At 51.5% G+C, this 71080-nt stretch overlaps 1 protein-coding gene across 1 annotated transcript; it reads left to right on the top strand.

The window, feature by feature from the left end:
- Nucleotides 1–25347: 25347 nt before the first annotated feature.
- Nucleotides 25348–59047, top strand: IRX6 (iroquois homeobox 6). Its single transcript, XM_036346855.1, has 6 exons — nucleotides 25348–25392; nucleotides 26344–26601; nucleotides 27305–27414; nucleotides 27622–27935; nucleotides 28644–29267; nucleotides 58728–59047. The coding sequence occupies exons 1-6, from the start codon at nucleotides 25348–25350 to the stop codon at nucleotides 59045–59047; spliced, it is 1671 nt and encodes a 556-aa protein (XP_036202748.1).
- Nucleotides 59048–71080: the final 12033 nt, after the last annotated feature.

The raw sequence follows: 71080 nt of genomic DNA, 5'->3' as shown, positions 1-71080 counted from the left end.
AGGTGCCGCATCCATGCAGCATGTGGGACGTTCAGAAAAACCTCAAGGAGCTGGAAACCTCACTGCACTGAGTTTTATAAATGACTCCCTACTCCAAGGAGGACAAGGTGAGAGGGAGGAGAAAGCTCAAGGATTCGATGGTTTCTGTTCTGGTTTTGATTTCTGTCTTTAAAGCATGGCTGAGGGCGGGCCCGGGGTCTGCAGACATCGAGCGCCATCTGTACACCACGGTCCGTCCGTACTTCCCTCCCCAGGGCTGGCGTGGGCAGGGGAAGGCCCATCGAAATGAGTCCCCCATTGTCCCCAAACCATGATGGGGTGGAGACAGGGACATCATCTCAGACACTGAATGAAAGTGATCCTGGGGCCTAGTCATTCATTCATTCGCTCATCCATTCAGTACGCGTCCATCACTCAATCTGTCCACTGTTCCAGGCACTGAGGATGCAAGGCTGAGCCCCACACCCAAGTGAGAAAGGCCGACAGACACTAAACAAGGAACCCTAACCAACCAAACCTGCTATGCTAAGGGTCCCTACGTGCTGCAGAGGAAAGTAAGGACCGAGGGAGTGGGGGGAGGGGTGAACCTTAGGAGCGGGGAGCTAGGGAGGGCCCCTGGGGAAGGAGAGGTCCCTTCAGATAACAGGGGAGACCAGTGCTAGGCAGAGGGAATGGCCGGGGCAAGGCAGGAGCCCGCCTGGAGTTTGGGGAAGGAGGTCTGTGCATTCGCCAGGCTGCCTGAGGATTTAGGATTTTACTCTGAGTAAGATGGGCTTTGAGCACAATCTGATCTGATCCACATCTTAAAGGCACCAGCCTGGCTTCTGTACGGGCAACAGGCTGAGGGGGCCAGAGTGAGGAGGGGAAGGGCAGGTCGGAGGTTGTTGCAAGATGCAGGTATGTGTGATGGTGACCTGGACTCGTGGACAGGTGAGAGCGATCGGTTTCCAGATACATTTTCATGGTACGGGCAGCAGGATGTGGCGGGGGCGGGGGGGGGGGGGGCGGGGGGAGAAGGGGTGAGGGTCAGAGAGATGTCAAAGGTGTCTCCAAGGTATGGCCTGAGCACAGGACACCCGGTGTATAAGGCGGAGACGCGGGGCGGACAGGCGAGTTTGCCTGTGAATCTAAGCGTCTCCCCAGGAGACATAAAATGAGGTTACCATGGACCTTGAGGGGCTGCCGTGATGAGTAAAGAGACGCAGGTGAAGGCAGAGTTTAAACCTAGCAGGATTACGGAAAGGTTACCTTTATCCCTCATCATTTCTGTTCAGAATCCTGCCACGTTCCTGCAGGGTTTTGTATCTATTGCTTCAGAGTCATGGTTTCTCTCAAGGGGACCGATCGGAATGACAAGGGGAGGGTTTTCATTACTCAGGTCGCCAGGGCTCACCCCTCACCCAGGGGTGAGAGCCCCCTCCCTGGCCAGAGCTGTGGGCTTTTGTAAGTCTAAGTCCCCAGGCAGGTCCCGTGGGCACCCTGACCCAGCACACTGGAGCCTTCAGGGGGAACATGCAAACCTGGAGGGGAGATGCAGGAGCTCTGAACTTGGGGTGAAGACCTGAATTTGGAGACATTTTGTATCAGGTTTATTGTTACTAACAAAACCTACTAAGATTCACCCTCATATTAGAGTGAAATTTGGAAGAAGGGGAAGTAACTGACTCTTTTTACTGTCTGTATTAAAAGGTGATATGAGTGTGGTTTCACATGGGAAAATATTGTTTTATAATTTTATCATTTAGTATTTTATTATTATAAACACAGTAGACTATATATACTGGAATTGAGTAGAAAGTCATAATTTCTGGGTATTCAGTAATAACTACTTTTTTCAAGAGTGTAAAATGACAGCATTATAAAGTGTGTGTGTGTGTGTGTGTGTGTGTGTGTGTGTGTGTGTGTGTGTGTGTGTGTGTGTGTCAGTGAATCTGGAAAGTAGAAGAAATAACTCCAACTCTATAATCAATCAAAGTGAAAATTTACCAATCGCCACTACTACCAGAAGGCAATGGTGCTTTATCTTTGCTGTGAAGGTTTGAATTACCTAACTCCACCACTAGGGGGTAGCATCACCCATGGCGTCCGTCCTCTCTCTACCTCTCCTCTCCACCTGGAATATGGGCACATTGGGCGCAGTCATTTGGGAGGAGGGGAGGAAAGACCGGGCGCTGTGTCTGATCGGCCAGCAAACTTCCATTCGGAAGATGAGGAAACCCACAGCCAGAGAGGTTACGTGCTTGCAGGAGGCCGCGCCGCTGGAACTGTGCCCCGCTGGTGCCCAGACGCAGTTCTAACCGCAGGGCCCAGTTTGCTAACCACCACGTTCCAGTAAGTGCCTCTGTGTGTCCAATGGCATTATTTCACCTGCTGTCGAAGGCGTCCTGGGGGATCCGCCGGTCCAACTACGAATGTGATCCCTGATAGGTCTTTAAAACTGACAAAGTGCCAGACAGATACAAGGACTGTGATTGCTAGTAAAATGGCAGCCTGGCTGTTTCCCGTTGCCTTATCAACATTACAAACTCCCAAGAACAGGGAGCTCTGCTTCCCCTTGTAGGGCCTTCTGCCGGTGCCCAGCACCCAGGTGGTGCCCCGGACATACTCACGGCCGAGCTCAGCTGCGTGGGTCCCCTCTGTGAAGCCAGAGGAGCAGAATGGATTCGGTCGCACTGTATTATTAATGGTGCTGAGATGACAATCAGCGTCGCAGGCCGGAGGAGCCGTGCCGCTGCCTGTCCTCTTGAATAGGGAGAGAAAGAGGGAAGAGGCCGTTTCAAGTTTCCCTGGCGAGGCCAGGGCGTCACACTGATTCACGGCTTCTGTTCAGGCTGCACGGCAGAGCCCGCAGCCCATTCCAGACACAGCTCCTCACCCACAGCCTCTGTGGGGACAGCTGACCTGATGGGGTGTCTCCCCAACGCCAGACACCGTGCTCAGCCCTTCTCCCGCAAGCACTTACTCCGTCTGGCCCACAGTCCTACCTACCATGTTACAGCTGAGGTTCAGAGAGGTTAAGTAACTTGCCCGGGGTCGAACAGTTGTAAGGCCTAGAGCTGTGTTTCCGAGCCTGAAGGGTTCACCAGGACACGTTCCGACTCTGCACATCAAAGATGCGTCTCTAGTACAGTCCCTGACCAGCTCGCTGAACTCTGGACACCCAAGGAGAAGCCCAAGCTTCAGGGAAATGTACACCCCCCAAAAAAAGCCAAGGAAGGGAGAACGAGTCCATGTTTCTCTCTATCATCTATCTATCAATCTCGACATCAGAACACAGATTCTTATTTTTTTGGTATGTGGGTAACTTGGTAAAGTTTAGTCTGGTCTATTTTGTTTGTATACCATGACATTAAAATGGAAAGGCAAGGGATTACTCTTACATCAACCCACAACAAATTAAAAAGCAAGAGACGTCCTTTGAGTTATTGAGGCTCAAAAAAAAAAAAAAAAAAAAAAAAGCATCCCGGGATGTATTTACCGTTGAGTTAGGCCTTGGCACTCTTGGGAAACAATGCCCAGGTAATTATTTTAAATGAGCATTAATTATGTCATTATTAGAAATGGGGAGAAAATGCAATTTCCTTCTGTCACTTCTTGATATCTTAACTAGAGGAATATTTGCCATGCTATTATAACAAGCCACTGTTCGCAGAATGGCGCCCAGGCAATAACGCAGCGACATGTACATTTTCATATGAATATATCATGCCTAACTAATGAGATTGCTCATTTCATAACTTCAGTTCCATTTTTATTATTTCATAAAACTGGAAGCCCTTATCCATTTTATGAAAAACACCAAACCTTTGTGAAATTCATTAAATAAGCATAAAAAATTCATTAAACAAGTGAATTGCATTCAGGGCCGCTTTGATGCAAATGCCCTTTAAGCAATGTAAAACTCCATATTGATTTAACCTTTCATGTTCTGATATTTCCATGTGGATATAAAAAAAAAAATTCTTTATTCAGGGAATGAAATTAAGTACTGATCCCTTGATCTCCAGCTGGGCAGGAGAGATTGGTCAATTTAAGTAGCTGCCGCTGATCAGCAAACAACTGAATTTAAAAGTATTAAGGCATGTCGATATTTTAAGTATTGTCACCTGCACATCAAGCGAAGGGAGGGAAAAAAGAATTATTATTCCAGCTCAATTAAGTTTGTGTTTGCCGTCAAGCTGACCTTGAAAGGGCTCGCCCATTGGGCCATGGCTGCGTGCCCTGGGAAGTTGACAAGGGCAACAGTGGCAAGATGTAAAACACCAACCATCACCTGACTATTTTTGAATCGTGTGGTCAGAGCAGCCACACAATAATTAGCCCAGAGACCTGGTCCCCTTGGGCTGTGTCCCCTCGTTAGTGGGGGACAGCCAGCGAGGCAAACGCTAGTTCAGAGGAGGACAAAGGGGTTTGCCCTTCACCCAAGAAATGCTTCTGGGAGCCCTCATTAGGCCAAGAGCATCAGGCAGGTTTCAAAGGACGTGGGAGCTGCACGGGCTCTTGGAGTTCCTCTCGCCACTCATTCATTCATTCATTCATTCAACCACATATGGTGGCTGCCTACTCTTTGCCCAGTACGATGCTCAGTACTGGGGTAGGGGGGTGGCGTGTGGATAACGGAGCTGTGGCTCCAGTCCTCCTAGAGCTCACAGGCCATGAGAGGAGTTTTACAATGAAGAAGCTGGTCTCTTTAAAAAAAATCAAATAAAAACCGGGTCCATCGTGGCAGATGCCTGAATCAGATCTCAGCTCTGCCATCTATAATAATAAAAGCGTAATAGGCTAATTAGACCGGACGTCCTTCAGGACGACCTTCCGGACAAAGCCCAGGCTGCGAGGGAAGCCCGGGTCCCGGGTACCAGAGGGAAGCCGGTGCCGGCAGCTGGGGGAAGGAAGGCCTACTCTTGCACTGATTTCGTGCACCGGGCCTCTAGTCATTTACTAATTGTGTTGCGACTCTATCTCTCTGGGCATCCGCTTCCTCCTGGTACTGCTTCCTGAGGCGATGGGGCCAACTCAATGAGAGGCTGGGTACAACCACAGGCGGCAGGCAGAACGTGCCTCCCCACATGCTCATCATCCCTGTTATTTCCGTGCCCGTAGTAAGCTGTGTGACTTTGGGGGAGTCACTTGCCCTCTCTGAGTCTTGGCTGCTTCCTCCGAGATGGGGGCCAAGTGAAGTTAATAAGCGGCGGTTTTAAAATTATGTTCTGCTGAGCCCTTGGGCACTCCACAGGAGCTGATGGAGGAGGCGGGGCTGGGGCTCCGTGGGTGGGATTCTGAGCCCCCCATTCCTGCCTTCACCAGAGCATTCTGCTTTTATCTCTTGTATAATCAGATGCTGGGTACTATATTGAGGGAAGAAAGAGTTGTGAGCCTAAAAGGAAATGAAAACCACTCTCTTTAACTTATCTCGGAGGCCTTCCAGCCTTCCTCATCCTAGCAGCCCGGGGAGTTGATTGCCTGTGTTTTCTGGTCCTTGGGCCTCTTGCAAATTATGTAGGCACCAAAAGAGAACCCACACCCAGACACCCTTCTGCGTGCTGCCTTGTGGGGGTACCAGGTGGCTCTGTTGCCCCCATGCCCAGCAGAGCGCTCCCTCCTAGTGTGAAGCCATCAGAAGGAAAGAACTTTCTCTGGGCGGGTCCTGGCCCATGGCTACCTCACGGGGGCGTCTTCCTTTCTTTTTTAAAAAACTAGTGGCCTGGTGCATGAAATTTGTGCATGGGGGAGAGGGTTCCCTCAGCCCAGCCTGCACCCTCTCCAATCGGGGACTTTTGGGGGGATGTCCGACCACAATCTGGGACCGCTGGCTTCTAACCACACACCTGCCTGCCTGCCTGATCGCCCCCAACTGCCCTCCCCTGCCAGCCTGATTGCCCCTAACTCCCTCTGCCTCGGCCCCCACCACTATGTCCGGAAGGAAGTAGGATGTCCGGAAGATGGCCGGTCAACCCGGTCTAATTAGCATATTACCCTTTTATTAGTATAGATGATTTCAGAGTGGAAGGAAGATGGGGAGAGAGAAACATCAATGATGAGAGAGAGAGAGAATCATTGACCGGCTGCCTTCTGCACACCCCCTACTGGGGATCAAGCCTGCAACCCGGCCTGTGCCCTGACCGGGAACGGAACCAGGACCTCCCGGTTCATAGGACAATGCTCAACCACTGAGCCACGCTGGCCGGGCTGTCTTCCTTTCTGCCTGACTGTTTACGCTCCCGTCTGAAAACCCAGCATTGCGGCAGTAAGAGGGTGAGTTTCCCTCTTGGCTAAATGGTTTCATGTGTCATTCCTTGGTGTCCGTGAGATTGAGATAGAGCTGTTAGAGGCCCGGGCGAAACCATCTATTCATGTGAGTTAATAACAAGTGCTGACAAACTATCTCCCGTCGTGCTGATAGCGGATGCCTCTGGGAGGGACATCTGACTGTAAAGACCCTTGGCGGTACTTGAAGGCATTGAGCTTAAAACCATTATTAGATTTTAGTGTAGCTCTCCCTTGACACCCCAAGCCAACACGAAGGCCTCGAGGTGCCTCCGAGATAGTTAAGTCTATGTTGTCTTAAGAGACCACCCTCCCACCAAAGGCAGATACTTTAAAAGTTGCTTTGTAATATTAAAAGAGAGAGAGAGCACGCGTGTGTGAGCGAGGACTGGGTAGGGGTTTTTTTTTATGATTACTAATTTAGCAGACGCTCCGGTATGTTTTATTGATAGCTCTAAACATAAATTTGCCTTTGGTACACTTCACTGCCGGTGCCTAAAAATAAGACGTGTAAGAACACATAATCCCGTGCCTCCGGCTGTTCAGAATAACGTCCCGAGGCTTTTATGGCAAGCCGGGCCAGAGACACTTACACGGAGAAGAGCAGGGTCTCAGGTCTTCGAATCCGGGCAGGCAGCGAAGTCGCTGGCCGCTCACGCGTGTGTCGCCCTGCGTCCCCGCGTTCATGCAGACTTAACCACGACGCGCCTCCTGGTTTAGTCTTGAATTAGGAGGCCTGATCTCGCCCACGGTGTATCGTTTGCAAGTGGAGCATCGTGTGCGAGGCCCTGAGTTCACGGGAGAAAAATAATACACGTCGCACCCCTGACGGAGGCCGTCGTTATGGCTCGAGCCCGCCCAGGACATCAGCGTCGTGGGTGTTACCAGACGCCTGTACATGCGCAGAGAAACACAGAACTGTGAGCGGGGCCCGTTAAAAGCAATCACATGAAAGGACTTGCTGCCCGGGTGTGTGTGTGTGTTTGTGTGTGTGTGTGTGTGTGTGTGTTTCCCTTCTTCGTTTTAAAATCCTGAAACGCCAAGGGATAAGCAAATGTATATATCTTATCTTCCCAATAGTAATGGGCTTGAACACCGTGGGAAAGACAGACAGGAGAGCTGATTCATGGGGAGCATAACGATGCCATGATAGGCACTATTTTCTTTATAAGTAAATGATCTGGATACAGTCTCTCATCCGTGAGGGACGCAGCTGCGAAGGATGGGGTGGCACTTGTAACAGGCTGTCGACCCCGCAGCATTCGCTCCGTCCTGGTGGGTGACGCCGCGCTCGCGAACGACAAGTTCCGGATCAAAGTGGCTGCTTTCCTCCGGCTCTGCCCACTGCTGGGCTCCCCACATCAGAAAGGCCTCATCGGGGCCCCTCCGGGCTCTTCCCAGGAGGGCACGTGGTCCCTGCTCCTGGCGGGGTTTCCGCAGTCGGCAAGGTAGGGCAGAAGCACAGAGAGAGAGAGAGAGAAAGCCCAGCTCTTAGTTTTATTTTAAAGGAGACAAAGTATTTAATAGTGTGCTCTGGGCAAACACTCTCGCAGAGGCAGATCAGCTGAACTCCCCGCTACCCTGGAGCACAGAGCATTTTAATAAAGAAAAGATTTTGGCTGCTGCACGGGTCTGAATCCCGGGCCTCCTTCACAGCGAGGTGCCCTCCAAGAGAAGCAGCCGGGAGCAAAGCTGATGTTAAAATGAGCTCCAGGCCTCTGCTCCAACCCTCCCCCCGCCACCACCACGCCGAGACTCGACCTCAGGCCCTCCCAGCCGTGGCCTACCTTCCTGCGGCAGCATCCAGAGCTTCCCCACGCCGCTGGCCGCTCTCAGCCCAGCGCCGGACCAGCCTTGCCGCCAGGTGTCAGACAGCCCTGTTCTAAGCACTCAGCTATTCTCAGCTACGAATCATGAGCTGTTGGCAGCATCTTTTCCTGGCAGTCTTCAAGAGAGGACGTGAGTTCCAGGGGCCCTGGTGCTCTGCCGCATTGTGATAAAGGTTTTCTGCGCTCCTACTGTGTGCCAGACACGGTTTTGACCATCTGTCCCTGCCCTCAAGCAGCTCTGAGAGAGAACAATGTTGAAATTGGACCACGAAGTCCCAAGAGAGAAGATGAAATAGATGCTAAACGTAGGACTATTCATTCATTCACTCATTTTTTTTTAAGTGCCTACTATGTGCCAGGCCATTTTCATGGGAATCGCCTGTTGCAATGTAATATAATAAATATAATAGTCAGAAGCTACGAGATCCAGTGATTTTCTTTTTAAAGCAGACCCTTCTTGTAGGAAGCCCAGTGTTATCTGGGAAGAAATCTTTTAAGTTTCTGGGGTGCACACAGGGGTTCCCCCTGAAAAAGGTCAAGAAATAAATGTGCTAAAACTGCACACTTAAGAGAGTAAGTCCTTTTAGCGAAAGGGCCGTTCGTCTGCTGCACACCGTGATGATTTGGAAGTGAGGAGCTGCTCAGTCAATTCCATTTGTCAGGGAGGTCATGGAGGGAGTGGAGGGGAGGAAGGAGACGGAACAAGGAGGTAGGCCGGAGCCGGTCACTTCCGTGGCCCATGAGTATATCCTGTAAGCGCATCATTCTAGCAGCTGCTAACGTGTGCCTGGTCGTTGGAATCACTAACGGCACTCTCAGTAGTCACAGCCGCCGAAGAAAATACTCTAAACCTCTTGCCAACGCGTCCGGCGTATCCTGTTCACCCCGGATTTAAGCCAGACGGAGCGACTTTCGCACCAACTGTGCGCGTTTCACGTCTTAAACTCGATCGTTCCCTCCCTCCTCCCGGGGATGCTCTTCGCCGCACCTGCCCGACCTCCCAAATCCTCTTGACCTTCACGTCTCGGCTGAAAGAAACTTGCGGTGCTGACCCTCGGGAGAGTCCGTTTCCCACCCTCCATGAGGATTTCTCCCGAGACGAGACTTGGTCGTGTGTTGGCGCCCGTTGTGTCCGTCTGTCCTGCGTGACTTGAGACTTTCTGAAGGCAAACCTGGGGGCACGTTCACCTCTGCTCGTCCTTCCCCAGTGGCCCCGCCTGGCACCTAACTCAGGAATGGCACGTATGCCATGGGGGGGGGGGGGGGGGAGCTCTGGCCAGTAGGCCTGCTGAGTTGAACAGCAATGTGAGGCCGCAGCTTTCATGGGCACAACATGGGAAGGCAGCCGTCGGAGCAGGCCCTCAAAGGTTTGCTGATTCCCTTCCGTTTTAGACAAAACAAAAAAACGGGACTCGGTGCTATATTGCTCTAGCCCAGTGGTTCTCAACCTTCTGGCCCTTTAAATACAACTCCTCATGTTGTGACCCAACCATAAAATTATTTTCGTTGCTACTTCATCACTGTCATGTTGCTCCTGTGATGAATCGTCATGTAAATATCTGATATGCAGGATGGTCTTAGGCGACCCCTGTGAAAGGGTCATTCGACAGCCAAAGGGGTCGCGACCCACAGGTTGAGAACCGCTGCTCTAGCCTGTCTAATGTCACCCCATCCGATCCTCCCTGCCTTGGTGAGCGCCGCCTTCGCAGAATGAGATCAGCGGCGAGGCTGAAACCACGCTGCTCACAAGAGGCTCAGAAGCCCCACTTGAATCCAGATCGCCTGCCTCGAAACCCAAGGCTGCTTTTCCTGTGGGGTACAAATTGTCGTCATTGACATCACAGCCCTGGGTTTATATTTTCAAGCACCGTGAAAATTCACTTCAATTATGTAAATTATGGAATGTTTACTTAAAACGCGGGGAAGCGCCATCTAGCCAGAAGCATACGTGTGCAGGCATGCATATAGCAGAGAGACGGGAAATCAAAGAGCTTGCTGTCAGCTCTGTCCCACCACTATTCCCTACCTAATTCTCAGTGTGGGCAAGTGGGCCTGGGCCGCTGGTATTGCTGTAATAGCACCATGAGGTCATAATAACCTGGCCACTCAATATATATGTTACCTAGATAACCACAGAGGTGGGCACTTAATTGATATCAGGTGATACAATAAACCATGTACCAACATGTGCCGGAGAAGGCTCCCTCCAACACTGTCCAGAGTTGGAGACTATCTGGGTTCTTCTACTTAAATCAGCGGTTCTCAACCTGTGGGTCGCGACCCCTTTGGGGGTCGAACGACCCTTTCACAGTGGTGGCCTAAGACCATCAGAAAACACGTATATAATTACATATTGTTTTTGTGATGAATCACTATGCTTGAATTATGTTCAATTTGTCACAATGAAAATACATCCTGCATATCAGATATTTACATGACGATTCATACCAGTAGCAAAATTACAGTTATGAAGTAGCAACAAAAATAATTTTATGGTTGGGGGTCACCACAACATGAGGAACTGTATTAAAGGGTCGCCGCGTTAGGAAGGTTGAGAACCACTGACTTAAATAGAAGGGTTTGAACAGTTATGACAGCCAGCTTGTGAGTCACCCGCATCATCATCCTCACTTCATTTTGCCGTCCGGCCACACCACTGGTACCATCACCACTGTCATCATTTATCAAGCACAGTCCACGTGCAGAACTCTAAGCTGAGCATTTCACACGCACCATTTCATCGAACAATGTCACGAGTTCATGCTATTTTAATCCTATGTTGCCAATACACAAAATAAGACTCAGAGGAGTTAGGTCACTTGCCCAAGACACATAGGCAGTAAGCAACAGAGTGTAGAAGATTAGTCAGGACAGGTTAGAAATGCTGCAAGGACAAGCATTTCTCAAATCTCAGTGGCTCAACATTTACAAAATTTGCTACAAATCTGAGAATCTTAAAACCACCACCACCACCCCCACCCCCCCCACCCCCGTTCTCGGGGATCCAGTGGCTCCATCTTACAGACCAGACGCAAGGAAAGACAATGATGGGCAGCTGATCCGGAGACTTCTGATTGCTTCAGTCTGGAAGTGACTCAACATGACTCATAATTCTGTGGCCCAACTGGTAACATGGCCCTAACTCCAAGGAGGCTTGAATGTGTTGTCGCCAGCATGCCCAGGAAGGAAAGGAGACATGTATATAGACCTGCACCCACCCTGAATGTTAGATGTGACTCCTGGAACATGTCCATGGGAGGAGGAGAGAATTATCACATGTTATGCCATGACTTGGTGCTCAGACCCTTACAAGGCCACTTGCATGCATTAGCATTTAACCCTCACGATAACGTCATGAGATGGGCAATATTGTCCCCATTCTACAGGTAAGGAAACTGAGGCTCAGCGAGGCAAGAGCAGAGACCCAAAGCAACAGTTTACTACCTCCAAAACTAAGCTACAGCAAGATCACAAAATAATTGCATCTGCTCATTTGTTACTTTACAAAGTGCTTCAAAATATGTTCTGGAGTTTGCATTCGCCACAGTCCTAGGAGGTTTGTAGGACACCCCAGTTTCACAGGTGAGGACGCTGGGGCTCAGCAAGGTCAGGTTCATCACCTAAGAAGTCATGGGGCCAAGTCCACCCATAGGCAGAGATAAAACATCCTGGGTAGAGCACCCCCCGCCCCCCAAATTCGTTCTGGCAGCCTAATCCCTGGGGAGGAGAAGGCGAGAGAAATTTCAACCCTTACAGAGTTCATGCTCTTAAACACTTATAAAAGCTTTAAGATCCAGACAAAATCCAGACCTGAGTGCAAAGGTTACTGGAGTTGGGATTTTATTGCCAGATGTAAATCCATCTTCCCCCAAGACCTGCTCCAGGTCCCTTGTGCCTCGCTTGAAATATTTCATGTGTGCTGAATGGATTTGTTGGCTCCTGTTGCCTTCGTAAATTATGAAGTCCAAATTCTTAGGGCCGGGATCCAGAAGGGGTAGCTCTAACCGCCCCCCCCCCCACCCCCCCCCGCCCCCACTCTGGGTGCCAAATGAGGACGGCTTTGCTTCATTCCTGGGGATTGACCTGATTTATTCTTTAACCCCCAACCCCATTTTGGATGGAGGGGGTGCTACTTGTCTCACAACAGTTATGCTCACCCTCAATGCCCAAGTTTGGGCCATCACTCCCACCCTTCTGTCGCCACAGCTGATTGGTCCAGCCACAGAGATACTGGGCCCAAAATGGACCAATCAGAGATTCTCTCTCCCTCTCTCTCTCTCTCTCTCTCTCTCTCTCTCTCTCTCTCTCTCTCTGGAATATGATACTTATCAAAACGGACATAGCTACTGGAAGCCAAGATCCCTTGATGGGAGGTAGCCTCCAGGAGAGAAAGTCCCTATGGCTCTTGCTGGGATCTCTGAGTGTGACTCCACCAGGTGGGTGTTTAACTCGCCTTTTGTTCCACGTGACTGAGACAGGGCCCATCAGTTGCAGCAACCAGCAAAATCTTTACTCCTGTCTGTGTCAACCCACTCGCCCTCCAGACAGAGACACATCATCTTCAGCCTTCCCATTGCCCGTGGCCATCTTCCTGTAATTCTCCCCCAAACTCAGCACCTTCGCCTCGTTTCTTCTGGAACACCCCACAGAATGGTGCCCCCGGGTGGTGGGGCAGGGAAGAAGCTGAGAGCGTGTGCAAGGGTTGGCATCCTAGAAGATGTTGTATCGCCTCAGGATGGTTATGCATGACCTCGCTAGAGCCCAGGGCTGCTCATCAGAGACTCAGTCGGACCCGACACCCTTCTCCATCTGCCCGGATCACCTTCTCTGATCCTGACCCGTCCATTGCTTCCCATCTGTCCTGATATCGTGACCCCCAAATCTCTCCCGTCATGGCTTTCTTTGCCTGTGCTACTTCTTCTCTCACCTGGGACGCCTCGCCTCTTTCTCTGATTAGAAACCCAGTGTGCCTCTCACCGGCAGGTTACGTCTCCGTCTTCTGCACACGGCTACAGGGCACGATTAGCTACCATCAATGCCCCCTCTGCCCTCTGAGCTCCTCCTCCCTCGTTGTGCTTCACATGTTGTGTCATGTTTATCTGATTTATTTCTTGTCTGTACTCTCCTTTGGGCTAGCTGTTGGTTAAACAGGCCTTTCTTCCTGGGATTGATGCTACCAGATCAGCTACTGTGTCCCTCCATACCAGTGGTTCTCAACCTTCTGGCCCTTTAAATACAGTTCCTCATGTGGTGACCCCCAACCATAAAATTATTTTCATTGCTACTTCATCACTGTCATGTTGCTACTGTTATGAATCGTCATGTAAATATCTGATATGCAGGATGGTCTTAGGCGACCCCTGTGAAAGGGTCGTTCGACTGCCAAAGGGTTCGCGACCCACAGGTTGGCGACCCACAGGTTGAGAACCGCTGCTCTATACAAGGAGGACTTCTGGGTTTGTGCCCATTTTATTTATTTATTGTTCAGTCCATTCCAAAATGAGAGATGCAGCCGCCTGGGAGAAAAGTCTGCAGAGACCCCGTTCTTAAGTGTGGGAGTGAATTGTGCTTCCACGGTGGGTGAGCCTGGCCTGCAAGTGACGAACGGGGCCAGTGTGCAGCCTTGGGGGAGAGCGGGAGCCGGGAGGTGGGTGAAGGGAGGTCTGACAGAGAAGACAAGAAGGCGAATCCCAGCAGATCCTTCTGTTTGCCATTCGCCAGCTTCTGCGCGGGCACCCCTCTCAGAGCAGCGGCCGCCAACCTTTCGGACCTCACGGGCCACCAGTGGTCCGCGGGACACCGGTTGGCGACCGCTGTCTAAGAGCACGGTCCTCTATCAAGAGGGCTCGTCCAAATGTCCCATGGACATTAACAAGAGAAAAAACACACTGGCGACCCCCGTGCTGAGGAATACTACACAGGCGTCAGAAAGGAGGGGTGTCTGTGTGCGTGTCGGAAAGATGTACAAGTCCATTGTGAAGCGAATAGAGCGATACTCATTGTATATAAACCAGCAGACATTCGTGCGGGGTTCAGCGGGCCGGGGACAGTGCTGTGTGCTTTATAATGTACATCAGGCGAGACCTGCCCATTTTACCGATGGAAACACAGGGGCTGAGACACTTGTTCAAGATAACATGGCCAGTGAGTGGTGGAGACACTATACAGGTAACCTGTCTACCATGCTATATAGGCTGCCTCCCTTCAGACTCCCAGCCACCATGCTACACTGTCTTAATTGCGTGTGTTTGCATGTCTGTGGGTGCGTGCGTGTGTGCATGTGTATGTGTCCGTGTGTGTGCATGTGTGTGCGTGTGTGTGTGTGCATGTGTGTGTCTGTGTGCGTGCAAAGAGAGAGAGCTTGTATATATAGCTTATACTTTTATGGCTTGTATTAACATAGGAAATTTCTGGAAGGCAGCCAAGACAGTGTTAGGAGCCCCTGGCCCCGGAGAGTGGAGCTGAAATAATCAGATGGCTTACTCGTCTCTTTGCACCCCACCACACTGTCTCGGAAATGTATTCATCTGTGAGTAATAGGAAACCCAATTAACAGAGACGGAAACAAAACCAGTTTATTTGTCTGACTTAACGAAAAGTCCAGGAGTCGTGGTTTATGGGCTCCCTGACAACAGGCTGCTTCTTGTGCAATGATCTTCCCAGTCACCCCCGTCCCTGCTTTGTTTTTCCCTCCACGGTGTTGACCTGGGCCCACGTCTCTGCATTTTGCCCATGCGCCTTGTCCGGCTTCCGCTCCGGGAGGCCAGCTCCGTGAGGGCAGGGACTGTGTTTTGCTCACAGCGGCATCCCAGCGCTTTGCAAGTTGACCTGGTACAGGGCACGTACTCAATGAACATTTGCTGAATGAGTGGCAAATGGATGATCCCGCTTCAGTCATCGTGCCCATGTTCAGGACTCAAGGAGAGAGGAAGGGAGAGTGAGAGGGAGAGAAACATCAGTGGTGAGAGAGAGTCATTGATCGGCTGCCTCCTGCACACCTCACGCTGGGGATCGAGCCCGTAACCCGGGCATGTGCCCTTGACCAGAATCAAACCCAGGACCCTTCGGTCTACCCGCTGACGCTCTATCCACTGAGCCAAACCAGCCAGGGCCTCTTTGACCAAACACTTTCCCAGAACCCTCCCTGCTGGTTTCCTCTGAGTCTTTGTGGCTGAAGTTGGTTCACCTGGCATGCTCCTCCCGCCCTGCAGCCAGAGACGCCAGAAAGCCAGGAGCCAGGGGCCATGGCCGCATGGAACCCGAGACAACCTCAGGATGCTTCGCCAGGAAGAAGCAGGGAGTGGGTGTCCGTTACACGGTCAATGACGCCCCCCTCGCGGGTAGCGAGGCCTTTCGCCATGGGCACGTCCTACTTTCACTTTCTGTTTTGCATGAATACAAACACCCAGGCCCCACGCAGGCTGGCTCGCCATCTCAGAGGGCGAGGCTGAGCGCGGGTGCTTCTTAACGATGCTCCCCAGGTTTCCTTGCGCCATCCAGGCTAGAAAGAACTTCCCAGGGTCCGCACTCACAGGCAGAAGACGAGCTTAGAGCCCCGGAGAAGGGACTGTGACCCGACTCCCGCAGAGATGGGAGCTCGGGTGCCTGTGTCAGCCATCGACCTCCCGCTCTCCACTTGGATAATGCGGAAGCCGAGGCTTCCAGAGGCTTCTGTTCAGAGCCTCCCAGCCACTCGGTGTTCCGCTCCCTGCAGCTCTTGGCCGTCTTAGTCTTCAGCTTCCAGCGTGTACAGCCAGTTCCCTGCATTTAACTTTTGCCGAGAAACCCCGAAATGCCCATTTTCCCTTCCTCGCTCACTGCATAATCTCGAGCCATAAATCAGCCCCCAGGCAGAAAGATGCCCTTAATCCCCACCCTGCTTTCCCAGGTCCCCGTGGTGTTTATCACGTAAGGGGAATGTTAGCGGTTAATATCTGCTCGCGGGCTGGCCCCCGTGTACGTGCATGAATTTATATTTCATAATTGGAGTTGCAGGCTTCCCCTCTGCTCTGCCCCTGCCCCCGAGCTGGAGAGCGACAGGAAATGGTTTACGCCCTCCGTCCTGCCCTGACAGTCTAATCCCCCTCGTGTATTTCATGCTGTCTCTGTCCAGCGCGTTTCCTTCCAGCAGCGAGATCCACGCGGAGCCCGGTGCCTCCATCTCTGCGGACGCAGAGCCGCGCGGTCCCGGAGCCATCCGAGGCGCCACCCCTGCAAGATGCCTGCTTCAGGGCGGAGGAGGAAAGCAGGCCAGGAGGACCACAGCAAGGTCATGTCGGGGATGGATCCCGGTCGGTTAAATGCCTCATTCTCAGCATCGTGCCGGCCTGATCGCCGGGAGTGAACATGGCAGACTCTCCTTGTCTTCGGAGCGCGTGGTTGAAGCAAACCGAAACAGCCAGGGAGAGGCACGTGTGGCTGTAAGGCTTTGGGGGGCAGGCGGGGAAGGCAGTCGCGGAGCCAAAAGGAAAGCTCAAAGGTCGCCTCCACAGAGATGGGAAGAGCTGTCTGGCTACCCACCTCCCACGCCCGCACGGAGCTTCAAGGTCAGACCATGCTTTCTCGCAGGAGGTGCCGAAGCCATCAGGGGACCATGGCCCTCAAAGACTCGATGGCTCCCAGGTTGCCTCAAATGCCCATCGACTATGCGGCCTGGACCGGAGGCCTAATCCCTCTGAACCCCCATTGCTCATCTGTGAAAAGAGGGTAAGCAACCCTCCCCTATTTTACTCCCAGAGAGACAGGGAGGACAGACGAGAGCAGAGGTGAGCATGTCACATGCACAGGGAGCAGGTCGCATGGGTAGGTCTGGAGAAATCGAGGCCCTGATGCCCTACAGTTCCACCCCCGCCACGCTCCCTCCCTCTCCCCCATCAACCAAGATTGACAAGAGCCGTGTTTTTCCTAGCCGTGCAGACATTATATGCGGCACTGGCCACCAGTCGAAGGCAAATGTGAAAACCATCAGCTGTGCATCCAAGGTGTTCGTGTCAAAGAGACATAACGTCCGTTTGGCTGCCCCAGCGTCTCCATTTCTATGCAGATACTCAACATTGCGTTGAGGTAGAAGGTAGGGGAAGCCAACCACAGGCTAGAACAGGAACAAAGCAGCCCAGATCAGCGCACCTCCAGGGGGATGGTTATTTCTTGGAAATGGCATCGTCTTGGCAGTTAAGCATTCCATCTGAAATATGTGCCTTTTCCCGGACTTTGAAGCCAGCAGCCTGAGATCAAACCCCAGAATTTCAATGCTAGTTCTATTACACCGGGCAAGGTATGCTGTCTTAGGCTCCAGCGTCTATAACACAGAACAAATGCTGTCCAATTTCAGGTAGATATTACAGCTACACTGTAAATGCCGTGGGAGCAGGGATTTTAATTGTCTTGCTGGCTATCAAATCCCCAGCTCCTAACTCGGTGCTCTTTAATAATAAGCACTCAATAAATGCTCACGGAAGGAAGAAAGAAAGGAAGGAAGGAAGGAAGGGAGGAGGAGGGAGGGAGGGAGGGAGGGAGGGAGGGAGGGAGGGAGGGAGGGAGGAAGAGAGGGAGGGAAGGAGGGAGGGAGGGAGGGAGGGAGGGAGGAAGGAAGGAAGGAAGGAAGGAAGGAAGGAAGGAAGGAAGGAAGGAAGGAAGGAAGGAAAACATGAAAAGTGTTCAACCTCAGGCCAGGCCAGGATGATGTAAAAACAGGTAACTCATTAGAATGGGGCCTGCATGAGGGCAGATACCTGTCTGGTTCAGGGCTGAACCCTCACCTCCTATGCCCAGCATTTAGAAGGCACTCCATACATGTCTGTTGCGTGAATGGTGCGTGCTGTTCTTCCCACACAGGCTGTGTGGTGCTTGGCAAGAAAGGCCAACACCCTCAGATTCTCAGAGAGCCCCCCCATGCACCTGGTACTGTGTGTGCACAAAAGCCATTCAAGCATTTGTGGTACCCTAGGACCGCAGACCATCCGGGGCCCACGACGGCTTCAAACCACCACCGTAGGTCAAAGGCAAATCACCATGACGCGGGTCAGGCCATTGTTTTGACTCCAGAGTCACAGAAACATCTCCTTGGCCCCTGAAAGTCTTCCGGCAGACAGAATTGCAAGAGACAAAATACTGTGCAGCCCTGCAAGCCTCCGTCGCTCAGAAAAATGTCATGAGGGGAATTTTTCTTCTCAAGCAGCAACATGCAAAAGTCATCAGTGCTGGAAAACTCAAAGATAAATGAAGAAAACAAGAAGCCCGGGTTTTATGAATAGACCATCTCACCACCCCCGTCATCTGTAAGACCCTCCTGAGATCTCTTTTTTTACAGCAGGTTATGAATCATCTTCAGGCTACCTTTAAATGGATGATCAATACTATATTTTCCCATAAAATGTTTGGTTTGAAATCCGATTTTAAGTGCATTAGAGTTTTCGTGCACCGAGTGGGTGAACGCCATAATAAATTGTCATCAAATCCGAAAGAAATACGGCGGAGATTAATTGCCGTGTTTATTTATGAGCCTATAAAATACCTTGTGAGAGACCTGGCACATTTTTGGGATACCAATTTGAACCTTCAGGAAAGTTAAAAGCATTACGAGGGGCTGTGAGGAGATTTATTATCAGAATGTTTTTAATTGCAGGCCCAGGCAGACAGGCAGGTAGTAGGGTGGCTGTGCCCTTAATGGGCACGTCTCGTGTGTTTCTCTCTCTTTTTTCCTTTAAAAATGATATATTTCCCATATTTTTATCGATTCGTGAAGATCTGTCGTGAATTACTGCGGCCAGCGTGTGACATCAGAAATGGTCCCAGCCTCCCTCAAGTAGTGGGCCGGGTGGCACCCGAACGAAGGTCGCTGGTCAGTCCTAATAGTCAGTTTTATTTTATTTCTTTTAAATATATTTTTTTTATTGATTTCAGAGAGGCAGGGAGAAGGAAAGAGAGAGAGGAACATCATTGATGAGAGAGAATCATCGGTCGGCTGCCTCCTGCACACCCCACACTGGGGAGCCAGCCTGAAACCCGGGCCTGTGCCCTGACCGGGAATCAAACCATAATCTCCTGGTTCCTAGGTCGACGCTCCACCACTGAGCCACGCCAGCCAGGCCTAATAGCCAGCTTTAAACGCAAGAGATGCCACAGTGAAAGAGCATGCCACTAATAGGACAAAAATGTAGACAGCTTGAAGCTGCTCATATTTTAATCAAAACCTCCAAGTCTATGACAGTGAAATCCTTTAGGGCAGTGGTTCTCAACCTTCCTAACGCGGTGACCCTTTAATACAGTTCCTCATGTTGTGGTGACCCCCAACCATAACATTATTCTCGTTGCTACTTCATAACTGTAATTCTGCTACTGTTATGAATCGTCATGTAAATGTCTGATATGCAGGATGTATTTTCCTTGTGACAAATTGAACATAATTAAAGCATAGTGATTCATCACAAAAACAACATGTAATTATATATGTGTTTTCTGATGGTCTTAGGCAACCCCTGTGAAAGGGTCATTCGACCCCCCAAAGGGGTCGCGACTCACAGGTTGAGAACCGCTGCTTTAGGGGGAAGAATGACAAAATAGGTCCCTATGAACAGACTGTTAGCCATGTTGTGTGGGAACGTGCAGTCTCCAGCCACCATCAGGGCCAGCACCACCCGGCTCCCTGCCCATTTGTCCAGCCCGTGACTCCGCTCCTAATTGCACACCCGAGACCACACCTTGGCCCCCGTCACAAAGGGGAGAGAGGCCAGTGTGGGGTGTGCAGGAGGCAGTGAGTCTCTATTTCTTCCAGGCGTTTCTTTCCCAAAGACTTTAGCTTCAAAAATGATTCCCTGGTTTTCAAATCCCTGTGTTGTTCAGTGACCATTTTAATTCTCTGAAAACACATGAGGGGCCTTGAGCTTATCGTTAGCAAGATGTCACCAGCCACGGGGTAAAATAATCAAGAATTTTGATACGTAACAACCGCTTTGAAAGCGAGCACCAAATGCCCTCAACTCCCCCGTCTGCCTGGCAAACACAAAGGTTAAAAATCGTTTCTCTTCCCGAAAACAGTCACTCACTCAATTCAATTAATTGATGTTTTTTTTTTTTTAAAAAAAAACAATGTGCATATAGAGACATAAGCTTAACTGGATAGTTTTTATCTATTTACTGTTTCGTGGCTGGTTTGGTTTTGTTATATACTTGGCCACAGCTGGGTCTGCTAGCTGTTTTCCATTTTAATTACTGCTCCACACCACATTTCCCAAACTCCCAAACTATGACATAGGCTCTTGCATGATACAGGTTGATCTAAAAACAGGCAGCCGCGACCTTGAACGTAGATGCTTCCGGTGGCCTCTCTTTAGATACTTTCCCTGCCAAGTTCTGCTGTCGTGGGAATTCCCTCCATGGGAACGCCCTCGGTCCGACTGGAGTTGGCAACGTCTCCAGGCAGTGCCTGGCTTTCAGGTTTGAAATACGGCCTGTGGGAAGACCCAGCATCAGAAGGTCGGGATTCTGGTCCCACCCCTGTCACCTATTGGCTTATGTGATCTTGGATTTGCTTCTCACCCCTCCAACTTCCTCATCATGAGCCTTAAATAAGAAGGAAGGAAGAAAGGAAGGAAGGAAGGAAGGAAGGAAGGAAGGAAGCAAGGGAGGGAGGGAGGGAGGGAGGGAGGGAGGGAGGGAGAGAGAGAGAGGAAGGAAGGAAGGAAGGAAGGAAGGAAGGAAGGAAGGAAGGAAGGAAGGAAGGAAGGAAGGAAGGAGAGGTGTTTCAGGAAGCTCCAAACCATGTTATGAAAGCAAAGGAATTTGGTCATTAACAAGCTCTCCTTTCTGAACTCTGTGCTCAGGGTTGTACTTGGTTTGCTGACACACCAGGAGCCCCGCATTCATATTCTCTCTCTCTCTCTCTCTCTCTCTCTCTCTCTCTCTCTCTCTCTCTCTCTCTCTCTCTCTCTCTCTCCCCTTTATCCAGAAGTTCATTCTTTCTATTTGCCACCTTTCTGCCAAGCAGCACCAACACCCTCCTCTGGGAATCATTGCCTCCGCATGTTCCCCTCCCGGTGCCAGAGTGGCTGTTGACAATGTGTAGCCAGGCAAGGCCGGGCCCCCTGCCTCTCTCTGTCAGATGCCACGCACGCTGCTTCCTGCTTCTGTCAGAACAATGAGCATTCACTCCGGCTTCACTCGGGAAGACCTGCGGTGAGTGGTCGGTGTAAATTATAGATGTGTCTGTCCAGCTGGACCTGCTCATTCATGCAGAGATTGGGGGGATGTCATTCTTCTCGGTGCCTAACAGTCCCTAACACATCTGCACTTACACAATATAATCTAGCACATTTTTCACCGATGTTATTGTGCCCCGGTGCTCGCATGTTCTGTCTCTGAGGCGTTTGAAGTTGACTGGGGGCGTTTCTGGCTTATGCCCGCCCCCTTTCCCGGGAAAATCTGTTATCTTTATGAATCGGTAGGAAATATGGACGTTTAACCCAAAATAAACACAGTAGGATTTCTTTTCGTGTGTGTGTGTGTGTGTGTGTGTGTGTGAGATACTTGCATTCAAGTTTATTGTCAAAGACACATCCTTTCCTCTGCTGGCCGGGCCCTTCCATGCCCTTAAGCAAAGCAACGTGGAAATAAACAAAGTGGACTATTAATACGCTCTGCTCCAAATGGGCCTTTGATTGCTTACTTTGTTCCATATTTGTTTTAATGAGCAGCTGGAGGAAACGCCAGGGCATGCGGCTCGATACCATAAAAGACTCTGTATCATTGCTCGAAACATATTAGCTTAATTGACTCCCTTCACTACCGCGGGGAGGGTCTGTAGTGGAGAGGTCTATTTACTTGCTTCCATAAAAGTCTCTGGGTACACATACACCACTGGGCATTTTTCCCGAAACTAAATGAATCACGGCGGAACAGAGCCATAAACAGCCAGCGTGGCTGAGACGCTCAGGGCCCTCGCGAGGAAGCCGAAAGGGGCAGCCTTTCCAGGAAACAGGCCGCCTTTCCCCTGCGCTTTCTGCCAGATAGAGGTCCATACCGGCTTAACCTCTGGCTTGGTTTTGTTCTGGGTCCCAAATGGGGCCCCGACATGATGGGAGGAATAGGCACACTCCCTCGGAACCAATCGCAGGAAACCCCACAAAGTGTTCCAGGTGGTGGCAACCCCATGTCAGTGGCCCAGGGTAGGTTTCGCTGTGGGTGCAACCTCTCTCCCTGGGAAAGAAATATCCAGCCGGGGTCTCCCACGCCTGGAACAGGGAGGCTCCACATCCTGGTACCACGAAGCAACGAGGAAGACAGGAGGAAGGCTCCTGGACATGACGCCCCTTGTGCATGGAGGTTTGGTTTTTTGTTTTGTTTTTCTGCACAAGAAGAAAGTAAGCTGGGGTATCTTCAGAGCCCGACGCCCCAAGTTACTTCACCACTGTTCCTCCTCCTCCTCTCTTTTTCTTTTGAAGCATCATGTTGCTTTCCTCTAATCCCAGACAGCAAAGCCGAGAGGGAGGCCTGCAGGCCCTGTGCACGGATTGATACCGCAGAGATCTTATAAATCAGCTGAAAATCAATACATACTATGTGGTAGTTTCTCCTTTGCAGCCAGATCGCCAGGGGACAGAGCTAATGCTTTTTCTCCACCACCATCCCCATTTTTCTGTCGTAAAAAAAAAAAAACCTGCTTGGGAACGAATGGGCAATCTAAGTTGCTGAGTAAGGGTTTCAACTACCTAATTTTATTACGTTACAATTGACATACCTTCCCTCTGGAAATGTTTGCAATTAATTAATTAGCCGTAATCTTCCCCCAGGGACTAATTTAATGAATTCTCTCCAATTCTCACTTAAAAAAAAAAAAAAGCTTAGATGTATCCAAGCTGCAAATGTGTGGATGGTTCCAAAGTGCATTTGGAAAAATCAAGGGATCTATCTATTACGGGGCATTTTTATCACTAAATCAATCAGGCGATAACCATCATTCTTTTTCTAACGAGGAGAGTTTCCCCGGGTTGAAGGCAAGGTTTCTCCTGGCTCAAGGCCTTCGCTGGGCTTGCTCAGGTTTAGAAAGGAGCTTGTCCACAGGGGGGGGGGGGGGGGGGGGGGGCCTGCAGCTTGGTTCGTGGCTTCTTTAAGCGCGCCCCCCCCACCCCCCCACCCCCCGCCCCACCCCGCGTTCTGCAGAACCCGAGAAGAGAAAAAAGGGAGCCGGAGATGGCGCTCTAAAAGGGTGTCTGGCTTCGGGGCCGACCAGTCCCTTCCGCCGGTGCCAGATGCAACCGCGGCCCAGCCCCTGCCCTGCCCCTGCGCTCCCTCCTGGCCTCGCAAGGACCCAGGGCAGGGGAGACGGGGCTGTCCCTGACCTCGGGGCCAGATGTCCTTGCGTTTCAGCTCGAAAATAAAACGGAGCCCTTGGACCAACCCTCCCCGCCCCCTCCCCGCCCCCCATTCCTCCCGGGGTGCCCCGAGGGCCGGGAAGGGCGTTTGTAAACTGTAAGGCGCGGTGAGCCCGCAGGTGGAAGGCCAGGCTTCCTGAGGTCGCTGGCCTGCAAATCGCAAAGCCAGCGCTCGCCGGGCATTCGGGCAGCAGCCGCCAGCGCCCCGGGGAAGGGCCGTCCCTTTCCGCGGGTTGGAGGCCCTCGAGGGAGGTTGCTCCGGGCCTAGGGGTTGAGCCTTCGGGGAAGCGGAGTATAGGCGCTCGCAAACTAGAGCCGCTCTCCCCGGGCAGGCATGGAGGGCGTAGCTACCCCTTCCCAGGCCCCGAAGAGTGCCTTCGCCCATCAGTGCCCCCTGGAGGGCCCCCGGGACGAAGGGGGCTGGTCAGACCCCGAGGCCCAGCCGGGCGTCCAGGCGCTAAGCCGAGAGCCGGCCGCTCCACCGCGGCTCGCCAGCGCCACCCCCCGCGGAGCGCAGCCTCTGCAGCCCGGCCCGGCGCCTTCCTGCGGCTCCCGCTCCCCCGTCCCCACAGCCGGCGGTGAGTGGGAGGCGGCGGAGCCTCCCTTCCGAGAAGGTGCGCAGGGGTCTCAACTTGAGGTCTGCAAATGCCAGGGGTCAGACTTGGAGCGTTTCCAGGTAGATTCTGGGGGCGCCTGAACCTGGACCTCGAGGGGGCGCTATTTGACCCATTCAAGGGCCAGAGGGGCAGAGAAGCCCGGGGTCGAGGCCCTGGCAAAGGCCAGGGCGTGGAGAGCCTGAATCTAGCTAGATTTGGGGAGACTGGAGAGCAGAGCCGGATCCCCGAGGACAAAGACGGGCGGGCCAGTGGGGTTCACCCACGCCGCCCAGCGCTGCCCCAAGGACCTCGGAGGCTTGGGGCGCGAACAAACTTTGCTGCGGCGGAGGGCGGGGGAGCCGGCTGGGCTGGAGACTTCTCCCGGGGCCTCGGCTCCCTCCACCTGCGGCTGTGCGACCGCCGCCCAGCCTGCTCCCGCCCCGGCTCCTTCCCCGCCCAGCGCGCCTCTGCTCACTTAGGCTCTTCTCTCCCCTCGCCCCTCCGCCTTCTCCCTCTTGCATTTCTCCCCCACTGTCCTCCTCTCTTTCCTCCTGTGGCTTCTTTTGTATTCTCTCCTCCCTCGCCGCCCAGGTTGCTTCTCTCCTCCTCCTCGGGCCGCCGGGAGGAGGTGAGCGCGCTGCGCCTGGGGCCTGCGCGGCGCACAGGGAGGCATTTCTCCCACTTCTCCCGGGTAATTTGGAGAGGTTGTCTGTGCGCGCGCGCGCGTGAATGTAAAGCGAAAAGGGGTAGGATCCAGCGCCAAGCAGAGAGGGTCAGGGTCTTTGACATTCCTCACCAGCAGCACAAACCTCCCGGAATAAGGAATCAGTGTGGGTGGGAGTGTGCGCGCGCGCGCACGGGCTGGCTGCGCTCGGCGCGTTGGGTGGCCCGGGGTCCCAGGGCCCGGGGGCCCACCTGGCGGCCCGGGATTACCGTGACGTCACGTTGAGCCTCTGGCCACCTTGGACACCTCTGGAGCCGCACAGCCTCGCGCCGCGCCTCGCCTCACCTGGCCTCGCCACCGCGCGCCTTTGGGAACTCGCATCCTCTCCCTTCCCTGGCTCATCCATGGGCCCTTCTGTCTTCCGGACCTCGGGAGCCGGTGGAGCGCCTTCTAGAGCGCAGGGCTTGGCGGCCGGTCTGCCCTTGGCTCTGCCTCCAGTAACGCGGAGCGGGCGGAGGACCCGACGCTGGGCACCCGCAGCCGCGTAAGGAACTGAGGCAGACCCGCGGGGGCTGAGGCGGGAACAAGCTAAAGAAGAGGAAGGCGAGCCAGGCACAGCCACCATGGCCTTCCCGCACTTTGGACACCCGTATGGCAGCGCTTCCCAGGTAAGAGGCGCCTCCTTGGGGGGCGGGGGCGACTGGATGGAAGGGGTACCCAGTGCACCCGCCTGTCCCTGAGCGCCCTCCTCTCGAGTGGGTCCCCCTGGAAACCAGAGGCAGCAGGGACCAGGTAACTCTGACATCCTCAGGTCCTAGCCGGGAACCTTCCACTCCCCCAGCACTAGCTGGAACTTGGACCCTCTGACCCTGGGCTCAGCGAGGAGGGTGGGGCCTCTGAGAGCTGCCAGACAGGCCTCCTTCCTGTGCAGATGGCCTCCGAGGTGGCCAGGGGGGTCTCAGGAAAGGAGACTCCCAGTCCAGGACGCTGTCCATCGCACAACTGTCCTGCTGCTGTTCGCGGTTGACCTCTGTTCTTGTCTTCTCCCTTCCTTGGGTCGGTCCAAGCTCTCAGCTTCTGGTTCTTTCAGTTTCACAGGGTGTTGTACAGGGACCAGGGTTTCCTGGAGGAATTCTGGGGATGCCCACCACTGTTCTCCAGTTTCTCTTCAGACTGTGGGGTGTATCTTCCTGGGGTCTAGTCCCTGCCCGACCTCTGACCCGCTTGGTGACCTTGGGCCAGTCTGCACTTACTCAGGTCCTCGCGCCCTTCTGTGAGATGGGTATCTGTCTGTGTGGGACGTGACGAAGGTCTCCAAGGCCAACTTCTAGCTCTGCCTTTGCAGACCCTGTGATTGGGAAGGGGCGGGGGTCTGCGAGGGAACCAGCCCGGTGGGTTTCCGAATGTCCTCCATGGCCGGACCGGGTGGGAACCTGAAGCCCTAGCAACGGCTTAGGAGTGTCTCTAAGGGCAGTTTGGATGAATCGGGTCTTCGGATCATTCCTGTTCAGTGCTCGGCAGAATGCTGGGCACGCGGTGGCATTGAGGTGATGTGGAATGAAGGAGCGGTCCGGTGTTCGGGTCTCTGACCTCCCATGCCTTCTCTCTCGCCCCCGTAGTTTCTGGTGTCTGCAAATTCCAGCGCCACTTGCTGCGAATCCTCCCCGAGCTCTGTCCCAGACGTGGCCTCCGGCTCCACCCCGGCGGCAGCTCTCTGCTTAGCACCGTACGATAGCCGGCTGCTGGGCAGTGCGCGGCCAGAGCTGGGCACAGCCTTGGGCATCTATGGAGCCCCCTACGCGGCCGCTGCAGCTGCCCAGAGCTACCCTGGGTACCTGCCCTACAGTCCGGAGCCACCCGCGCTGTACGGGGCGCTGGTGAGTGCAAGGGGTGGGACCTGGGTCTGTGCGCCAGAACCCACCCGCCCAGGGGCAGAAGCCCCAGCAGCTTCGGGTGAAATCCATTGTGACATCTCCAGGGAAAATCTAGGAAGGACGCCCAAGTCCGAGGACAGGCAGTGGTTAGGAGTGTGTGAAGGGGAAAAGCCCATCTTTGCAACATGTTGCAGTTTGCCGAAGCCCATGCTGCTTAGGAAACATTTGCATCTCTATTCATACACGAGGTGGGCAGGTCATCACTTTCCTCAATGTGCAGCTGAGGAAGCTGAAGTCAGTACCGTGCCCAGAGTCACCGACATACCCAGGGTCAGGGACCAGCTCTGCTGGAAACTGAGGCAGGGAAGTCCCCCAGCTGGTGGGGGGAGGGGAGGGACACACAAGTGGTAACAGTAATAATAACCGCTAGCGTGTAACTACTGCTTATGCTGCACCAGGAATTCTGCCCCGCGCTCTTCTTCAATAGCCCGTGGGGACCATTATTATTATCCCCAGTTAGCAAGGGGAAGCGGGGGCGTGGAGTGGTTAGCAACTGTTCCCAAGACCACACCGCCAATGCGAGGTCCTGGGTCCTGGAATTTAAACCAGACCAGTCTCCTCTGGAGTTTACACCCTTAGCAACTGCCCCGCCTCGTCTCCTCCCCACATGGTGGGAGAACTGAATTCTGACTTCCTCCCCCCACAGAACGCACAGTATGAATTTAAGGAGACTGCAGGGAACTTCACACCCAGCCTGTCACAACCGGGAGCCTACTGTCCCTATGAGCCGACTCTGGGACAATACCCCTATGACCGGTAAGGTGTGGGGGGCACAGGTGGCTGGCATGGAAAGTCCTGCCCTGTCCATGGCCCAGGTAGGGCTGATCTGGGCAGTGAGTGGGGAGGGGAATGAGCAAGCGGGGAGGGACGGGCTCAGAGCCCATTCCCAGGCCACACGCCCTCTCCCGCCTGCTGCCCCAGGTTGCCAGCCCCAGGACCCTGAGCCAGGTTCTCTCCCCGCAGGTACGGCAGCACTGTGGAGTTGACTGGTGCCGGGCGCAGGAAGAACGCCACCCGGGAAACCACGAGCACGCTCAAGGCCTGGCTCCAGGAGCACCGCAAGAACCCCTACCCCACCAAGGGCGAGAAGATCATGCTGGCCATTATCACCAAGATGACCCTCACCCAGGTGTCCACCTGGTTCGCCAACGCGCGCCGGCGCCTCAAGAAGGAGAACAAGATGACGTGGGCGCCCAAGAACAAAGGCGGGGAGGAGAGGAAGGCAGAGGATGGGGCCGAGGAGTCGCTGGGCTGCCTACCCGGCGGTGACACCAAAGGTACCAGCGGTGAGCACCACCCCAGCTGCCTGCCTGGGGGGTAGCTTTTATGGAAGGCACTGCTCGCTGACCCTGGCTCATGCATCCCCTGCAGGCCTCAGGGCCTGTGCCTGCTGGTACCCTCTGTCCCGCCTTCCCTACAGAACCAGTTTCTTCTGGACTTTAAAGTGCCACCTCTCCAGGGCCCTTCCTGGCCGCCTAAGCCAGCGCAGCCCTCTGGTTCTTCTCTATGGCCAGCCCCTCCTATTTCCTTCGCCACCTTTGCACTGTGACCCCTTCAAGAACCTCAGTGCCTCCAGAAGCCCTTTCCCTGAATGAATGCTTAGGTGATGTCTGGCACAAACTTAGCCCTTCGTCCGTATGTGCTGAATCACATCCTACCCACCAGCCACCCGTGCGTGTGGAAATGCAGGAGAAATTATCCCCTTGCCTTTATATGGTTGAGAGACGGAGACCCAGGTCTTAGCGACAGCAACACGGTGTGGGTTCCCCTGGCCTGGGGGCGAATACAGAGGAGGAGAGGACCGGTGGGGTGGGGTGGGGTCAAGGCTGGGGCCAGGGTGAGGGCTGGTGTGGTCAGTCTGGTGGATGACTCCCAGAATGCCCTGAGAGCAGGGCGCATCTCGCTAAAAGCTTCTGGGGATGGGCACTCCCGCGGATTTCCCTGGGGGCCTGGCGCTTTTCTCACTCCCTCCTGATGTCCTGCAGACCTCGCTGCGAGCCGGGAAGCTCGGGGATTCCGGCTGAGTGACCTGGAGGACCTGGAGGAAGAAGAGGGGGAGGAGGAGGAGGAGGAGGAGGAAGAGGAAGAAGAGGAGGCAGCGGTCCCAGCTACGGACAGGCTCGCTGAGTTCCACAAGGACGCGCAGGCGCGGGGGACGCCTTGCGCTGCAGCTCCAATGGGCCGGCGGGAGCGCAGGGAGTGCGGCCTGGCGGCGCCCCACTTCTCCTTCAATGAGCCCCCGGGATCGGGAGAAGCTGACTTCCTCCGGGCGGAGCCAGGGGCCCCCACCCTGACCACGCACTACCCCTGCAGCCAGAAGCCGCGCATCTGGTCCCTGGCGCACACGGCCACAGCCAGCGCTGCCGAAGGGGCACGTCCCACCCCGCCCAAGCCGCGAAGCCCCGAGTGCTGCCTGATTCTCCGACAGCCCGCAGGCCCCGGCGGGCGACCCCCGGTCCTCAGAGACTCCGCGCGCGAGGAGCCCGGCCGCGCAGCCAAAGCCTTTGGGAAGCCCCCGTTTGCGATGCAGGGGCTGCCCCTGAGCTGCGCCCCGTGCCCGCGGCGGAGGGAGCCCGCAGGGCAGTGCCAGTACCCGTCGGGAGCAGAAGGTAGTGGGCCCCCAATGGCGCTGGGACTGTGTCCAAAAGACGCCTGCCCGTGTGCTGCCCAGCCATGGCATGCCCTCTCGGACCCTTGGGCACGGCCGGGGTCCACCTGGCAGGAGATGGTCCCACAGCACTCTTTGAAACGGAAGCTTAGAGACAGCGGTTCTAGCGTTCCCTCATTTTAAAGCCAAATAATAGCAATAAGCTCCGAGTGAGACAGTGACGTGCCTGGGGTCACCTAGAAAGTCACTGAGGAGATGGGCAACCCACCCCTCTGCACTGGCACCCACTGACCTGCCAAATGCACCAGGTGGGCACCATCACGACCCTCTGGCACAGATGCCCAGGCCCCCCTGCCCGCCCTTCAGAGGAGGGCAGTGAGCCCCTGCCATTCGAGGGATGGGCAGGCACCTGGGCTCCCCGGAAAGTGTGAAGGGCAGGGCCAGACGCACACAGTTTGCAAGGCCGGTGCTTAAGAGAGAGCTTCCAATCCTCTCTACAGCCCACAGACGGGGGGAGCCCCGGGTTGGTGATGTCCTTGGAGCGCACTCAGCCCCAAGATCACCCCTAAGCAGGGTGTGACTGCCAATCCGTTTCTCCTTCCCTCTCCTCCCTCCCCGCTGGTTCCCTGGCCAGGCCTGGCGGGAGGAAATTTCACCCCCACAAAAGGCCATTCCCCCAAGAAATTGGCAGCCTCCAGCAATTACTGTCAGATTCTGCTCTTTGTAGTCATTTCTCTCAGGATTAGTTGCGGGCTTAGGAAATTGGGTTACATTGTTATTTGAATTTACACACAAAGGGGTCCGAATGTTACCTCTGGCGAGCCAATTGCTTCTAGAGACCTTTGATTCCCTGCGGAGGAGGCACCCCTGACCTCCAATTATTCGAGGAATCGCCACCCAGCGGCCCCCGGGTTTTAATCAACCTTTCCTCTCTCAGCAGGTTAGCGCCCCGGCGCGATTTGCGGAAGCATCCTGGAAACCAGCCCTCCTTTCCCAGCTCACCTTCCCTCCAAGAAGCGGGGAGACCTCACCAGGAACTGGGGGCTCTCCCTGCGCGTAAGAGACGGACAGACACACAGAAACCAACCCTCCCGCAGGCTCTCCTTGCACGCGGAGCTGGCAGTGGGGGCACAGGGGGACAGACACACAGAAACCAACCCTCCCGCAGGCTCTCCTTGCACGCGGAGCTGGCAGTGGGGGCACAGGGGCGGCACCTCAGACCCCAGAGGAAGTGGTAGGTTACCTTGGGGAAGGCAGGGCGAGTCTGCCTCCCTCCTCTGGATTCAGAGTCTGAGCTGCTCCCTCCCCCCGTCACCCCCGCCCCCTCACTTTGTAACGTCCATGCTGACCTGGCCCCTAAGGATCACCTATGTCTACCGCCCCCCTCCTACCCCCCAATTCCTTTTGTCCTTAAAAATAATCAAGCCGGACCTAAGCTGTGTGGCCTCTCTGTGAGCGGGGCGATTGGAGAGGTGGGGGAGGACGGAAAGTGGCCAGGGGTTCCGGGGACAGGGCAGTGTGGGCTGCAGACCTCAGTCCCCAGTTTCTGGGAGAGAAATTGACAAGGTTTGAGCCAAGGCCCCGGCGCCTGCAGCTCAGCCCACGGAACTCTGCGCGCACCCAGCTCCCTGCGCCCGCCCGCGGGCTGATTCCTGGGCGCCATAGGAGGGGATTGCAACTGCGAGGTCAGGGATGGTGGGAGCTGCCAGGGTTTTTGTCTGGAAGCTGCGTGTGTTCCCCTCGTACTTGGGTTTTAAGTTCACTGGGAGGATGGGACAAGGAGGATCTTCGTGGAGGTCCCCTGGCACTGAGCGCTGGGACCCCGCGCTCCTGGGATGGGACGGAATGGCGAAGTCTGACAGCTGGCCAGGGGGAGGCCGGACGGGTTATTCTTTCCTTAAACCGGTGTCAGGAAACACTTCCAGTCTGGGCCCACCAATGGGAGCGGGCGGGCGGGGAAGGGGGCTTGGTCCCTCTGTGTGGGGAGCAGGGCTGGGGTGCGGAGGGATGAAAGATTTCAAGATGCCAGCGCAGCGCCAGAGCGCGCGCGCGTATGGGCGCAGTGGCTTTGCTTTCAGCCAGCGCGCAAGCTCGCAGATGCCCAGGGGACAGAGGGAGGAGCATCAGGGGTCGGGGCCTAGTGGGGAGCTCCGGGGAGCGGGGAGCGGATGGGAGCGGGGATGACAGCTGGGGTGTGCGCCTGTGGGCTTGACCCTTGAGCAGCTGGGCCTGGGGGGGCGGGATAGCCTTTCAGACCTGCAGGGGTGCCAGCCGGCCAGTCCCCGGAGTCTGGGGTGGAGAGGGTCCCTGTCCTGGGGGGAAGGGAGGGAGAGAGATTTTAAGACCCGTGGAGGCTGCAAAGGAAGGGGGTGGTTAAACTGGGGGACCAGCGACAGGCTACCTCCCTGACCCCTCCCCTCCCTGCCCCCTCCATCTTCCTTCCATGATGGGAGTCAGGGCAGCTGTGCCCTGATCTTGCTGCCACACCCCTTGTGCTTTAAAGAGAAGCCTTGGGCGAGGTGAAGAGAAGCCAAGCCTCTTATATGAATTTCAGTGTCTGCAGAGGGTGAAGGCGGAAGAAAGAACTGACCTTCTGCTCCCAGGAGCGAGCATTTCTGCAGCTCCCTGGCTGGCCTAGCTTGGGGTGGCTCCAACCCCACCAAGGACCAGGGTGGGGCAACAGTAGTTTTCCAGTGAAGCGAAGTGACAATATAACAACAGCTGGTCGCATGGAAAAGTAATACAATAATTAATACATAATAACACAAGCATGAACTCTATGATTCGCGCACACCTTCGACTGAAAATCTATGCAGCCTGCTTTATCGCTGCTCTTTATTTTTTGAAAAGGAAACATCTTTGGTGACCAGCATCCCACGTCAAAATTGAGACTGTGTGACCCAGGGGGCCTGGGACTCAGGGAGAATTCTGCCCACCACCCGTCTCTGCCAGATTATTTTTCCCAGAACCCCAGTTACTAATCCTGCCAGTCATCTTCTCATACATAAGCTTTCTATGACTTCCAGCCACCAACCAAATAAAGTCCAACTCAGGCACTCACAGATCTTAGCCCTACAATTGGACCCCAATGCAATGGGACAGGACCTGGAGTTAGTGCAGGCTCTACAGGGTCAGAGCACTGTCCCCAGTAAGACTGCCCTCACTTCAGACACCAGCCACAATTTTTTAAAAATATTTTTTTTATTGATTTCAGAGATGAAGGGAGAGGGAGAAACATCAATGATGAGAGAGGATCATTGATTGCACCAGCCACAATTTTGAGGGCTCCTCACGTCACCTGAACTTCTGACCAAAGGGCTATAAATTTGGGGGTTCCCATGACCATGGTGCCTTGATATCCCCTCTGATTGGTCACTATTCCCCCAGACTGGTTACTACAGTAACTCCTAGGCTCAAAGGTCGAACTTCACCTGGGACATGTAAAGTTCTCCCCCCTCCTTCCTCATTGTTTTCCTAGTCCCCTTGGGCTTTCTTCTTCTGGATAAAGGTCTTCCTTTTCTTTATTTTGTAAATATAGACCTTTTGCTGTTCCCAGCTCCCTCATTCTATGGAAATGTGCCAGTTGCAGCTTTTTAGCTTCCCTGTTTTATGGAAATACACCTTCTCCTGCTCTGCAGCCCTGTGCTTCCTCCATGGTCCCCTTAATTTCCAGAATTTCTAAAATTTCCTAAAACTTTACTATTTTACCCCCCAAATTCCTGGTTCATCAAGAAGATGGCCATCTGCAAGCCAGGAAGAGGGACCCAAATTACTAACCGGTAAATATTTACGAAAAAATCCGCATTATTAGCTGGTACGACTATTAGCAGGTGCGCCGGTTAATAATGTGGATTTTTCAATGAAATATTTACCAGGTGCACCGGTTAATAATACGGATTTTTTCATAATATATGCTGGTTAATAATGCGGATTTTTCAATGACGTATATACAGGTATATATAAAAAGATTCAATTAATCCTTCCCTAACAAATATCTTAGATAAAGACAGCCCAGAGAGTGATTTATTTCTTCTCTATGTTGAAACGCATCATGACACCAGCTCCTGGGAGCCGTGTGGAAGCCCCACTCTTCTTTCATCCGGGAGGAGACTGTTCTCCCCCTTCCGCTCTGAGGACCTTCTCCGCTTCCTCATCTGTGTCCAGCCACTGTGCAAAGCCAAGTGCAAAATCTTCCTTAAAGACCATGACCCACAAAAATACAAAGCCCTTTCTCAGATGAGGAAATGGAGGCCAAGCGGGAGGGCAAGGGACTGGCTCAGGGTCACAGAGTCTGTGCTGGGAGGGACCCCAACATTCCACTCAGGGTCCTTTTTGGTTCCTCCTCCCCTCTCCCCCAACACCACACACACACACACACACACACACACACACACACACACACTTCCTCTGGGAAGTCCCTTCCCTGCATTCCTTCTGCTTATGGACACAGATGTGCCTGTCCCTGCTCCCGGGGGACCCTCCAGCCACCCTCACTGACCCGTGGCTTAGGGTCCGGAAAATTAAACTGCGAAAAGATAAACATTATTTCCAGTCGGCTTTGCAGGATTAAGGCTTGTAATAAAGAGCATTAGCTAGAGGTTTCTTTCAAGGCGCTCTCAACCACGCCTCCTCCTTAGGGACTATGTAGACACCCCCCCTCCCAGCTTGTTCCTGGGGTCCCGTTGGGTGTGGGGCTCCAGCTAACCATTCTATGGCCAGAGAGGCCCCTCAGCACACACTGAGCCAGCACTCGCAGCAGATGGGGAAAGTGAAGGCCCCAGAGAAGGCACCCACCCAAGGCAGAGGCCACGTGGCTGATCAGGGAGTAAAGGATGGAGGCTGTTGGGGGGGAGGGGGGGGGTCGGGCGCGGGGATCTGACCCGCACACGGCCTCCAGCCAGCCAGCCTTTTCCAGGAACAGTGAGCCTTGGGGAAGAAAGCCCACCTGAGCCGTCCGGCCTCACCTCCAGGACCTCAGAAGGGTGTCTCTCCATCTCTTGTCTGGGAAGCCTAGCCTCACCTACATCCCCCAAATCATAGCAGCCTCCCCCAACCCATAGCAGGAGCCTGCAGCCAAGACTGTCCCCAAGACCTGGGCCTGGTTGCCTGGAGACAGTGGGGTGTGAGGAGAGCCAAAGAGTAGCCTGAGATCCCAGAAAGTGGCTCTCCACCCCAAGGACCAGCACCATCCCCATCCCCTATCTGGGTCTCCCCTGCTGTTGAATATAGAGATGGGCTAGATCTCCATTTGCGGGGGGGGGGGGGGGGGGGGGGGGGGGGGCAGGGGAGGGAGAGTGGGTGAGGGGCCTGGGAATGGCCCATCTGAGCCTCTGATTATCCCAGCAGCAATCTGTTCCCACCCTCTCTGCCTTCACCAAGAGCCTCCTGCAAAGCTCCCCATATAATCTCCCAGAATCATATTTTGAATACTGTTTTGATTAAACACCAGAGCCAGGGGAGGGAGGGTACAGCCCTGCTCTCCCGGCTGAGCCTGCTGGTGCCCACCGACAGCTGGCCTGTGAGCGCCGCGAAGTGCCTGCCTGCAGATGCAGGGAGGTGACGTTCTCAGGGCTGAGTCTGCAAGCGCTGGACCTGCACACGCCCTTGATGGCTAAAGCGTCCCTGCCATCAGCTGGGGGGCAACCACCCGGGGCCCAGGTTGAGAGAAGCTGAACCATGGTCTAGAGCAGCGGTTCTCAACCTGTGGGTCGCGACCCCTTTGGTGGTCAAACAACCCTTTCACAGGGGTCGCCTAAGACCATCCTGCATATCAGATATTTACATGACGATTCATCACAGTAGCAACATGACAGTGATGAAGTAGCAACGAAAATAGTTTTATGGTTGGGTCACAACATGAGGGACTGTATTTAAAGGGCCAGAAGGCTGAGAACCACTGATGTGAAGGGTGATTATGAGTTGTGAGATCATCAGAGATGGGTGTCTTCCCTCGTGGCCTGGGGCTGCCTCCAAATGGGCTTCATTTTAGCGCCTCGGAGACCCTGTCCTGGGGCAATGATGCCAACACTGATCGTGATGATGAGTCCGGAGAAGTCCTCCTCCATCCTGGCATCCTGGCGGGGCCTACAGCCAGCCAGGGAGGCATTTCCTTTTGTTTTGCCTTTTAGTACCATTATCCAAGCTGTACCCCAGACCAGTTCAATCCAGTCTCTAAGGCTGAGGTCCAGCAGTGTTTTTCAAGCTTTCAAGTGACTCCAAGGTGCCGCCGAGGCTGAGAACCGGGGCGCTACACCCAGGCTGCTTCTCCTCCCAGCCCCGGGATTTTCTAGAAGCTGGGTGGAGGTGAGGGGTAGGGCTTGGCCCACTGAGAGTCTAGAAGCCTATGATTTTCCCTTCAAATCTATGGATCTTTCTGGTTTCCCCACAGTACAATGAAGAATAATAAGTACATTTCCCCCCACGGTTTGGGAAGGAGCCCCAATACCGTTTCATTGGGGTTCGGGCTTCACCAGGTGGATTCTGGAGAATCCCGAACATTCCGTGCATAAAAGACGCTAACCCAGAACCCAAGAGGCACCAGGCCAGGTAGGAAGCAGGCGACCAGGAGGAGGGTGCTGACTCTCTGGCCAATGGTCTGGGCCAGTCCCCAGCCACACACACAGATGGTGCTGGTTGGGGCAGGCACCTGGCTGCCCATCACACTCCCCCATCAGCATCCTGGCCTGACAGTGTGTGTGTAGCCTCGATGTGGGAGGAGAGGGCAGTGACGCGGACTCAAGTGCTGTGAAGTGCCTGACACGTCGTACAATCTCAGAACAACTCTGCACTCTATACAGGAGGAAACCAAGTCTTAAGTAAGTGAAGTCCTTTGTTCAAGGCCCAACTGCCAGGAAGTGGCAGAGTTGGGGATTGCATCCAGGTCTGTCTGACCCCAAAGCCCAGGCTACCCACCCCAGCCATGGCAGGAGGCGGAGGGCATCTGCTCCCAGATCACACTGTGCAGAAAACGGGTGAGAACCAGACTCCCCAGGTCTGAATCCCAGCTCTGCCATTTGCTAGCGGTGCGACCTTTGGCAAGTGGCATAACCTGTCCGGGACTCAGTTTCCTCATCTCTAAAATGGAAATAATAGTACCTGCCTCACGGGACTGTTGTGAGGATTAAACAGTTACTATGAAAAGCGTTAGAATTGTGCCTGGCCCAGAGCAAGTCTTCTATCAATGCCAACTGCAACTTCTCCTGCTGTACCTCAGCTGCCCCTGCCACAGGCGTGCCCCTCTCCCCCCCACCCCCACCCCACCCCCCGTGAGGTCTGGAATCACTGTTGTGTGCCCTAATCTGCAGCCCAGCCTGCCTGGCTGGCTCATCATGCCAAGCCCATGTCTCAGCTCATACGTGTCCCTCTTACCTAGAGCAAAGGCATGGGGTCATTCACTCGATGTCCACTTAGGGAGAAACCTCACCAAGTGGGTTTTATGAATTGCTCACACTTCCCCTTATCAAGATTAATGGCGCCATTGCCCACGGTCAGTCCTTCTGTGGTCGCAGCTAATGGCTTCAACCCTGCACACGTTTCCTCTGCATTTGCTTCAGAAAATCATTCTGATCAGCAAGACGGCTTTAATGGCCACTTGGTACTAATGATGCCTTTTAAGTGCATAAAGAGAGTCTCTAAGTCCCACACAGGACGCCCACTGCCCGGGGACAACAGCTATTGACATTGACACGGAGGCAAGGTCAGAGGGCTGCCGGCCACCATCGGGCCTGGTGCTGGGCCTAGCCGTGGGGACGTGTCAGGACATTGGAAAAGCCCTCATTATTCCCCGTGGCCCCTCAGACTTGCGTCACCTACTGAACCCGCTGTGTACATTTCCGAGCATCGTAGCCAATGCCAGTTCTCACATCTTCTTTAAGACTCAGGCCATATCCAGACGCATACTATGTTCACTTGATATTTTCTTTAACTAGACTCACTTTCACTTTTAAAAATATATATATATTTTTAAATTGATTTCAGAAAGGAAGGGAGAGGGAGAGAGAGAGAGAGAGAAACATCAATGATGAGAGAGAATCATGGATCGGCTGCCTCGTGCACGCCCCCGACTTGCAACCTGGGCATGTGCCCTGACCGGGGAATCGAACCGTGACCTCCTGGTTCATAGGTCAGCATTCAACCACTGAGCTACGCCGGCCGAGCCACTTTCACAGTTTTTAAGTCAATTTTGGGGCAGAAAAACATTGCTGGTCCAGAGGCAGCTTGCTAGCATGATGGAGAATAGAAATACTAGGACAGGAGGGAGAGCAAGCGGGGTTCGTATTCTGGCCCGGCCACTTAGCAGCCTTCATCTCGCCCAGCCTCATCTTCTTCAAGTAAAATGGGATAGAACTGGAGCTGAGCTCGTGCGGCGATGGTTTGCCAGCTGAGGAGGAACTCTGGTGATGAATGCTCAGTGTTTAGCTCCGGACTGGCGCCCAGTGCTCTGCAGATACTGGCGACGACTGTTGTAACTGGCGCTGTGACGCTGGACTCCCTGGGAGAGTGGCCCGCAGCGTCAGCCTGCCTTCCAGGTCCCTGCTGTGGTCACGGTACAGACTCCAGGTCCCATCTCATGGGTCACCTCACGGTGGGGTCTCCGTTCTGTCAGCCAAGGGCCATTCCCCAAAGATGGGCCTTGGGCACGTGGTGTGGGTCTCTCTCAGACCGAAGCATTGCCTCACTCCCACGCTTCTCCCCTCCCGGGGGACAGACCTGCTCCCTCACCCAGGAGTGAGCTGCTTTCAGCAGCAGCCCTTACCTCCACAGGAAGCTCCCACCTCCCAGGGATGCAGGGCTAGTGCCCCGTGTGGTGTCTGCCCTGTTGCCCAGTCCTTGACCATTCGTCTCATGACTTCCCAGGAGGACGCCAACCCTCCAACCTTCCGTTTCTGAAGCACGTTGGTTCTGGTCTCACTTTCTGCCAAATGTTTATATTGTAAGTGATTGGTGTTTAGACCCCATCTTTGAGCAGTGGGTGAGACCACCCTCAGGAAAGGGGTGCCCCAGGGCTGCTTGGAGCCAGGAGGGACATTGGCAAGGTTGATCCATAAACTCTCAGAAAGCAAGAAAAATAAAGGGCGCGGGGGCGGCGGCGGGGGGGGGGGGGGGGGGTCCATGGGAGAGAAGCCAAGTGGAGCCTAGATCCAGGGTAGGAAGTGAGCTGAGGATGCGGAGACCAAAGGGCCCTGGGAGGTGAGCTCAGAGACGCCAGAAGGCGAGAACCAGCGTGGAGTGAGGGAGGCTGGGACGTTCAGGAAAGTAAGTGCCCTGATGCTGGAATCCAGTAAACTTTCCTTGATGTGCAGCATGCTGCCTACGGAACCAGTAGATACTTATTTTAAAATCCACTCTACTAGCCGAAACCGGTTTGGCTCAGTGGATAGAGCGTCGGCTTGCGGACTGAAGGGTCCCAGGTTCGATTCCGGTCAAGGGCATGTACCTGGGTTGCAGGCACATCCCCAGTAGGAGATGTGCAGGAGGCAGCTGATCGATGTTTCTCTCTCATCGATGTTTCTAACTCTCTATCACTCTCCCTTCCTCTCTGTAAAAAATCAATAAAAAATATATATAAAAAAAAAAAAATTTCTTAAAAAAAAAAAAAAAATCCACTCTACTAACCAGTAGATATTTATTTTTAAATCCGCACTATTAACTGGTAAATATTTATTTTTAAAACGTAAATATTTATTTTAAAATCCGCACTACTAACCGGTAAATATTTATGAAAAAATCCGCATTATTAGCCGGTATGACTATTAGCTGGGAGTGGGGTAGTCTTATAATTTTTTTTTAAAGCAAAACTGAATTCTCAAACATACACAGACGCTTCTAATCTGAGAGGGAGGCGGTATCCCTTTGGCGGGGACAGGGGAAGGGGGCGCAGGGACGGGAGCAGAAGCCCTGTCTGTATGCAGCTCCTCATACACTCTCTCCATGGAATTCTCAGCTGCCGCTCAGCCCCCACTCAGCCCCCACCCGTAACTGTGCCCTTTGACCTCTGACACCCATGAGTTTCACTTGACCCCTTTGTCAGGTGCCATTAAATGGCCTGAAGTTAAAATGTTAATTACCATGAATCATTTTTTATGAAATGGCTCGGCCCAGCCATAAATTCGGCTGCGAGAGGCCTTGTCCACGGAGCTGGCGGTGGATGGAATCCTGGCCGTCAGAGAAGACGCCTGAATAGGAGGATGTTTCTGGAGGTTTAAGTTCTTCGGAGAAAAAGGAACGAATGCCTACAGGTGGGAGGTGGACGATAGAGGGTGGCTTGGACAACAAGGAAGGAGATGGCAGGACGAAGTCCTGTCGGCTGGAGGAGACCGTGAACTTGGCCGGGGCAGGGAGGGCTCAGCTTTATCTGCCTTGTCCCTACACCAGGCTCAGTAACCGATTCAAGGTAGATGCCACACAACAGCAAACAACCCGACGTGGAAAAGTGAATGAATGAGGGAAGAGAGGAAGGGCAGACAAGGAAACGAGGGAAGGACCAAGCAAGGAAGAAGTTTCACAGGAGGCTGGGGGGCACATCAAACGCATATGAAGAGGGAAGAGCCACACTTCTGCCCTTGAGTTCAAGGTCCTGGGGACCTGCGTATTTATGTATGTGGTTATTTATTTTTTTGGCTAGATACACGAAAGTGCAATTACCTGCCTTTTTCCTGCTCAAGAAAAATCTATTTTAAAATCAATAAAAGAAAAGAAATAAAATCAATAAAACAGTTGGAATGATTAAACACACACACACAGACACACACGCACATACACACATGTGTTTCAAGGTAAATGCAGATCAGCTTCCTTTCAATGGGCACAAAGATGAGGAAATCCTAGAGGCCCGATGTACCACAGCAGTGACTGTAGCTAACGGATACTGTCTTGGGCACTTGAAAGTTTGTAAGGAGGGTAGATCTCATGTTCAGTGTTCTTACCACAAAACAAAACTAAAAACTAAAAAAAAACACACACACAAAATAAAACAAAACTTTGGGAGGTGATGGATAAGTCGATGACCTTGAATATGGTGTCACAGGTATTTGGATGCGTCCAAATTCAACAAATTGTACTTTCAATCGATGCAGTGTCTGGGTATCGATTATATCTCAGGAAAGGTGTTAAAATGTTCTTTCCGTGGGTACAAACGTGCACAGGAAAGTAGACTGCAAGGTCAAGTTCATGTGCCAAGAGGAGATGGGTGGTGATGTCTGGAAGATGAATTCCTTTGGCCAGGAAGCTGCAGGTGTTAGAAGGCGGAGTGGGTGCCAGCCAGCCCCAGGCCCACTGCCGGAGGTCCTGGAAGACCAGGACCAGGGGAAAGGCACTAAGTCAGTGAGAGGGGCCAGAATAATGGCCCATAGCTTGGAGGTCAAGGAAAAAAAAACAATAACCGCGAAGAAACCACAAACCCTATTTGATGAGAGTTTCAACTGCATGGAAATAGATGACTTCGCGTATTTTTAAAAGCCTGGCTTCATTAAGGCGATTGCAGCCAGTACCTCGAGGTCCTGTGGAGAAAATGAAATGGAGGTAGGTTTTCTGAAGCCGGTCCCACAAGGTCTCCAGTTGAGTACCTGTGACGGAGCATTAGCTTTATCTTCGTCAATATACTGGCTATTGAAAACTATAATGCGGCCGTGTGGAGCATTTCATCACCTTCCCCCGATCTCTAAAGAATCGCAGCTAATTGGAATCCCAGGGCAGTACCGGTGTAAAAGCAAGGCTCTTAGCTGAGATGGAGGGAGAGTACCACTTTGGCAATGACACTTCCTGTATGTGTCAAAGGAAGGCGTCCCTGCCCAGAGACCCAGTCCTCGGCAAGTGGGGGCCAGATCACAGAAACGGAACCGAAACGGCTGGCGTGGGCAAAAAAGGCCCTTGCTTTCCAACCCACACTCTCCCTGCGCCCCGTCGAATGCTTCGCAGTGTGCAGTGCATTTTCACATATATTTTGTCACTGACCCTCACAAGGGGCGTGGCTACCTGAATGGGGATTCTGAGCTCCCTTTGCAGTTAGAAGAACTGAAGTTAAAGAGGTCACATGGCTCATATCTTGGGCTGGACTTCCCTCTCCCCTCCCCCAGAAGCTGACTCTGAAGCAAGATTTGAATACAAGTGGTTGACTTGGAAGATGATCGAAGGGAGTACCAGGGTGGGGGAGGAGAAGGGAGACAGAAGACGAGGAAGTCAAGGCAAGGTGCCTGGATGGGCAGGTTACCTCTGTGGGCAGCGGGGTCACATGAACCGAGAGCCGCTGGAAATCAACGTTCAATACGCCTTAGAGTTGTCCCACTCAAGGGCAAGGAAGTTAAAGTGTGAGTCCTCCAACTCCGACTTGTGCTCCTTGTGCAATTTAGCTGCCCAGGACCGAGAGAGAGAGAGAGAGAGAGAGAGAGAGAGAGAGAGAGAGAGAGAGAGAGAGAGACCCTGGGCTGCTCACAGAATAGGACTAGCGCATGCAGAAAGGTAGGTGCCAAGGGGGTAGGGGCTGGGCGTTTGCTAGCAGACCGGGGTGTGGTTGCCCATCAGCAGCGTGCCCAACCCCTTCGCCCTTGCCTGCCTCCCAGCAGAGAGGATTTCTTAGCCTCCTGCCGCTCAGGGAGGGCTGGCTGTGGTCAAGGAGATGTGACACAACACTTCTGGGGGCTTCTGGGAAAAAGCTGTATAAAGAGACCTCCCACTTCCTGGCCGCCCTGTGCCTCCTGCCTTTGGACAAGGCATGTGAGGCCATGAGGCCAGGACAGTGACAGCAACTATGACCATGACTTCGGCCCTGGTGTCATTTATATTCTGAACCAGGACTGACACTGCATACATCGGACCTAAAGTAATGTAAGCGGTGACCGTCCTGTGGTTTAAACCACTGCTGGCTGGGTTTTCTGTTACTTGCAGCTAACTGTATGCCCAGCCGACACAAGACTGGAATTTGTCTCTGAATTCAAAGTCCACATCTTTGTCCATTTCACTGTCTCTCCTGGTTCTGCAGGTGATGTAAAAATCGAAAGACAGCCTCTGCCCGACGTTCGTTAATAATCAAAATAAGGCTGGTGGTTTTAAAAGCTGTAAACGTGTGTCAAATTCTAACACGCTGTGCGATGGAAATAATTAAAATAGGAGACAAGTGATTATTGTAAGGAACGGATTCACGTATGTGGTTGTTTTCTCAAAACTCTTTTCAGATTTTCTCCCTCAGGATTTATTCTGAATAAATTATGTTATTCCTACCCTCAACATACACCCCCTCCACGCTCCCAGAGAACAGTTCACGAACGGGTGTAATACAGCCCAGTCACCCATGAAGGAAGAAAGGGACAGGGGGTACCTCTGGCAGAAACCAAGGCCAAGGTACACAGAAAGCAGACGAAAGTATAAATAAACCATTGCCAATAAACAGTAAAGAGTGGGGCATTTAAGAAATACAGGGGCAAGTGATGGAATGAGAGGGGGCATGACAGGCAGAACAGGGAGTCCTGGATTTGAATAGAAGCTTAGCCAAGTACAGACACTGGGCCCATGGGTAAATCATTTGCCCCGTCTCAGCCCATATTCTCTCCCCAGTAAAATGAAAGGCTCCTAAGAACTCCCTCTGATTCACTGGGAAGCCAGCGAGGCCCGCTTTTTCTTTGTTTTCAGCTTAAATTTATATATCTGTTTTTCCAAAAATGGAGCCCATCTGTAATTAGGATTTACAACCAAACGCCTCACATATCACTTTTAAATCTTTACTCCAAATATTAGTTGGGAAAAGGTTCTGGAGACCAAAAAAAAAAAAAAATCATCAACCGCGTCAGAAATGGCATTCATTTACTTTAAAGTCTTTGGGTGCGACAAAAGCAGGCGGCATGTTAATATGACATTTACAAATCACCCCCAACCACTCTCTAATTAACTTATTGTGTGCCTTCTCTAAAACTAACACACACGGAATTAGAGGAGAAACACTTATTTGTTCTGTTGCTAAGGAACCAGTATGATTTGCATAGGGGGGGGGGGGGATCATTAGTATAGTTAAGCTGAAACTCTATCTATTTATAACAGCCAGATTTAAAACAGGAGATCAAAGTCTCAAGCATTATTTTTTTTTCTCTCCATTCTTAAGTAAGCAGCCCAGGGCAGCCGAGTGGTTTTACCTAATACATAATATCGGCAAGAAGTTCCGTGGCACTTGATTTTAGCAACGGGATCCACAGTCACTCATGCGTAGGGACTACCCTAAGGGGATCAGAATCGTACAGTGCAGGCGGGCAGGGGGCTCCATTTGGCACGAGTGCGCTACACAGCTCAATATACACCTGATTCCAAATGAGTCCCGGCTGGCTGGCTCTTCTCCAGGCCCTCAATAAAGATGACTCTACTTTTGCCTCACTGAACTCATTCCTTCACTTACGTTTCTCTGGGAATGGTGGAAAGAGCACCAGATTTAGGATCAGAAGACTCTGGGTTTGAGTCTTAGGACATTGCCCCTGTATGAGCCAGGGGACCGTGAGCCAATGGCATTACTTCTCCCAGCCTTGGGTGCTTCCCCTGTAAAGGGGGCCTGGGATTCCTAGAATTTTATGGGAAATAAAAGAGAAAACGGGTCAGAAAGGAGGTGATGTGTGGGATATATTCACACAATGGAATACTAGGTGGCTGTAGAAAAGAAAGGGAGCATTTTAAAAAATATATTTTGATTGATTTTAGAGAGGAAGGGAGAGGGAGAGAGAGAGATAGAAACATCAATGATGAGAGAGAATCATTGATCGGCTGCCTCCTGCACGCTCCTTACTGGGGATCGAGCCCGCAACCAGGGCATGTGCCCTTGACTGGACTTGAACCCAGGACTCTTCAGTCCGCAGGCGGATGCTCTATCCACTGAGCCAAACCAGCCAGGGCAGAAAGGGAGCTTTTAACCTCCGGAGCAGCATAGATGGACCTGGAGACTATTACGCTACGTGAAATAAGCCAGTCAGAGCAAGACAAATAGCACATGGTCTCACTCGTATGTGGAATCTTATGAAGGAAATGAACTGACGCACAAAAGAAGTCCAGAGGCCTGGCTGCATGGAACAGAATAACAGGTCTCAGTGGAGGACGGGGGGTGGGAGGGGACACGAAGAGATTAACCAAAGAACATATATGCATATATGCATAACCCATGGACACAGACAATCGTATGGGGAAGGCCTGGGTGGGGCAGGGCTGGGTGGAGGAGGGCAAAAAGGGAGACATGTGATTCATCTGTAATACTCTCAACAAGAAAAAATGTCTAGGATCCTAGGCCCCGCTGCGGAATACTGACTTAAAATGGACAGAGGAGAGACCTGGAAGTCTCCGTGCTTTCACATGACCACATGGATGTCTTCGTATGGGATGCATTTGGGAGCCCCTGGCACAGTGAGCAGACCTGTGCACTTGGGAGCCGCCAGCGCTGGATCTCACTGGGTGGGTAATCCTGGGAGAGTGACTGCACCTCTCTGGCCTCAGCATCCTCATCTGTACAATGGGAGCAATAACGGCTACTTCAGAGGGTTGCTAAGACTCCGTGTCTGCTCCAGATTTTGAGAAAAAGGTTATCTAAATGAAAAGCTTTCCTACTGAGGTGCCTGACCGGAGGCAGCTGAACGGGCTGCTACTAAGAAAGACACGTATGTTGTTGTGTGAGTAAAGGAGCAGGAAAACACTGGTCAGCAGGATGGATCTGAGAGCTGGCGTTTTGTGGTGGCCGCAGACGGACTGTTCACAGCTCACGGAGGTGTGAGGTGGTCCTCACGGAGCAGTGGCAGGGCAGACACATGGCCCAGCTGCCTGCTCCAGGCTTGGGACAAGCCGCCACCCTCTGCTGAGGGTTTGTCGGTGGCAGACACACTTGACCTTCAACCTCTGGGTCCTCTCTCTCTCTCTCTCTCTCTCTCTCTCTCTCTCTCTCTCTCTCTCTGCTGGAGCAGGGCTCAGTACTTGGGAGAGACACGTGTCTCTGTCCTCACGGACATGCTGTGTCTTTTTCTAGCGTTGGAAGGAGTGACTCCTTCCACCATGAAATCGACTTTATTTTATCAATGAAAAAAGAGAAACACTGTCAAGACCTACAATGAAAGTGCCTCCATGCCCTGAGTATAAACAAAAGTAGCATATTTGAGATGGCCTGATGTACGGGATTGCACTAATATTTTTGCTTCTAACATACTTTCAAGCAGTAGAAACAATCTCTGCGATGATTAGCTTAACTGGAAGCCTGTGTCCGTGTGTAACCTCTAACTCCAGCTCCAATGGATGGATGAATCCAACCTCGTTCTGTAGTGACTTCTTTAAACAATTTCATTGCACTGCTCTTTTACCTCAAGTAGGACGTGTCCTCTGTGGAGTTCAAAGACTCCCTGATGGCTTAAACAACACAAGAAAAGCCCATCAGTTCTAACCTTGGCTTCGCAGAGTGGGAGGCGTGTTAGACGGGAAGGAGGAGCTCTGGGTGCGCCCTACCCTCTGCCACCCACGCATCCTTTGACCTGAGCAGGGCATTGTCCTCTCCTTGAACTTCAGTGTCTTCGGGATGGAAACCAAGAGAGCTGCCCGAGGCACTCAAGAACGGCGGCCTCCCTCGCTTCTGGAGTTGGATAGTCTTGCGATCGCACTGGGGTTGGATTGTGAGCACGTTGAAGACGAATCACTGAGTCCTGTTTTCACTGTTTTCCATCCTGTGATTATCAAAGAGATCGTCTCCACAGGCACTTGTCTCCACGGGCACCCGTACATCTTTAGCACGTTTCTGACACAGGATCTCCCTTCCTAATAAAGGGAGGGAAGCCCTGAGGCTCAGAGAGCTGTAGGCAGGCGGCAATTACGTGGATGGTTCCTCTGTAATGGTGGGAGGTGGTGATGTGGAGTTAGTGGGATTTTTTTTTTTTTTTCCATCTGTGGAAGGGATATAAACTTTCTTTTAAAAAGAAATGTATTTTGCCCTAACTGGTTTGGCGCGGTGGATGGAGCGTCGGCCTGCGGACTGAAGGGTCCCAGGTTCGATTCTGGTCAAGGGCATGTACCTTGGTTGTGGGCATATCCCCAGTGGGGGGTGTGCAGGAGGCAGCTGATTGATGTTTCTCTCTCATCGATGTTTCTAGCTCTCTATCCCTCTCTTTTCCTCTCTGTAAAAAAAATCAATAAAATATATCTTTTAAAAAAATAAATGTATTTTATTTAAAAAGCAAGTGTTTTGAACAGAAAAACACACACACAGGTAAATGATAGTACAAGTGAAACTTGGATATGACCAGAAATCAGAAAGGGGGAGCTCACAGGAGTGGTGTTTGGAAATCACGGAGCTGGTACGTCAAGACTTCGCCGATGAAAGCAACAGTTCTATTTACAGATGGATGTCCGACATTATATCTGCTCCACGAAACATTCACTCATTCCCCCTGGACACCCATGCCCATCGGCCCTTTTTCCCAACCCCCGATTTAGCCTGGACAACCGAGTTTGAAGGCGCTGCTGGAACAGAAGCGTAAGGAACGCTTCTAAGAATTCTGCATTCCATTTCTCATGTCAACACCCGGGACACTGACAACCAGCCCTTTCCATCGTCTGCAAGAACAACAACAACAAAGCTACAGATTTCCTGTTCTCCAACTTGATTGAAGCCGGCAGGGACCGTGCGTACACATGCAGACCTGCAGGGTGATATCCACAATCCCCTAGGCTGGCAAATTAGGCCAACGGTTTCTCTGTGTCTACAATCGTCAGTTTCAAATCGCGGAAAGATGTCTGTGAAACAGAATCAGAGGCCCACGGGCCCTCTCTCCTGCCTCCGTGCAAACAGCCATTGTTCAAGGCCGATGAGCATCACCGGTGGTCCCTTCGTTCCGAGGCCCCCACGTCCAGGCGTGGGATCATCTGCGGTTCTTCTCTCACTGCTCTCCCCGTTTCGAACAGTTTTGGTTCCTAAGCTCCGCTTCCCTGTGGCTTCCTGGCGTCCTGATGACAAGCCACCTCACTTTCTTCCTGTCCTCTAAGGCCCGCGGGGCACTGGGGACCACACGAAATTTGTTTCTAATTTTGCGTCTGCCAAAACGTTCCTGGGGTAACAATACAGGCCTGTGAGAATAGGACGCGCTATCCCTCTACATCCCCCAAATAAACAAATCCAAGAAGAAATCAAACACAGTCCTGGAAACAGAGCATACATATTTTTGCACCCGCTCCCGCCCCCACCCTCCACCCCTTTCCTTAGCTGGTGAAACTCGTTTCTGAATGATGGCCTAAGATTGCATATTTATCCTCTTTGTGTTTACAACAAATAATCATGACCTCAGCAAATGGAACGGAACACCGGGGCTTTCTTCGTCTCCTTGGCTTCATGTTTTGTACCATGAATGTCCCTAAAGACAATTTAAGAGAATGTGGAATCCAATTTCCTCACTGGTGTGGGGAGTTTTTATCTTGAACTCAGAATAACAAGACGTTCCCCACGCACTCTTATCCGCAGTTGGGATCCACATAGACACAGAGCGGAGTCATCTTTCCATTCTGGTGTTTAGATAATTCAGGGTAACTTAGAGTTCTGAATTCCTGAATCTTGGCCAAGGTGATGTCATTAAATCTATAATGAAAACAGTGTCACTGCGAGAATTAATTCATTATGGTGGAATTAAGTTAAATCCTCTATGATATGCCAGTAAGCTCCCATACTAACTTGCTTGCATCAACCCAAATGAAGCACATTCAAATACCAAAAAAAAAACAACAAGTTCCAACCTCAGACCTCATAGACTGTTAGGTAACTTTCAAAGTGAAATCCATTTAACTATTAAAAATATTTATAAATCTCATGGCATTTAAGCATCTTAAGATGTCTTAAATGTTGCCGCGGCCAAATATTTGGGGGTTTATAGAACATCTTTGCCTGAGGGAGTATAACTTACTGTATCAATCATTATCATGCATTTTATACATGTTTTTGCTGTGTTGCTCCGTCCCAACAATAGCCAAATGGCACAAGAATTGCCCCAGCGCCTCAATAATCCTCAAAATATTATCTCCCTCCAGATATGATCAGCAGTGTTGCCAGAGTTTGAAGGAACTGGGTCAAGATTTTTAAGGCCCTTTCTCATCCCCAAGTCTATAGCATGTCATCAACAAATGCTTTTGCTGTTAGGTTCTGCAGAGAGAAATAAACAAATACAATCTATTTTCTGTCCTCGAGGACTTTATAGTCCAGTCCCGAAGCCATAACATGTTCATGTGAAAACCTCTCCCCTCGAACCTGGGCAGGAAAGGAAGAAGGACATAGCTATCAGCCAGGCACTTACAATGGACTATTTCTGCTTCTGACACCAAATTCTGCTGAGTCTGGGGAAACTTCCCACTTCCTCCCTATATCCTGACTCACCACATACTTATCGAGAATAATGACTGCTTAAAAAGGAGGTTGGGTTTGTTAGAGAAAAATACTACGATGGTATTCAGTACGAAAACTTGGGTGTTCATTTTGGGGGGGGTGGGTAGTAAAGGTTACTGCTTCAGAAATTGAGTCATTTCATATCAGTGAAAGAATACGCATTTCAAACAGATAACTGGGGGGGGGGGGGTCACGATTCTTGCTTTTGACACATGGCTGTTAAGTGACAAATGGAAATTTCCTGAGCTCAGTAAAACGACTTGACAATAGGCTGAGTATAGTTTCTCCCTGTCAAAAAAGTTGTCGCAATCTCGCTCCATCATTAACGATGACCAGCCAGGCTCTTTGTCTGCAAACACCAGGGAGCAAATGAAGCAAATTTCATCGCTGCCCATGGCTGGCCGGGCAAGCCTTTCTTGTTGCCACCTGGCAAAGAGAAGTCTTATTTTTACAGATTGGCTTGTATTACAACAAAGATCACCCCAAACCCTCGAAATAACAACAACAAAAAAATCCGAGGCCTTGTCAATGGCTGGCTTGCTTTATACAATATTGATAGACAACCCCTGGGCAACAAAGGAATTCTGACGGCGCCTCCGTTCTCTTTGTAATGGGGTTTGGCCAGGACCAGGGAAAGCATGTGCTTATTTTTTATTTATTTAAAATGTACAGCCCGCCTGCTTCTCAAAAGGCTTAGCATGGCTTGCGAAGACACAAACAAGCGCCGAAATGAAGCAGAAAAGCCATATGCGTTAAGACTGGTACAAGTAGAAAAATAATTTTTTTTTTTTAAGGAGAGAGAGATGGAGGAAGAGAGAGGGAGGGAGGGGGGGAGGGAAGGAGGGAAGGAAGGAAGGAACTAATCAAACACATTATTAGCCTAGGCCAGTGGTCGGCAAACTCGTCAGTCCACAGAGCCAAATATCAACAGGACAACGATTGAAATTTCTTTTGAGAGCCACATTTTTTAAACTTAAACTCTATGGGTAGGTCCATTGTTATTAACTTAATGAGGGTACTCCTAAGGCTTAGGAAGAGCCACACTCAAGGGGCCAAAGAGCCGCGTGTGGCTCGCGAGCCGCAGTTTGCCGACCACGGGCCTAGGCAAATACAGCTCCTATAACTGCGCTTTAAACGAACGTAGATGCAGCGTTTCCTGGTCAAGAAACCAGCCAGCCAGAAACTCGGCGGGCCCACCAGCACGACTCACCAGCTGTTCTGTTTTCGGCCGGCATTCACTCCGAACGGTTGATGCTCAGGCTGTACTAGTTGCTAAATATGTTTATCATCACCCCAGGAGCCACGCACAGAACAGGCACTCGCTAAACGGTAACTGTTTTCAATATTTTTGCCCTGGATTCTTTGAAGAAGCCACATTCCCCACAGCATTCGGTTGATATATATTTGAAATACGCAGAAAAATATAGCCCCATTTTCCCTTCAAACAACTGCATGCCCAATGACTTTTTCCTCAAAAGGAGAAACAAGTAGAAGAGACCACAGCTCAATTGATCTCCGCAAGAAATCTGATTCTTGATCTTCGCAGAGACGTGGCGACTACCTCATAAGTAACTTGAATAGCACAGCGGGGTGCCTAGTGTGCAGAAGTGTGCAAACACAAGATGACTTTCTCTCAAGTTTGCAAAAAATGGGGGCGGGGCATTTCTCCCTTTTTCTCTAATTTTCCTTCTCTTGAAGCTTCCCGCCCCGGGCAGGAGTTCACGTAGCTAATTGCGCATTTCCCCTTGTGCGACCAAAGGACAAGGTGTCTGCTTTCGCTTCAGATGGCTTGGCCCTCAATCAGCGTCGCCATAAATGTGACACATGCATATTAAATCCAAATATTTTATCGGTGCAAATAAATATGATTTGTAAAAAGAGTCAAATTAACAATCCATTACATACTAATGGGTTCTAATCAATACGTTTAATTTGACTAAAAGGAGAGGGGCAGGGGAGGAAAGGGACGCATTTACACCCAAACGGTGCGGTTGAAAATTATAAAGGTGACGGACTCTACAACTTTTGAGCTATATTCTGAGTTGGGGGCTTATGGAGCCCAGGCCTGAGATATGTTGAAAATGGACATCTGCTTGTGGTGTACACATGCATATTTCTAATTATTTTTCTTTTCTTTTTTAAAAAAAGAGCTTTCAATTTTTTTTAAGTCCATAGAATAAAAACAAACAAGCTCCCTGAAAAAATAATATATATTTTTAAATGGCATATGTGCTTCAGATTATTTTACTAAAAATAAAACAATGCACATAAAACTGCAGTCTCTTTTGTCCCCTCCCTATATCTCGCCCCTCTCCTTGCCTTCCTCCTTCTCAGGAGACTGGGCTGCATGTTGTGACTCGTCCGAATTTCTACACTTTCACTGCGTGCGTAGGGACCCGTACGCCATGCATGGTCTCACCTGCTGTGTTTGCAAAATTCGACAACTTGCTTGTTCCACTGGGTCATCTAATTTATCCCCTTTCCTATTCCACTATACGATTAAAGTATTTCCAGATTTTGGGGGCTCATTCATCCCCCTACTGATGGGCAATTAGAATGATGATTCTGGCATCAATGAGGAAAAAGGTGTCCAGGTTTCTTGATTCCAGGAGTGTTCGGGCCCTCGGACAGGCCACGCCTCACCTGTGGGAAGACCTCCATCCTCTCCTTCACCAGAGAACCCAGGGAGACAGTGACCCCCTTCTCCCAGGCTGCTGCTACCTTTGCATTTTACAGGCATTTGGCTCAAGCTGGCAGGGACCTGGGAGCAGGAACCCTGCCCCCCTTCTCGGGGCTCCCTCCAGCCCCCGTTTCTCTCCCACTCGGTGGCCCATATACTGAGCAACGGACAGGAAACAGACGAGGCTTCCATCTGCAGAGGCGCCTGCCTCTTCAGGCCAGGCGGCTGCAGCACACCCCCAATCCTGGTGTCGGTCTGCTCCCTAGCGTCGCGGCCAGGTCCAGCATCTGACAGCCACCGACGTGAGGCCAGGCTGCCCGCAGCTCCGGGTCCCAGCCGCCCTCCCGCCTCAGAGGAACAAAGCCCGACTCTCTTGCTATCTCCTGGGTGGCAAGGAAACCTCAATTATACACCCAAGGGATGTGGTTTCTGGAAAACTAGGAGGAATGTTCGAATTGTGTATGTGAATTGTTTTGCTTGACAAGCTGGGGACCATCAGCACATCGGCAGTACATCTTTATCTGATGGACTCCCTAGTCTCCTCTTGAATGGCTGCCCTTGATGTGGGCTGGATGCTTATGCAAAACATAGCCGATCCCTAACTTCGATCAGGGCATTGGGGGGTAGGGGGGTGGAAATTTTGTGTTGGGGTTAGTCCAGAGGGCTGGGGACTTCTCGGAAGAGCTGGTTGGCTGCAACTGAAGATTGAAATGGAAGGGTATAACATCCCCCTTTTGAGAAAAAGATGGCAGACGAAATGTCCTTCTTTTCTCTGATTTCTAGCTCATTTGAAAAAAACAAAACAAAAAAACCTTCTTTGTGTGACCCCTGCTCCCCAACACAGCATATGCAACATTTATTGCGCTGGCTATAGGCTTAGTGGAGTTCTCTGTCCAGACGGTGATCAAATGATGGGAGATGGGAATACGGAATTCCATAAGACGCACCAAAAATCGGCAAAACTACTCCAAGAAAAAATATGTGAAAAGCAATGTTTTAATTCGACACACCTCTTAGCAGAGGGATGTGGCTGATGGAAAAGTAGAGAGCTTTGCAGGGTATATGTAAACTGATTTGTTTTGTGAGCGTGGGGGGCGGGTAAAGCACAGATAGAGGTCACAGTGATGAGAAGAGTTTGAGAGGGCGGCAGGGGAGCCTAAGCAGGAATAATCTCCTGACTTTGACCTTGGGCTGCTGAGCCCTAATCGCTGATAACAGCCGTCAACGCAACCACAGCCCTCCACTTCCTATCGACGTGGCATTTACCTCTCCAGAAAGCCCCCCACTCCGGCCGGCACTTATGGCAAGATAATTCATAGTCCCCGGAGTTATAGATTCTGAGCGAAAGGCAACAGGACATGATAGAAGTCAAGGTCACCCATCATACGGGAGCTTCTATAACAAAGGGGATTATTGCTGCAATTACCGTCCCGTTGGAAAGATTTGGTGAGGTTTCATCACTTTCATGTGTAAATCTTCCTCTTGCCCGTGAAGTTTAAAAACTTTGCTTTTTAATGGAGGAATAAAAGCTCCCTCCATAGCACCACGAACGCTTTCTTATCGGAGCAGGCGAGTAGCTGGTCATGAGGTCAAGAGACGGGGGGAGGGGGATGGGAGAGCGGGGGGGATGGTCACCCTGTGCAGTAGCAAAACCTTCAAAGAATCTTCATGGGCTGATCTTGTCTCCTGTGTGTTGTCCTTCCCGATGAAACGCCCAACGTATTAAAATACACGCACAGTCCACGTTCCGTGTGAATGTTTTGTGTCTTTGTCGAACACATTTGTGAGAGGATTTTGAATCACTGGGATGCTAATGTTTTGTGGCTGTATTAACTGAAATATCGCCCCCTTATATTTTTTAAATATATTCTTATTGATGTCAGAGAGGAAGCGAGAGGGAGAGAGAGAGAGAGAACCATCCTTGATGAGAGAGAATCACGGATCGGCTGCCTCCTGCACGCCCCCTCACTGGGGATGGAGCCTGCAACCCGGGCCTGTGCCCTGACCCAAATCGAACCCTGACCTCCTGGTTCACAGGTCGATGCTCAACCACGGAGCCACGCCGGCCGGGCCCCCTTGTTTTTGCTTGTGGCCTTTTAGTACCTTAATGGGAAAGAGTTTCCTAATTTTGTTTCTAGCACGATTATTTATTTGCACTTGGTAGTGCTCCTCTCCTCTCTTGGAGCCAGTGACATTCCCCCGGGGTCTCCGGCAGTCCCGAAGGGCCTTGCAAAGTTGGAGTCTTTGGCCCTTCGCCTATTGTGTCCAACGAAGGCAACAGCACTCTTTGCCAAGACCTAAACCGGAGTTGAATGCAAGAGCACGTTTCCCACCCAAACTCGTTAGTGTCTAAATTTGCTCCTGGCTGGAGAAACTCCAGTTCCTGTCATTTCAACCAAAACCAAACCCAAACAAAACAAACCTGTTTTAAAAGCTTCTATTAAAAAAAAAGAAAAAAGGGTTCGGGGTCTAACAATTGTAATGAATAATCAGACACCCTGCCCCGGCCGGTCGGAAGCTGTGTGTGCCTTTGGGTGAGCCCGGGAGCGGGGTGACAGACAGCCCACTCCAGGCGCTCTCTGCAATGCTGTCTAACTCACCCGGCTCTCTTTTCGATGACCTGGGCAGTCTTGCCGTCTCTCTGCTCTGGACAAAAGAGCGAGCAGGCACAATCATCTGTTGAGAATGATGGCATCATTGTCTGCATAGCAGGGCTGTAATTAAGCACCAGAAATAGGCCAGCTCAGAATGGACAGAGAGAGAGGAAGGGAGGGGCAGGAAAACGGTGCCGCGGTGAGAGGCCTGAGCAAAGATAGTAGCTGAAATCCAGTACACACATGGATGAGGCCATCCCGGGAAAGAGTGTGTGTCCAGATGTTAAAAAAAAAAAAAAAAAAAGTGAAGCAAGACAGAGAAAGGGAAGCCAAGTGAGCTGCTCAGTGTTTGGGGCCCAGCTCACATACAGCCTCCTCCAGGCAGACCTCAGGGATGTCAGCTGGAAGAATTACTCATGTAGCAAACATTTACGGAGGGTTTGTGATGTACCAAGTATTGTTTTAGGTGCTAGGGAATCTCAGTGGTGAGTGAGAACCAGGCCCCTGACTTAATGTAGATACCTGAATGTTGACCCCAGAAAGGGCCAGTCTACCCCAAAATCCAGGAGAAGAGCATCCCAGGCACAAGGGACAGCAATGGCAAAGGCCCCAGGTGGGCATGAGACTGCAGTTTAAAAAAAGACCGGAGTGGTCCAGCCGATGTGGCTCAGTGGTTGAGCATCAACCTATGAACCAAGAGGTCATGGCTCTATTCCTGGTCAGGGCACATGCCTTGGTTGCAGGCTTGATCCCCAGTGCGGGGCTTGCAGGAGGCAGCCAATTGATGGTTCTCTCTCATCACTGATGTCTCTATTGCTCTCTCCCTCTCCCTTCCTCTATGAAATCAATAAAAAAATATATTTTTAAAAAATAATAAAATCTATATATATAAAAGTCCAGCGACCAGAATGACAGGGGGCTATGACATGTACTGCGGCAGCCAACTAGCCTGATCCGGGCCCCAATCAGGCCCCTCCCCCTGGCCGGCCCCGCCTGATGGGCCCCCATCAGGGCAGGCCGGCCGGACCCCACCTGTGCACGAATTTGTGCACCAGCCCTCTAGTAAAACATAAAGAAGGCCAGAGTGTTGAAGCTAAGGATGCTGGAGAAGGGGGTGAGACCAGAGAGGTGGGCTGGGCCTCGTCACGTGGGATCTGTGAGTCCCAGGTGAACAGCTTGAATGCTGAGCTTGAATGCTGGTGTCAATTCCAGGGGCCACCGTTGGAGGGGTTTTATTGTGTATTTTTTTAAATATATATATATATATATATTTATTGATTTCAGAGAGGAAGGGAGATGGAGAGAGAGACAGAAACATCCATGATGAGAGAGAATCATTGATTGGCTGCTTCCCACACACCCCACACACTGGGGATCAAGCCCGCAACCTGGGCATGTGCCCCTGACTGGACTCAAACCTGGGACCCTTTGGTCCAAAGGCTGACACTCTATCCACTGAGCCAAACCAGCCAGGGCCCTTTGGAGGGTTTTAAGCCTGAGGCTTATGTAACCTTCCCTTGCACGGAGGCCCTTCCTTCCAGACTTCTCTCTGCCCACCTGGCACTTACACACCGTGGACACCCACCGCACCACCTCACCAACCGAATGATGGCTTAGGACTCTATGAACGTATAGACTTTGAATGCCAACTGGCTCCGTGTGCTACCCAGGGCCTCCCTTATGCTCAGCCGGTTGATGGACGATGGCAAATTCAACCAGAACTGATGCTGAAACCAAACTCGCCAGGAGGGTTCAGAAAGGACACACCACCGAAGCCTTCATGGTCTTTGTTTTCTCTCCTCTCACGGCTGACGAAGCTACATAAAAAAATGCACTTCTTTCCAAAACCCAAGCAGTCAATCATGGGGCATCTGACACCCACCCAGCACAGAACACACGCGTGAAAGCGCGCACACGACTTAGTTGCACGAATGAGCACGCGAACAAACAGATTTCATCCTCGGTGCCTTAGAGAGCTCCAAAGTTTGGGGCTTAGACACGCTTCTTTGGGGCCAGAAGAAAGAGGACTAGCTTAGTCGGGGCCCCAGCAACCCCCTGAGGTAGGCAGAGACCCTCCAGCGAGTAAAACCACGGAGCATCAGAGCAGCAAGTCTCGACCCAGCAGGAAACTCTGAGGCCCAGAGAGGGAAGTGACTTACCCAAGGTCACGCAGCCACGTCAGGGCTCTCATTCCACACAGTGCTCCTTCGGTGCGTTCTGCTTCCTCCTTTAAAAGACAGAGGGGCAGGGAGAAGGCTCAGAAATAAGCCAGGTGAGCGCTGACTAGCGAAGGGTGACCTGGGCGCAGGTAGGACGCTCTCCCACTTTCCTCACTGACCCTGCTCCCCAGGTCCACCCACCTCGGGGCCCTTTGGGCAGGGGACTCCGGGCTCCTGGGTCTCCAGGGCATGGACTAGAAGAGGGGCATGGGCTTTGGTGGGGACACCCCTCAGTTTCCTCATCTGTAGAGTGGGTGTAAGTATATCTATCTCACAAGGCGGGTGTGTGAAAACTCAACCGATGAAAAGAGTTTATCACAATGCCTGGCATGTGGTACGTCCTCGATAAATAGTAGCCATCATCAACATGTTTTTTTTAATGATAGAAAAATATAGCCGAAACCGGTTTGGCTCAGTGGAAAGAGCGTCAGCCTGCGGACTGAAAGGTCCCAGGTTCGATTCCGGTCAAGGGCATGTGCCTGGGTTGCGGGCATATCCCCAGTGGGAGATGTGCAGGAGGCAGCTGATCGATGTTTCTCTCCCATCGATGTTTCTGACTCTCTGTCTCTCTCCCTTCCTCTCTGTAAAAAAAATCAATAAAATATATTTAAAATATATATATATATATATATACTCACAAAAATCACCCATTATCCCTACCACAGTTAATATTCTGGGGATTACCTTCCCAGTCTTTCTTCCAAGCAAATATAAGGATATAATGTAAAGTAATACAATATATAGAATAAAATATACACACACATATATATACACATACGTGTGTGCATTACACATGATCTACACACTATTTCATGATTTGCTTATTCATTTCAACTAGATTGTAAACATTTCCCAACCCATTGAATTCTTCCAAAATATGGTTCTGATGGCTTTTTTAGCCTATCTCCTATTGTTGGAAAGTTAGGCCTGTCAACTTCTTTGCTATTGCAAATGAGGCTTCAGTAATTAGTCCTCTATCAGTGGTTCTCAACCTTCTGGCCCTTTAAGTACAGCTCCTCATGTTGTGACCCAACCATAACATTATTTCCGTTGCTACTTCATCACTGTCATGTTGCTACTGTGATGAATCGTCATGTAAATATCTGATACGCAGGATGGTCTTAGGCGACCCCTGTGAAAGGGTCGTTTGACCGCCAAAGGGGTCGCGACCCACAGGTTGAGAACTGCTGCTCTACATAAATCTTTATACATATTTATGATCATTTCTTCAGGTGAATTCCTGCAGGATGACCTGCCAGGGCACGAGACATGCATGATTTTGAAGCTTCTGACAGAAATTGCCAAAATGCCCCCCCAAAAAGCTGGACCACTCCACACCCTCCTGAACAGGAAAGAGGAACATGCCCACATCCCCACCAGCCCCGGGTAGCATCCCTTTAAGTCCCTGTGCCTTGCAGAAAGGTCAAACATATTGCATCTTGTTTCCAACCCCTTGATGGCTAAGAAGCTATGAAGATTGAATTTCCACCTGTATTGACTCATGGATGACCTGCCTGCTGAAGTCCTTTACCTATTTTTCCACGGGGGTGTTTGTCTTCGCCGAACACACTTTGGAGAGGATTTCTGGATCATTGCAATGCTAATATTTGGTCGTTGTAGTAACTGAAATATTGCCCCCTTGTCTTTGCTTGTGGCCTTGTAGTGTGTTAATCAAAACGCCGGAAGCACACGAGTTTGGTGGGAAGTCCATCTGGCTCTGACATGCGTGTCTGGTGACTAGACAATCTCATTGCTATTCACTCCTGTCCCCAAAAACTGTTGTCCATGCTGGGCAGTAGGGGTCCACCTTCCTAACCATATGAGATAGTTTTACTCCGTATCAAGGCACCACCTACCTTCTTGTGGTGACAGTTTTTAGGGACCACTGGGATTGCCACTTGGACTCTTTATCTCCTATCCCATCATAGATACACACTCACCACCCCAAGGTTCTGGTGGGTCCCAGATGAGGAAGGTTGCCTTTGAACAAAGTGGGAGGAAAAGGTCTGGGTTGGGGGGGAGAGGGGAGAAGAGTAGCTGGTGGTGGGGTGTTTATTTTTAAGCAACCTAATTTAAGTGTAAAAATCAACTTTGCTCCTGAACAACGTGGCAACAACCCGAAAGCCGTGAATGATGGTGCTAAAACTAGGGACGTGTGAGGAAACGCTTTTATCCAACGCCCAGGGGAGACGTGGGCTGTTTCTGCGTCTACAGAGGACATTCCTGACCTGCCCAGATAACCCGCCTCGGCCCTTCCTTAACTCTTTGAGAGCCTTTCCATTGTCCCCACCAGAGAGCCCCGAACAGGAGCCACACACGTCTTCAGTCGGTGCAATTGACGTTCATGCCCCCGGTTCTTCTCACGTGGGCCGGTAACGGGACGCCCATTCTCCTCGGGCAAACCCCTTTCTCGGTTGTTTTGCGCTGGGAGAAGCTGGCTCCGACACCAGCTCCAGGGGCCGAGGGTTGACTCACACGTGGCCAGTCTTAGCTCCACGAAACATGTGGCCTCAGCTACGCACGCGAGGGCGGGCAAGGGTCCCAAGAGAATCAGACCCAGAACTTTGGTCCAAACCGTCAGGACGAGCGCCCTCTCTTTCACCAGGAGCAGAGCTGCGAAAGCCAACGTCTGGCCCGGTGGGTGCCCATCTTGCCACCTGGGAGCCCACAGAGATAAGGAGGCGCGGTGGGGAGATGGAGACGAAGAGGCTGCGTCCCCAGGACATGAGGGAGCCCACCCACGCAGCCATTCCCGAGACCCACCGCTGCTTCTCCGGTGACGTGGGCCGTCAACTTCCGATTTTGACGTCGCCCCTGGGAGCTGAGTTGCTGTCACTCATTGTGCAAGCGGTTCTGATGGATGCCATCCATCCCACACACTGGATCTCTGCCTTGCCCATCTGGATCGGAGATAGACACCCATGAACCCAGACATGGTTCCGGGCTGCCCAGCTAAGGGGATGGGCATGGGTCGCCCGGCGAGCTCATAGGAAAGGGGCCTGGAAACAGGTGTGCGAGGACTCGTTGCAGGAAACACACAGGAGGACTCCAGGGAGGTGTGACAGCCCGTTGTCATGGAGACCCCAAAGCCTAGGCCGTTGGAGGAAGGTGTTTTAGAGCCCGGTTTAACTGAATAGGAGGAAAAGTGTCTGACTCTCAGATGTGAGGAGGTAGGGAGCCCCCCTCCCCTGGGGTCGTAGAAGAAGAAAGCGCCTAACGGGATGTCACTGGGGAGAAGGCTGAACCAGGTACCCTTGACATTCCTGCTAACGCTCAGCCAGAGGACTCCGTGTTTCAAGGTGAAGAGGTTGGTGTTCGAATCAGGTCTTTGTCATTTGTGAGCCAGCTTTTCCAGCGGGGAAGGTAGGTGTGTAAGAGTAGAGTTGCTATGGAGATGATGAAAATGATGGATTCAATGCATAACGTAAAACAAAATTGCCGGTAAGTGTCTGGCCCCAACAGCCACACCCACTTCCACATACACTGGTGGGTAGGAGCGGGGAGAGGCTCCTCTAAAAGAACTGGGCTCCTCGAGACCCTGATTTGCACATGTGTGTGCACACATGCAAACATGTGGGGTTTTTTTTAATATTTTATTGATTTCTTACAGAGAGGAAGGGAGAGAGATAGAGAGTTAGAAACATTGATGAGAGAGAAACATCGATCAGCTGCCTCCTGCACACTCCCTACTGGGGATGTGCCCACAACCAAGGTACATGCCCTTGACCGGAATCGAACCTGGGACCCTTGAGTCCACACACCGACGCTCTATCCATTGAGTCAAACCGGTTAGGGCACATGCAAACATGTTTTGTTGTTGTTGGTCAAGTCCAGTTAAAATGCATGGAAAAACAATTTCCAAAATACCAATTAGCTGTTTATAGGTTCCTTGCTTAAAAGGAATCTACCTACAATATTTTGCCAGGACCGGAACTACAGGTGTTTTTGTGGATCTAATAGAACCATGGGGAGAACTCTGTCTTTTTACTAAACTTTCTTTAAAACAGAAATTAGATGCTTTCCTTTATCCCTTTCCCATCTCCCACCTCTGGTTTTTCGGCTAGTGATGTCTCCCCTCACCCTCATTTGCGTAAATACTTATTGTGCCCGGGACGCTTATGACCCATAAGCCTCCGAAGACAAAATGTGCAGATGGTTTTTAAATGGGCCAAAATGGACACTTTTCGCATCTCACTCCTCAGGGTGTTTTATTGTGGGTTTTTATTTGGGGGAGGTTATCAGCCTTTTTGGCAATGAAACCACAGCAACTGCCTGTCTTTGAAAGTATGTCCTTATGACTCTCATGTGAACACCTTGCGTGGGTGCACCTGGTCATTGAGAAACTTTTCCTAAAATAAAAACACGAATTGTGTCATCTCTGGGTGGGAGACATATGATTAGTATTTGTTTATCCTTTTCTATGGCTTCTGTGTTAGCTACAGTGATCGTCTGGGAGTTTAAAATGAACGAATTGATATGTGACTATACATTCCTAGAAAAAAAAATTAAGCATTACCTATAGGGTAAAGTCTCCTTTAATCCCCACTCCCCTTCCATCCTGCTTCCTTCTCAAAGGGTAACTACTATTACCAATTTGGTCTGCTTCCTTCCAGAACTCTCTCTTATTAATTTATACACACACACACATAATCATGTCTTCCTTTAAAAACCAAGGAAAGCCCAGCTGGTGTGGCTCAGTGGTTGATCGTCGACCTATCTACCAGGAGGTCATGGTTCGATTCCCAGTCAGGGCCCGTGCCCGCGTTGCGGGCTCAATCCCCAATGTGAGGCGTGCAGGAGGCAGCTGATCAATGAGTCCCTCTCATCACTGATGGTTCTCTCTCTCTCTCTCCTTCTCAGTTCTTCTCTGAAGTCAATAAAATTATAGTTTAAAAAATAATAATAATCAAGGGGAAAAAGACAAACAAATATGGTGAAAGTGTAGCCCAGAGTACTTACAAATATTAGAACCAGAGAGGGTTTGAAAGCCTGTCGGCTCCACCCCCTCGTTTAACTAACGCGGGGCTCTGTTTCGGGGCCTCTCCCCAGGGCCCCAGCACTCGGACGTGAGCCCCATTTGGAGAAGTGGCTCTTCCGATGAGCAGGCAGAAGTGTAAATACTCGTCTCCCAGGCCCGAGTAGGATTTTTAATAATCGAATATGGCGCTCGAGCCAACATTTTATTCAGGCACTAAATTTAAACGTGGAGCCAAGAGACTTTAAAAAATTTATGATTCCACAAACGCAGAGCAATTCCCCCCATGACTGCTCTCTCAGAACTAAAAGCATAAAACGGGCCCTGGGCGGCGTGGCTCTCCTTCCCCAGGCCCAGCTCAGGCTGTTCTTGGGTCGCAAGTGAGCTGCCTAGGCTGGGGTCCCTCCAGAGGCTGGGGGTGGGGAGCAGGCCAGCCTGGCGCCCACTCCCACCCCATCCCTGTCCCAGGCCCAGTGAAGCCTCCAGAAACCATTAGGCTGGGCCATCACCCTCTTCCCAGCACCTGAGTGCCCTACGATAAAGATAGTGTTTCGACTTGAAGGAGTAATTGCTGACACCATTACTGCTTCCCCGGAGGACATCAGTCCAGACGAATTCTCTGCAAACCTAGGACAGCAGACGCGTCAGTTCAGGACGGGAGCTTGCCTGGCTTTTGGTCTCCCTTGTGAAGTAGCTCCCTCTCCTTTTCAAGACTCGTGTCCGAACACCTACCAGGAGCACGACACCCTCAACCTTCTCACCCCGCCAGGCCTGTCCCCAGGATCTGCAGGCACCTCAAGGGTTCGGGCCAAGTTCTGCATTTCCTCTGTGCCCCTTGGAGACTTGGGGAACACAGCAAACCCCTCCTGTGTGAGGCACAAGGACTGGGGGCCAGGGAAGTCCCTCCACCCAGAATGAGCGAGCTCATTGGACAGACACTACTCTCACCGGAACTTGCGCTAGCCAGGCCTCACTCATTCATTCGCACGTTCATTCAACAAGTATTTATAAGCACCTACTATGTGCCTGCACAAACAAATACACTTTAGGTTGTGATAAGTTCAAGGTTGGCTGTTTTAGGATGACCTTGCTGATGAGGTGGCGTTTGTGCAGAGACCGGAAGGAACAGTGTCAGCCACACAGGACCCGGATGGGAGGGCAGTGTGGGCTGTGGGAAAAGCAAGTGTGAACGTCTTGAGACAAGAGCTACCAATAGGAAAGTCTGGCCGGAGCAGGATACTCAGGGTGAAAGCAGGAGATTAGCCTGTGGGCGGGGGGAAGGAGATCATGTATGGCTTTATGGGTGATGGCAAGGATTTGACTTTTCCTCCAAAGAAGGGGAGAAGTCATTGGAGGGTTTTGAGCAGAGGAATGACATGACCAAATGCAGATGGACAAGATCAGTTTTGTCCATGATATAGAACAAGAAATGGAGGCGCAGAGATGCCTGCTGGTATGGCTCAGTGACTGAGCATCAACCTATAAACAAGGAGGTCACGGGTTCAATTCCCAGTCAGGACACATACTCAAGTTGCAGGCTCCATCCCCAGTGTGGGGAGTGCAGGAGGTAGTCAATCAATGATTCTCTCTTATCATTGACTAGAGGCCTGGTGCACGGATTCGTGCACCGTTGGGGTCCCTCACCTGGCCTTCGGGGATTGGGCCGAAACCAGCTCTCTGATATCCCCTGAGGGGTTCCGGATTGTGAGAGGGCACAGGCCAACCCGAGGGACCACACCGGTGCATGATTGGGGCCGGAGAGGGACTGCGGGAGGGCTCCAGGGCGTGTCCAGCCCGTCTCCCCCAGTCCCGATTGGCTAGACCCCAACAGCAAGCTAACCGGCTGTTGGAGCGTCTGCCCCCTGGTGGTCAGTGTGCGTCATAGCGACTGGTCGAATGGTCAGAGGGACATTTAGCATATTAGCCTTTTATATATATATAGATGTTTCTATCTTTAGCTCCCTCTCCCTTCCTCTCTGAAATCAATAAAGATATATTTTTTTTTAAATTAAAAAAAAAAAAGGAAATGGAGGTTTGGAGAGATTATAGACTTGTCCAGAGTCTCTAATTCAGAAAGCAAATAGGGACCCTTCACACAGCACCAATTCTGCCTCCAATTTCTACAAGGATGTCCATGCTTCCCAGTGCATTGGATGGGTGGACACAGCACTGAGTGTGAGACTGAGAATCAAAGACTTTTTCACCAGTCATTTCCTCTGCGCACACGGAGGTGGCTTCCTCCGCCCAAGCCTGTATCAGGGGCTGACAGTGAGTGAGCACGGAACCCCACCTCCCAATGGCCCGCAGGCTGCAGGCAACAAGAAGGCTCACCCTCTCCTTAGCACGTTCCCTGACCACGTTGTTTGTCCTTGACTTTTGCAAACGTTCAACGATGATTGCCAAGGCTTCCCACCAACCGCTGGGACCATCGGTCATATGACTGCCTGGCAACCATAATGCGTTCAATCAGGGCCCTGACGTACCCCTGCACTACTCCCATGGAAGGCTGCCCGGGCATGCAAAGTCCTAATGGGAATGGGCCCGTGTTCTATGTGACCTCGCAGCCAAAGTTCTTGGCTTTGAATATTATTAATGGGCAGGCATTAGGTGTGGATTTATTTTCATCAGCCAGTAGCAGCCATTGGGGTATTGAAACATGAGTAGACAGATGTCCATCGATTTAGAGAGCTCAGTTCAGAAACAAACTCAAAGGTACATGTTCATTTGTTTGATAGAGAAGGCATTTCCAGGAAGTTAAAAAATTAATGATTTGATGAAATTGCGCCAACGAATTAACTTTTTAGAAAATTCAAGGTGAGAGCCTCACCTCTCTCTCTCTATGGCCAAATAAATTCCAGTCTAATTAAACGATGTAAATGTAAAACCAAAATAATACAAGACATGGGCCATGTGCTAGGGAGCTTTTCATCTGACCTTGAACTGGGGAGGGTCTTTGCAAAGATCCCCAGAAGGAGGGGAGCTCTATATGAAAATATTAACGGCTTGACAACTTAAAATAGTGTTCTGCTTTTATTCAATAGAGCCCTGGTCCCCTTGGCCTTCCCCCAATCTTATTGCTAAAATTTCTTCACCCCCTCTTCTCCATTCAGGCTTTCCATGACCCAAGAAGCATCGAGGAACCCTAACCGGTTTGGCTCAGTGGATAGAGCATCAGCCTGCGGACTCAAGGGTCCCAGGTTCAATTCCGGTTAAGGGCATGTACCTTGGTCGAGGGCACATCCCTAGTGGGGGGTGTGCAGGAGGCAGCTGATCGATGTTTCTCTCTCATCGATGTTTCTAACTCTCTATCCCACTCCCTTCCTCTCTGTAAAAAATCAATAAAATATATTTTTTAAAAAAGAAGAAATATTATCGAGGAAAAACCATTTGCTCATCTTGAAAAAGAGAATCCAGAGACCCAGAGAAGGGAAGCAACTTATCTAAGAACAAACGGCTTGAGAGTAGCGAAGAGCTAGATGGCCTGGGTTTGAACCCCAGCTCTGCCACTTACTTGCTGTGTGACCTTGGGGAAATCACCTCCCCTCTCTGAGCCTCCGTGTCCTCATCTGTAAATGAGGGAAAGAATACTGTCCTCCTGGCTTGTTATGAGGCTTAAATGAGTTGTCCTGCGAAGTGCTGAGACTAGAGCCGGCTCATACAGCAAATGCTCAATAACTGTTGTTTATTAGGAGGCCAGGGTTAGCCTCACGCTAGCCTGGAGGACAGGAGTGAGAGCACACGTGTCTTTGCCACAGAGGTAGATGCTGGACCAGCATCAAGCCCTCAGCAAACACTTATTTGAGATAGCAGCTGAGAACTGTGTGCAGCGCCATTCCTTTGAGCTCTGTTCTTTTATTTTAGCCTCACGACAACATTGGGATGCCAGCGGGAAAATGCGATTGCACCCATTTCAAAGATGATAAACCTGAGATGTGAGAGGCCTTGCCTACAGTCGCAGAGAGTTGGGGTTAGATCCCGCCTTCTCCGCTATACTTTCACACGGAAATCTGAAGCCTGCGCCTTTGGCCGCCACCAAACAAACAACAGCCACGGTGTGTATGTGTTTGTCATCAAGAGCCTCCCTGTATAGAGCTTATTATATACTCAGCCCAGCGAGAATGCTGCCCATGTAGCACCTCATTTAATCCCCAAAGCAGTCCTGTGGGATAGACATTATTGTGCACATTCTATGCATAAGGAAACCAAGGGTCAGATAACAGGGCCACATGGGGACAGAACAAAGTCCCTATTCAAGTGGAGGCCTACGTGATGACAGAGCCCATACTCTCACCAGGAAAAGGACTGAAAGGCGTACGGCCCCGTTCTTGCCTTAATGAAGTCAGTGATGGCCCTTGGGAAGACGACCCAGCTGGAAAGAGCAGAGCCGGGGATTCAGAGCCAGGCTGCCTGATTTGGGGGCCTAAGCTTTAGTTCCCATGTCATCCTGCCAAGGACTCCCCAGATAACTCTACTAAAACACTGAACAATGTGAAAATACTAACACCACGATACGGAAAGAAATCGCTGTGTATCTCCTCAGAATAACAGCACCGGCCCAGGCGCCACGGGAACCACAGAGAGAGGGAGCAGTGACATTCACTAACAGAGGCAACCGCCACCTGCCATGTGCCAAGCACCCTGTCCTAGACACCCTGGCGACACAGGACACGTCTTACCAAAGCGTTTGCAAAAGCGATGGGGGAGACGAGACATAACTGGACAAGCAGAGAAAGGTGAGAATGGCAGCTCAGGAAGAGAGTTGGTTTCCTGGTCTCCGCCCTCAAAACGCTCAAGACCATTTTAAGGAGACACGATACACAGATCACCATTTCAACGTCAACACCACGCGGTATAGACGGTCGTAGGAGGGCGGCAATGAATTGTCAAGTGCGGAATTTGAACAGAACAGGATTCTGGAAGGCTTGGCGACCTTGGGTAGCTGGGGAGGGTCCATGCAGGCCGTAGGATCTGGGCTGATAAATCTGTAGCTTAGATCCACATTTAGCTACTAGAGGCCTGATGCACGAAATCTGTGCAAGGAGCTCAGCCCTCACAGCAGCGGCAGCAGCTTGCCTTGGCTCTCGCCTCCCCGGCTTCATCCAGAAGGTTGGCTGGAAGGATGTTTGGAAGGTCGTTTGGCTGCCCGGTCTAATTAGCATATAATTAGCATATTATGCTTTTATTACTACAGATTCTTTTCTCGAGTGTAAATTGGGAAACACACACACTTAGAATAAAAGGGGAGAGATGTTGTCCTCCTCCCGCCACTGCCCTTCCTCCTCCATCCCAATCCCATACGTTGTCACTCATCTGTCTCTCGGGTTGTCCGCCCCATAGGTCCCCACGTCTGATGGAGAAGAGGCAGGGGGAAATTGTGGGGGCACGTTCCCTTCGCCTGGCTCGCCCCTTCCCCAAACCACTTCTGACCCCGCTATCAGGAGACAATATTGAAAATAGTCAAAAATAAACCCCCGCCAAACACATGAATCAAAAAGCCGCGGCTCCCAGACAAGTTTTTAAAATTGCCTGGTTGCATGCAGGTCCCTTTAGTGCTCGAAGGACTTTAATAAAATTGATTTTCTGAGCCGAGCCTTTTAGCAGCTACTGTATAAGCTTGAAATATGAACCCTTCATTGTTGAAAGTGTTTCATTCTTGTCCTGTTGCTAATTACGAAGGGGAGGCGTGGGTCTGGAATTCTCCATGGCCGACATTCTCGTAATTAAATAGCGTTCTTAATAAAGCTTCGCAGATTTTAAGCAAACCAGCACAGAGGGGGAACCGGCGGCCGTATTTCACGGAGGGGCCGCCGCCGTCAGCCCTCCGTGGACAGTCCACGGTGACACGGAAGGGATTGACTTCTACACGTCGCTTGTTTGCCACATCGCAAAAGGTGACATTTTTTTAAAAAATATTTTATTGATTTTTTACAGAGAGGAAGGGAGAGAGATAGAGAGCCAGAAACATCGATGAGAGAGAAACATCGATCAGCTGCCTCCTGCACATCTCCTACTGGGGATGTGCCCGCAACCCAGGTACATGCCCTTGACTGGAATCGAACCCGGGACCTTTCAGTCCACAGGCTGACGCTCTATCCACTGAGCCAAACCGGTTTCGGCCAAAAGGTGACATTTTCATTCTGCCGATTGGAAAGGATCCTCGGGGTTTCCTGGGAAGGCCCCTTGGAAAAATGGATAAACCACACGAAAGAGGAGAACATTCATCGCTTTTAATACCCACAGTCTCATTTGGGGAAGCTTAGCACGCTGATACCGACAGAGCCGAAGCCATGCAGCAACGGCTCGGAAATAGAAGGCCCTTCATGGCCCATCTATTTCGAAGCCGATGTTTTTCCTCCTGTGATTTTAGGACGGATTTGTTCCCAGGCACATTGTTACTCCTCTCCCTGACCTGGCGGGGGCCGGAGGGGGTGTTTTTACAGAGGACTCTTGGGGGGGGGGGGTGACCATGATGTCGGTGTCAAAGGAGAAAGCCAATGCCTATCCTGAAGGTGAGACGAGAGAAAGAGCTATTCCCAGGTCACGGCTGCGATGACTGAGGAGTGCCGACCCAGTGCGGTCTCCCTCCCAGCTTTTGAAGATTCGATTTCCTGATCTTCGAGTCACAGGGGGGAAGGAGAGGCAGGACACGTTGACATGGCTGGACACAGCCTCACGTCACCTGGCTGCTGACAAACACATGGGATCCCAGTGTCCACGTGGGACCCACCGAATAGGAATTCCCCAGGAAAGGGTTTGGGAATTTAAGCCTTTGCCACAGCATGCTGGCTGATCCTGAGGCTCCGGGAAGGTTGGTTAGCGCCGACTCAGGGAGCTTTGGGACTTTCAAGGTAAATTTTTTGGGTTGTTTTTTTTTTTGTGATTTTTTTTGTTTATTTGTTTGTTTTTAATCCTCACCCAAGGATATTTTCCCATTGGTTTTAAAGAGAGTAGAAGAGAGAGGGAAAGACAGAGAGAAACATGGATATGAGAGAAACACATCGATTGGTTGCCTCCTGCACGCGCCCTGACCAGAGCCAGGGCTGGGGAGGAACCTGTAACCCAGGCATGTGCCCCTGACCAGAATCGAACCCGGGGTCCTTCGGTCCACAGGCCAACACTCTATCCACGGAGCCACACGGGCTAGGGCTCAAAGTCAGTTTTCACAAGGACGGAAAGCAGAGGCCCCCAAGGCACAGAGATGGACAGGCCATCAGAGGAGCACATTGCACAGCCTTCTGATGCTGGACGCCCCGGGTGACATGGGGGCCCTTCGACTTTCAAGACCACAGATTCCCCAACAAGGGGACGGAGTAGTTGAATTACACACCCAGGGCCCCTCCGGGTGCTGCTGTTACAGTCCATGACACGTGGCAGCTTCCTGAGGGCCGGCTCTGACACTTGCTTAGAGAGTCTAGCCTAATGCTGCCTTGCAGGGGGGTCCGGGGTAAAGTGCCATGGTTCGGCCTTCTAGTGAATTCCGGGTGGGTGTGACAGATGGGAGCAGGCCGAACCCAGGGTGGCCGGTGCCAAACGCACTTACCGGTGTCTTAGGAATTAAACACAGTCTTGAAAACGGAGAAATGAGGTAGCCCCTCCCCCCATGTCTCGGTATTTCTAACTGAAGAAACATTAAGAACAGCCTGATATAACTACCTGTCATCAGAAAGCGGCCTACCTTGAAACATTTTCATCTCTTATTACCATTTAACCTTTTCCCCAGCCCCCCGGGTAGGAGATGATCCATGTAAGCCAGAGCACACAGCACCTCACTTGGCACACAGTAGGTCCTCAATCTGTGCCAGGTAAACTCACGGGTATATTAGTAATGCATTTAGGGTTTCACTGTGCTAAATACTCTCCATGGACTTTGTCATTTAATCTTCGTCATCCTCCTCTCAGCCAGGGAGGCAGGTGTGCAGTGGTAGCTCAGGTGGTTTTTGATGAAAGATTGGGGATGCTCAGCCATCTTTCCAGGTCATGATTTGGTCATTTGTATATGTCCTTCGGAGAAGTCTCTGTTGAAGTCCTTTGCCCATTTTCGAGTCTGTTCTTCGGTTTGCTGTTGTTGTTGTTGAATGGTGGGGACTCTTTACATATTCTGGATCTTCGCTCCTTACCAGATATGGGGAATGTGCAGTCCCCTTCTGTTGGTTGCCTCGTCACTCTGCTGATGTGCCTTTGGACTGCAGCCCAGCTGTGAAGTTTAAGAGTTCCGTTCATAGTTTCTGTTGGCTGCCTGTACTGTTGGTGTTAGCCTGAGAAATCATTGCCTAAATGGTTTTGATGTAGTTAAGTTTGGGAATTATAAATCCGGCCCATAGTCTCAACTTTTAAAAATGAAAATAGTGTCATCCCCGCCTCCCTCTTCTGTTGTTTTTCCAAATGAATACTCACTCAGAAAACCTCCCTACAAAGGGAACCCCACTAGACGGACTCTCCTCTTCTCCCCAAGAAACGGATCTGCAATCTGCCAACAGCCCCCAGCCCCCAGCAGGAACTCCTGAAAAAACTCCCCCGGTTTCAGGAAACATTGATCTACTGATCTAACCCCCCAGCTTTTCAAGTGGGGACACTGGGTCCTACAGAAGGTAAAGGACTTTCTACAAGTGGACAGTCCCTCCACTGTCTGTGCCTCAGGGCTCTGCCTGGAGTCAGCTGAGGGGGTCTTGGAGAGGCCAGAGGCTATGAGAGGCCCTTGATCCCCAGCTGGTCAAGATGCATGATTGATACAAAGATCAGTGAAGCCAGCTGGCTTGGCTCCATGGTTGAGCATCGACCTATGAACCAGGAGGTCACAGTTTGAGTCCCGGTCAGGGCACATGCCCAGGTTGCCGGCTCGATCCCCAGTGTGGGGTGTGCAGGAGGCAGCCGATCCATGATTCTCTCTCATCATTGATGTTTCTATCCTTCTCTCCCTCTCTGAAATCAATAAAAATACATATTTTTAAGAAGATCAGCAAAGAAGGTATTTCTGGATATACACAGAGCTTTGGCGTAAGACAAGTTTTCTCTCTTTTAAAGAAAAAAAACGCACATCACTGGAGTTTAACTAGGTAATTAACTCACAAATGGGCCCAAAGTGGGAGCGATTACTAAACAATGACTAATGGTAAAGAATACACCCTAAGGTAAGTGATGATGGGGAAGATGAAACGGTTTTAGTCAGGAATCCCATTACGATTCTATTTCAATATAAATAAGCTGACACCAGAAGCAAACGATTAACCCCAAAGCCGCTAGCTGTTCATTAGCTCAGGAATAATTTTGCATTTCATTATTATTCATGTTGGCTACATTTCCATTAAAACCAATTTACTAAACCGGCCTTGGGATGGGCTGGAAATTAAAAGGAGGAGAGAAGGCAGGGAGGGGACGTCACCAAGGCCATGGTTGGAGCATCCAGGGACAGGCAAGCTCTTGGAGGCAGATTGCCACTTTAATTACAGATAATGTCTCAATTCACTTTCAAAAAGTGCCTGGGAAACGCCTGCCCCTGCCCCCTCTCCCCCCACCCCGGCCGGCGTGTCTGGCTGGTGCACCGAGTGGGCGATTTGTTGCCGGGATTTCTGGTTGAAGGGAGAAGTGGCCGGCCGGCTCCTTCCCAGGTCAGCTTCCCACACCCTCTGCTCTCTGCTGGGCAAATAGTTGTCCCTCAGCCTGGGCTGGGCGGGGAAGTCCTGCTTCGTTCTTTGGGCCATTACCTGGGCGTAAGGACTTTTCTCTAACCTATAAACGTGACCAAAATACCAAATGACTAGTTAAGCTCCCGTTTAAGGAGCGCCCGCTTTGACCAAGCCCTGTGTGCTGAGCACGTTCACGAATTCACTCGCTTCACTCTCCTAACCTCTCTGAAGAGGGAGTCTATCATTAACCAGGTGAGAAGGCGGAAGACACAGGCTGCTAAGATGGCCCAGAGCTGGGATTCAAATCGCTGTCCTTTGCCCCTCGACCTGTGTCCGTGCCCGCTAAGCCTGCTGCCTCTG

Source organism: Myotis myotis, unplaced genomic scaffold (assembly GCF_014108235.1).
Source record: "Myotis myotis isolate mMyoMyo1 unplaced genomic scaffold, mMyoMyo1.p scaffold_m19_p_19, whole genome shotgun sequence".
Taxonomy (NCBI): domain Eukaryota; kingdom Metazoa; phylum Chordata; class Mammalia; order Chiroptera; family Vespertilionidae; genus Myotis; species Myotis myotis.
Note: the sequence above shows the minus strand (reverse complement) of the source record. Positions and strands in the feature narration are given on the sequence as shown.

Excerpts from the sequence above, each read along its gene's own strand:
- IRX6 (XM_036346855.1), top strand. The coding sequence starts at position 25,348 with ATGGCCTTCCCGCACTTTGGACACCCGTATGGCAGCGCTTCCCAG. Across the intron at positions 26,602-27,304 it reads CCGCGCTGTACGGGGCGCTG|AACGCACAGTATGAATTTAA; the intron begins GTGAGTGCAAGG and ends CTCCCCCCACAG. Across the intron at positions 27,415-27,621 it reads GGACAATACCCCTATGACCG|GTACGGCAGCACTGTGGAGT; the intron begins GTAAGGTGTGGG and ends CTCTCCCCGCAG.